The sequence below is a fragment of the Rhipicephalus microplus genome, unplaced genomic scaffold, assembly GCF_043290135.1.
Source record: "Rhipicephalus microplus isolate Deutch F79 unplaced genomic scaffold, USDA_Rmic scaffold_15, whole genome shotgun sequence".
In the NCBI taxonomy this organism is placed as follows: domain Eukaryota; kingdom Metazoa; phylum Arthropoda; class Arachnida; order Ixodida; family Ixodidae; genus Rhipicephalus; species Rhipicephalus microplus.
In genome coordinates this window covers 17,154,218-17,226,022 of record NW_027464588.1, presented here as the reverse complement: position 1 = coordinate 17,226,022, position 71,805 = coordinate 17,154,218, and the positions used below count along the sequence as shown (strand labels likewise).

The 71,805-nt window shown below is 46.6% G+C and overlaps 3 protein-coding genes across 3 annotated transcripts; 2 read left to right on the top strand and 1 right to left on the bottom strand.

The window, feature by feature from the left end:
* Positions 1–13,132: 13,132 nt before the first annotated feature.
* Positions 13,133–48,084, top strand: LOC119182064 (piggyBac transposable element-derived protein 3). The gene is given in 4 exon segments (XM_075883024.1): positions 13,133–13,408; positions 13,410–14,360; positions 34,487–34,657; positions 48,010–48,084. Coding segments are annotated over 4 exon segments (1,458 nt in total). The 5' UTR covers positions 13,133–13,147.
* A 5,665-nt stretch (positions 48,085–53,749) lies between these two features.
* On the bottom strand, positions 53,750–55,451 carry LOC142784642 (uncharacterized). The gene is made up of 4 exons (XM_075883071.1): positions 55,317–55,451; positions 55,040–55,099; positions 54,528–54,599; positions 53,750–54,460 (listed from the first exon to the last, which is right to left on the bottom strand). Exons 1-4 carry the CDS (start codon positions 55,381–55,383, stop codon positions 53,772–53,774), a joined length of 888 nt encoding a protein of 295 aa, XP_075739186.1. The 5' UTR covers positions 55,384–55,451; the 3' UTR covers positions 53,750–53,771.
* A 781-nt stretch (positions 55,452–56,232) lies between these two features.
* LOC142784603 (uncharacterized) lies at positions 56,233–61,130 on the top strand. The gene is made up of 3 exons (XM_075883023.1): positions 56,233–56,286; positions 58,085–58,414; positions 60,828–61,130. The coding sequence occupies exons 1-3, from the start codon at positions 56,233–56,235 to the stop codon at positions 61,128–61,130; spliced, it is 687 nt and encodes a 228-aa protein (XP_075739138.1).
* The last annotated feature ends 10,675 nt before the right edge of the window (positions 61,131–71,805 follow it).

Sequence of the window (71,805 nt, the reverse complement as noted above, 5' to 3'; positions counted from 1 at the left end):
CGGCGAAGAAGTTTGGTACTCGAAGAGCGGCCAATTGAACACGCGACGTTTCTTGGAAGAGAAGCTTCGGGGGCAGCAGAACGACAACAACGCTGGACTTTGAGTGAGTGATTCTCGGAAGAGTATCATTCAGACTTTTGTTCCAAGAACTTTGAACTGAATAGGTTGTCTAACTCTTTAGTCTTTAAGTGTCTTGGTTGTTCGATGCATGCGACTGCATTGTAATGCGTATTGTTGTCTGTGTCCGTTGTTTCGAGTGTGGCTGATTGTACTGTGTAGTACGTTGTTTGATTGGTGAAATATTGTATTCAACTATGGTCGAGTGTGCATACTTGTGTATCGTTTTGATCTTCCAAAATTGAGGATATAATTTTGTTTTGTTTATCAACTCTCGGCTCTGACTTGTTCTTTGGGCCACAGCCGGTGTCCGCTGGCGCGCCAAGTAGGACCACTTCTAAATTGTCCACGCTTTCGTGGTGCAGTTCGGGGGCCGATATTTCGGTCCTTGGAATTAGCCCGGCGATTGCCTCCCCAATTAACGGGACCCGTGACAATTAATCTGACGTCTGAGACAAGGAGCTTTTTGGTGCACAGTGTGTCCAAAGTATGAGAAAGAGCCTCGTGTTGTTGATACTGCTATCGGAACGATTTTGTGTGTTGCTCAGTGTTCTCGTTAACGAGTGCAGGGGAGTGTTCCGATAGACTGATTTAAGCAGATACTTTTTGCACGCGGCAAGACTTTATTTGCGAGACACCATGGATCTCGAAAAGTTAGTAGCTCTTGGTGAGAAGATAGGTCTTTCTGGCGCCGAAATACGGAAGTGGGCAAGCCAGAAGGAGAAAGAGGCGGTGGGGAGAGAAATATTGGCAGCCGAAAGGGCGAGAGAAGAAAGAGAGCAGCAATTGAAGTTGAAGCTGGAGAGAGAAAAAACGGCAGCTGAGAGGGCGAAAGAAGAAAGAGAGGAAAAGGAACGGCAGCGACAGCACGAGATGCAACTCGAGCGGCTCCGTTTGCAACAGTGAAGTGAAACTCCGGTCCAAGCTAGAGTTCAAAGCAGCGAACGGGAGGACGACGGCTTTCGCTTGAACCCAAGCAAGCTACTCGTAGCGTTTGATGAAAGGAAGGACGGCCTTGACGCGTACTTTCACAGATTGGAGACGATTGCGAGGAGCCAGAATCGGCCGAAACATCAATGGGCAACTGCTTTGAGTACTTGCTTGAGTGTTGCAGCGCTCAGTGTGTACGGTAGGCTGACGCCGACCGATGCAGCCAACTATAGAAAGGTGAAAACTGCTTTACTGAAGCGATTTAGATTTACTGTAGAAGGTTTTCGGGACAGATTTCGGACAGGAAAGCCAGCTGATGGTGAGACGGCTACGCAGTACGCCACCGGACTTAGCCATTATTTCGACAGATCGATTGAACTTTCGGGCACAGCAGAGGGGTATGACGGGCTTAGAGAGCTCCTTAATAGAGAGCAATTTCTTACTAGTTACCACCCAAGCCTATCACTGTACTTGAAAGAGAGAAAGGCTGAATCACTTGAAGGCATGCTTGAATTGGCCGACCAATTCTTGGAAGCGCAAGGTGGCACAAATTTGGCCAAAGTCAAGAAGGGGTGTCCCGAAGACTGGAAAAATTTGGATCCCGAACAAAAGAAGTGTGCACCGGAGAGTGTTCCGCGATGTTTTCTGTGTAACCGAGTGGGTCATCGCGTGAACAGCTGTCGAACGATCTTTTCAAGCCCTACGGTCATAAAATGTTTCAAGTGTGGTCAGACTGGGCACAAAGCAGACGCATGTCGTGACGGAGCGAGTCAATCTCACCAGGTATCCTGTGTGCTAGCAGCACCGAAATCCGATGATAATGCCGTCACCAACGGATTCATAGAGTTGAAAAATGGTGAGAAACTTCCTATTCTGGGTGCTGTAATGACAAAACAGCCAACCGGTGTTACGAAGGAAATGCCAACGCTGCCTGAAAAAGTTGCGGGCAAGAAAGTAACGGTGTTAAGGGACACCGGTAGCTCCACGGTTATCGTGCGGAGAAATTTGGTACGGGAAAGTGAGTTAACAGGCAAAACGAAACCAGTTCGCCTGATTGACAGTACGGTTCGGATGCTTCCCGATGCAGAAATTGAGGTTGAAACCCCGTACTTCAGCGGGAAGGTTACTGCTCTATGCATGACGAACCCCCTGTACGACCTCGTCATCGGAAACATCGATGGGGCGCGAGGGCCAAATGATCCAGAATGTTTGGGAGAAGACTCTAAGTTAGAGCCCTCGCCAACCCAGCGACCGCGACATACAGTGGAGGAGCATCCCGTGACGGATGTCACTCGAGCCCAAGGTGAAGCCGTTATGCAAGAGACAGGGAATGAGGAGATGATCGTGTTGAATGAGTTCACGTGCTGGGCAGCTGGACTTACGTCGGCATGACCTCAACCGACCGGCAGTGTAAAGTTGACGGAGTCGGCCAGCCAGGACCAATGTCGTGACATGAACAAGCGAGTGACAGGATCGGTTGAACGTTATGACCCGTTAACGGTGTCGAAAGGGACAACGATGGCTGAGACGCCGCCTCAGATACCGTCGTTGGAAAGGGCTCATTGGAACAGAAACAAGAACAATAAGAAGAGATCGAGAGAGCACCGCAAGAAAGGGCGCAAGCGCCGCTCAAAATGCATAGGATAGGTGTTGAGATCGAATCGGAATGTGTTTGACAGTGCCATATGTTAAGTTAATGTGGTTGTTATCCTGTGTCACAGCTGTATGTCGAGTGAGTCAAAATGTTTGTTACGGTGATGTGATTGTACAATTGTTGTAATGAGAGAACTTTGTACATTTGTATTGTCTGGAATATGTGATGGAGTATTGTATTCATGTACCTGTGTCTATATCCTATTTGTTGTGAGATTGAATTGTAATGTACAATTGTATTTAGTGATCTATTGTGAATGTGGCGTGTCATGAACGACCGACTAGGTTACAGTCTTTTAGAGTGTGGGGATTGTTCGCGCTCGTTTGTGTGGTTTTGAATATTTTGAGATAATATTCCTAAACTGGGGGGCAGTGTGTCACAAAATGAGCGCTCAAGAAAGGGCGCGCCGCCTAATTCTCGCGACGAAGCGCCGAGAGGTCAATGATAAAAAAAGAAAACATGCATTCAAAGACTCTCCGGGCGCGTGGCCCTCTCCCCTCGGAAGCGTAGGTTCGCCAACGAACCTCCTCGCGTCGGCGGCCGAGCAAACCCTGGAAATTTCTCGATGGAAGGGGGCGTAGTGATGCCGGGTTGCGTCATCCGTCGCGGACGGCCCCCGTATCGTCTCGCTCTTTCTCCCAGCCTTCGCTGCGTATCGCGCCGACAAAATGATGAGAACTTTCTGGAATCTCGCGCGGAAAGTATTTAACCGAGCAGCCGAGATGAGAGATCAGGAGAAGAAGGAAGTTAACGCCAGAGTGCGTAGGGTATCCCGCCGCACCTGTCGGTGAAGGTTTTGGCCTTAGGGACAAAGCAGGAGAAGAAGAAACTATGCGCCAGAGTGCGTAGGGTGTTCCGCCTTGTGGGCGAAGCCTTTTGTCTTCCGTGACAAAGGAGGAGAAGAAGATGATTTCCACCTGAGGGGTGACGACTCGAACTACAGGCAAGAGTGTGTGTTTACCGCTATCGAGCGAAGACGCGTGGCAACAGCTGCGTGTGTGAAGCCGACGTGTTTCCGGCGAAGAAGTTTGAAGCTTGGAGCGTGGCCAATTGAAGACGCGAGGTTTCCTGGAAGAGAAACTTCGGGGGCAGCGGAACGACAACAACGCTGGACTTTGAGTGAGTGATTCTCGGAAGAGTATCATCTAGACTTTTGTTCGAAGAATTCTTGACTGAATAGGTTTTATATCTCTTTAGTCTTTAAGTGGCTTGGTTGTTCAATGCATGCGACTGCATTGTAGTGCGTATTGTTGTCTGTGTCCGTTGTTTCGAGTGTGGCTGATTGTACTGTGTAGTACGTTGTTTGATTGGTGACACATTGTATTCAACTATTGTGGAGTGTGCATACTTGTGTATCGTTTTTATCTGCCATAGCTGAGAATATATTTTTGTTTTGTTTATCAACTCTCGGTTCTGACTTGTTATTTGGACCACAGCCGGCGTCAGCTGGCGCACCAAATAGGACACCTTCTAAATTGTCCACGCTTTCGTGGCGCGGTTTGAGGGGCCGATACTTCGGCCCTTGGAATTAGCCTGGCGATCGCCTCTCTAATTAACGGGACCTGTGACAACATAAGTCATATTTCGTATTACATGGAGCCAATCGATGACGAAGATATGTGACTGGTGCAAACATGATAATCATGAGATGCATGTCATGTGAGAACACGACTACTTGCCATAGTCAAGGTACCAATACATTTCGACGTGACGTGGTGCGCGTGCTCACCGGCGTTCATTTCGTCAGGTAATGCCAGCTTTGCCACGCCAGGCCCCAGTCCTGCCTTATACTCGCCGGCGCGCACCGTGCTGCGTTGCTTTGATGCATGCTCATTTCAGAACGTTTGGTGTCCCTCCTTCATCAAAAGAGGGAGACGCATTGATGTAAAGCATTGGCACGAAATGCATTATGTCGCAGTTCGCGCCCGTTGCCATCGGGCCGCGCCGGCGTACGCTGGTCGCGCCTAGCGTCAGACTTTAGATTGCTCGCATTTTTGCTAACGTAGCATCGCTGTGCCCAGCATGTGCGTTCGTCAACGCTATATTGGAGTATATTGGGGCCTTCACGATGTGCTAGCAGCCAATTCGCTAGCTCCACATATACCAAATTTGTTGTTACGTGACGTCAATGAATGACAAAATATATGACTGGTGAAAATATGGTAATGCTGACACGCGTGTCACGGCAAAACATGACAACACAACACGCTCATAGTGTGCTCGCGGCCGTTTCGCTAGCTCCACATATACTAAATTTGGTGTCACGTGACGTGATACCAAAATAGATGACGAAGGTCAATGACACATCTAAACATAATAATCGTGACAGGTAATTCATGTACGGCATCATTTGCCTCCACCTCCCAACGTTGTGCTTATTTTAAAGTGACATTTACATTCGTCATTCCTGCTTCCCAAATCATCGATTCCCATTGTACGTGGGATCGGCCAACGTTTTGCAAGAAAGCTTGCGTACTGATATGACTGCTATCATGTTTAAAGTGTTTCGGCATTTGTCAACTGGACTAAAATATTCCGACGCATTCCAAGCAAGGATGTACCGTCAAGACGGTTGATTTCCTGTCGGCAAAACGTGAACGATGGGTCTTAGGACGGGGGCCCGCAACCAATCTGAGACCCGCGGGACCCGGAGTCGAAAGAACTAGTGGCAGCGGTAGAATGGCGTCAACCCAGGTAGCATTGACTCGACGACAGCAGTCAGATGGAACGATCCTATCGACTTCGATAGGCGATTGAATGACAACAGTCGGATGCTCCGAGCTCACTGACTTGTGAGGCAGCCGAACCGCGTTTCTGGAATGACACGAGGTCTTCGACTTCGAGAGGCAATCGGAAGCCACTGCTGAGATGCACGACGCTGCAGGCATGACTGCGAGCCAAGTTAGTGCTGACTTTCTCTGCTAAACTTTACCGGGCATTTACTAATGTGTGAGTAAATGCTGGTAAGGAAAATAGCTTTTTTGGTCATTGGGTAGCTGGTGTCAGGCAGATTGTGAGATAGCTTGTTTAAGCTATAGTCTGTGGGTGACGGCAAGGTTAACAGTGACACAGCTGTTTTAGTCATCAGGTTAACAAATAACTTGCGTCAGGCAGATAATTGTGAGATAGCTTGTAGAAGCTAAAGTCTTGGGATGACGGCAAGGTTAACAATGACAGAACAGGATTCCGTGTAAGAGCCTAAGGAAACTTTTTCAGACTAAGTTAACAGGTGACTTGAGGCAAGGCAGGAAACTAAGGCTGTCGTAGTTGTCAGGGTTAATTATTTGCATGACAGGCATCATTCATGGAACAAAGAACGGTACCAGATGCAGTCATGATTCTGAAAGACCTGCGACAACCCGTGTTGCTAGCGATCGCAGAGGAGTCAAAACTGGATGCGTTGGATTCCACAACATGAACAGAACTGGTCAAGTGGTTCATAGGAACAGCCATAGACGATAAGGAACTCTCAGGTTATGTTATGGAGATTGAGAAATTGGAAGCCCAAAGCAAAGTGGAAGCCCCCCTCCCCCCAAGAAAAAAAAAGAAGAGGCCAAAGAATATGTACACACGAGGCTGAAATGCGAGCATTAGACGAAGACTTTGAAAGGAGGAAACGCGAGCTTCGGGAACAGCATTGGAAGCGTCTTCGGCCGTGTAGTGTTGGGTATGTGTGAAGCCCGAAAAGTGCAATGAAGGGGTGAATACGGTGCAGTGTGAGGTCACCGAAAAAGCCGCTGTTAGCGAGGTACCACACGAGAAAGATACGCGTCTCTATGAGTACGTCTCTATGAGTACGCGTCTCTATGAGTGCGACATGCAAAGCGATCCTTTGGCGGTGCGAAAAGAGCAACAGGTCGTTGTTCGTGAAATTGCACCAAGGGAAGGTACGCGACTCTCCGATGTTTCGAAGGTAGTGCATCTAGAGAGTGGGACGGTGGCTGGAATGAAAAAGTAGCAGGTCCAAAAGGTGTTCCATGTGAGACCAAGGCTGGTTCCAGTCGCCCTGATGGGGTCATTGAACAGATTGATGAGCTGGAGACCACGCTCGAGCCTCAGCAAGGGAATGACCTTTGGGATGTTGAAAGAGATGACGACAAAGGTAGTCGTAAATATAGTGAAGATATAGCACTGCTGAAACCCAACAGTACTGCCAAAGAGGGCGAGCTATTGTTGAAAGTATTTCCTACACATAGCGTGGAAAATGCCACAGAGGGTGAGAAAGTACATTGCGAGGCTGTCATAGGTGTACCAACAGACGCAAGTTCGGTAGAGGATCGTTTCAAAGGAAAGCCTAATCCAAGCAGCATGAACAGAGCTTGTGAGGTGTTAGAGACATGATTTGTGCAGCGGCACGTAAACGATCAGCCGGACGTTAAAACTACCCGGAAATCGAGAAGGACGCGAATTTCCAAGAATTCAGATCTGCGGAGGGCCAAGCGTCTGGTTTTGTGAGGGATAGCGCAGATAAATAAGCCTGACAAATCATTGAAACGAAGAATTCGAAAGGCAAAAGCTGCACAAAGGCTGGTGCACAGGCACACCTGAGCAGTAGGATTGCTGCTGACACAACCAGGGAAATTTGTAACAATCAAGGAAAGCTTGTACATAAGCGTCACCTCAAAAGAACGAAGCGGAAACGAGCGGCGCCATAAAAGAGGGAGGAAGAGGGCACGCCGCAGCGAAAACAGAAGGGTTGGTCATCGGTCAATTCAACAAAACGGCCTTTGAGGTGGGCTGTCAGGCGAAATTGGTGAGAGAGGAGTAGCGGAGACACCCGTCCCCAACAAGGAAGGCGCGGTAGAAAAGAACAGGTTTGCGTCGACAAAGATGTCAACAAGTTACTAAAAGAAAGACTACTGGTTCTAAATACAGGGTGCAACCAATTTCCAAATGAAGCTGGAGAGTCTTTCCGCTGCACTTCAGGAATCTTCGGTTTCACTATGAGAGCGAGCCGAAATCAGGAATGACGCGTGATGGCAAATTTGATCTAAGAGCTCGTACTCATTGTGGCCTCTGGCGATCGCGAAAGCGGCGAAGAACATGGCCGCCAAGACTAAAAGCGTGAAGGTCAGCTAAAAGCAGAAGGTTTCGCAGAATGCGACTCAGAGTTTCTGGAAAGGAGCTTTTAGGGGCGAAGCTCGTTATAGCGGCACCTGTTCGTCCCTCGTAGTCGTAAGGTGTAACCAGTTACATTTTGACCTCCAAAGTGGTGCCGGTGGGAGATTTATTCTGTGCGTTGTTGAACAATAAAATATTCGCTGCGTGCGCGTTAACTAAAAGCCGAATTTTCCTGTCTCTCGTTCCCCTTGGCAGCCTTTGGCATGTACATTGAGCACTATCTGACAAGAAAGGGTTGCTACGTTATACTCGCCGGCGTAACCTTCTTGGTTTTAGAAAGGTTTAGGGAGCGTTGGGTCGCAGTGCCTTGAATACAGTGAACTAGTATATACCATGAGCTCGAGGTGGTTAAAGGTGAGAAGTAGACACGAAGCGCAAGCCGTAAGAAAGTGTGCGTGTGCCTCCTCTCGTTCAGTCCTTGGAATGTCCGTCGGATTGCGGTGCTTCTATATGCGGAATATATGATGAAAAGATGCGAGATGGTGGTACTTGGATTGTTGAATAGATGGACGAACGAACACACAGACAGATGCATGGATGGACGCATGCACGGACGCAGGGGCGGCTGCATGGACGAACGCAGTGACTGACGCACTGATCGACGTGCGGACACATGAACAGACGCTCGCACGGACGGGCGGATAGACGCACGCGCGGCCACACAGACGCACGCATGGACGGACGAAAGCAAAAACGAATGGACGGACGGATGCTTCGCGCCACTCTACATCATTCACTCCGCGGATATGCTGCCATATTTTTGAATAGTTCTCCAATATTGAATCTTTGAAGCACTGTTTTCTTTTTTAAGTATGGTTAAGCAGAAAACAAAGACTGGTTTCAAAGGGTTCATGCTAAACGTGGAATGCTGTACACTTACAATAAAACGCACGTTTAGAAGATTCTTTAAGGTACGGAGGCGCATGTTTAGTCGCGAAATGTTATAACGCTCTATAACTGGGAGTAGAGTGGTTCTCACACGCCCAAAGGAACCCATTGCGTTCTTTATCCGAGGTGCTGGCATGATAAGGTAACATTAACCAAACAAGACTATTACGCAAAGTTTAGTTTCGTCACTTTGGTTTTAGTAGAATGCTTACGTATCACGCGACAGTTTAAGCAGAGCGTCACGCGTTACCGAAAGTCGAGGTTAGAGAAACATTTCGGACAGTTATAAAATGCAGCTGAATCTATAGGGTGAAAGATTTCAGTCTGTAAAGGTGTGTCCTACTAGGGACGTGAAGAAACAGTAATGCTAAGCTTGAGTTATAGCGTGCGCAGAGAACTGGCATGAAGGCTTAAGGTTTTCTTTGTGCGTAAAGAAAACTCATGTGAGAATTCTTCGTTTTGACCTTTTAGTTGTTTTGGAAGTTTCCCGTTTAGGCTAGGGTGGAAAAGCCTAGTGAAGGCAGCTCGGAAAACTAGCTTACTAGATTACCAAGTGAGTTTCGTAGAGGTGGAGCATTGTCCTTTCTCGGGGTTGTACTGCCTTTGATCTCCGAAAATGGCCGCCTGCTGCGTTGAAGCCTCATTTTGCAACAGTATACGTTTGACATGCGTTTCAAAAGAGGGATACCCTATGACAACGCTGAGTGTTTGAGTCGCTGTCCCTGACGCAAACGGCATTCTCGAGAGTTCTGCATTTTTCTTCCTCACCTAAAAAAGGGCCATTGATTAGGTTTTTTTTTTTGTTGCACTTGAGAGTTCCCAGAACTTGTGTGGATGACATTGAAGACACCACTATTCAAGGTTTCAGGTTGGGTGTGCTTCCCGTGTTTTTATCCTGTTTCATTCAAACATCGGAGAGGAATTTAGAATAACTAGTGTACTTCTTTTAAATAGCTGTGAAAGGGTAAACATGCGTGGTGGGGTTTGACGGAATTGTCTGGCGCTCACTAGGTGAGTGGTGGTGTTTTCATGCGCGTATGTGATGTCTGTTGAGCCGAAATGAAGCAGGTGGTCACTACTTCATCAATAAAAGTCTTCCCCAGACCGGTCGTGAGTGCTTATCTCTCCGAACTGGTACTGCAAACTTCAGCCCATCGAGATGTTCACTCCCCCGCGTGGGAGACTTTTATGACCGTCATCAATATTGAAGTGTTTCGGCCTTTGTGAACTGGACGAAATTATGTCGACGCATTCCAAGCAAAGATGTGCCGTCAAGATGGGTTGATTTGCTGTCAGTAAAACGGGAACGAGGGGCCCACGTCCGGTTTGCGCAAAGAAAACACACACGCCAAGAAAGGCCATTGTGAGCTCGACTCTATGCAAGGCTTTCGAGGCAATAAAAAAGGCAGCTGGGCCATTTTCAAGGTCACCCTGGATCTGGAAGGACCGGAACCAGCGTGGTGTTTGCAGTTTGTGGTGAAAGCGAAAACCCTGACAGGTTGTGGCTGCACCTCGCGATGCGAAGGTAAGTCCCGGAAATTCGCAGCTAAGCTGCACCTTCCAGCAAACAACGAAGGAGGGAATGTGTGGTTGAACGAAAGAAAAAAAAAAGCACTATCTGCTGCAGCATTGCGGGAGCCCGCCTCAGCACCTTGACGACGAAAAATTAGTCGACCGCTCCTCCTTCCCTCTCTCTCCATAGGATCGGCTGAACGGAGAGGAATGTTTTGAGGAGAAGCTGTCAGGCCACTACATTGTCCTACCCGAACGCACTCGGGAAAATTCGGCACGTGTACCGGCAGCCGGTTTTTCGAACCTCACCGAACTGCCGGAAGAGATCTGGAAACCAAGGTCATCTACGATCATCGGACGTGCACTAAATCTTGGAGACGTGTGAGAAACGTCGGTGCAGTGCGTTTCTGACCATATTTGGGCACCGTGTGGACTGTGCTTTCTCCACGTGCTATGTGTGTTGTTTTTCCGCGCCTTCATGAGTGGAGCACCTAGACCATCGAGCGCTGTACTGGTTGAAGCCATGAACAATGCGCCCAGGGTTGGCAACATGGCGTTATATTAGTGGAAGACTTTTGTATATTGTAGGTTCTACGGTTCAACACTTCTCTTTTATAGTTATTGACTTCAACTTGATCACTTGATCACTTGATTCTCAGTTACTACTCATGTAAATGAATTGCTGTCATTCTTACGGGCGCCTCATCTGACTTTTTCGACGATGGGTCCTAGGACGGGGGCCCGCTACCAAACTGAGACCTACGGGACCCGGAGTCGCAACAGCACTAACATTTGAATGATGTTTTAAATAAATATAAGTTCATAATACTTTGTTTCACACTCGGAAAAGAAGCGTTGCGAATCTGAAGAAATTAATCCATCAGAAGCGGATCCGAAGCTTGTAGTTCCCATAATTCCCATGGCGGTACTCGCGCCGCCTTAGAGTTTGATACAATAACATCTTGAAATGATTCTGGCGCTAATGTCAACACGGGCTCCTTCAGTGGCACTTTTACCCCCATGGGAACAATGGGAAGTACAGGCTTCGGATCCGCTTTGGGTGGATTACGTTCTTGTGATCTGCGACGCTTCTTTTCCTAGTGTAAAAGAAAAAGATACAATAATTGAAACTTGTTTCATTTATTTGAATGTAAACATTATTGCAAACAGTTTTTGTGTCTAGGCAGCAAAAGTGAATCTTGAACAAGTTCAATCATCAGGCTATGAATTGCTCTGCCATTGCATTGCAGACTTGGCATAAAGATTTATTGTGTTAAGAAAAAAAAATGTTTAATGATTTTGAGTACTTCGTACTCAACTATGGGAGAGAAATGTTTCAGAGAATTTTATTTCTGAAAAAATCATACATACACAGAAGACATTCATGTGTTACATTATTCGTACATTGTTCGTTTTCGCGACATCCTAATATATCTTAATATACATTTTAGGGGCGAAGCTCCTTAAAGCGGCACCCGTTCGTCCCTCGTATTGGTGCGTAACATACATTACGCTTTGACCTGCAAGGTGGTGCCGGTGGGAGATTTCCCCTGTGCGTTGTTGAACAATAGATATTCACAGCGTGCGCGTTGCCTAGAAGCCGAATTTTCCCGTAGCTCATTCCCCATTAGCCGCCATTGGCATGCGCATTGAGCATTATCTGACAAGCAAGGGTTGCTACGTTATACTCACCGGGCGTAACCTCCTTCGTTTTAGAAAAGTTTAGCGAGCGTTGGGCCGCAGTGCCATGAACACAGTGAAATAGTATATACCATGAACTTGAGGTGGTTTATGGTGAAAAGTCGACACGAAGCCCAAGCCGTAAGAAACTGTGCGTGTGCCACTTCTTGTTTAGTCCTTGGGATGTCCACTGAATGGCAGTGCTTCTATATGCGTGATATATGATGAAAAGATGCGAGATGGGGGTACTTGAAGTGTTGACTAGATGGACGAACGGACACAAAGACAGATGCATTGACGGACGCATGGATGGCTGCACGGACAGATGGACAAACGGACACACCGACAGATGCATGGATGGACGCACGGATAACAGTACAGTATTTAGTGAGAAACACTTATGATTTCGTCTTCTGCGACGCTGGGTGCGTCTGTCTATGTGGTTTGCACTCAAAGCACCCCTGATTTTGTTGTGAAGTCGATTCAGCGGAGCGTGATGGTGCGTCTACTTAGCGTCGTCATCGTTTTGCAGTCAATTTAAAACGTGTTCAGGCTAGACGTGCTCGCAAAAAACACGTACTCGAGACAATATCCTGCACTGGCAACAGACGCTACATCTATGCGCAGCTGTGAGTGGATGGCGCTTCGTTTAACGCGAATTTATTCGTATCATATATGATACAGTGGGCTTTCGTGAAGCCTTCTTTCTTGCCGTGGGTTTCTTGCCCTGGTGACTCGTGTGCCTTGATCACGACACGATATCGCGCTTCCTTTGCATTTTGAACGTAATATTTTTCTCTGCACAAGACGAAGTGATACAATTTGACCGCGCAGTTACATTAGTTGTGTTCTCAATTCACTGATATTCTCAAAGACACAAACTGCGCTTAGCCGCGTACGTTCACCATTGATCACAGTTTGTTTTTGTTTGTTTTAGGTGGTCCCATGAAGGATGTCTTCGAACGTGTCACTCCAGGGGACGATGTGAGCGACTTCAGCGACCTTTCAGAAAATGACGAAGAGGAATGGACCGAACCAAGTCCCGGCGCCCCTGATCACTCAAGTGAAGATGAAGAGGCGGATGACTTTTGTGGCGTTTCCGCTGTCGCATCTTCTTCTCCTCCTGGAAGAAACTGGGAGAAAGCCTTGCTCGAGATAGCCCATCCAGAGTTTTCGGGGACATTCAGCGAACCAAACGACTTGGAAAGCCCGATCGTGATTTTCAGGCGGCTTCTAACAGACGACATGGTGGCCATTCTGGTCTACCAAACAAACCTTTACAGCACACAGAAGTATGGCAAATCTGTGAACACAATTGTCCCCGAAGTTGAGCAGTACATTGGCATGTACTTGAAAATGGGCCTCGTCCAAATGCCAAACGTGAGATGCTACTGGGAGCAAGGCAGCAGGCATTCGCCCATAGCAGATACCATGCCAAGGAATCGCTTCCTGAAGTTGATGGCGTGTCTACATGTTGTTGATAACATGCAAGTGCCTGAGCAAGAAAAAAAAAGACAAAGTGTGGAAGCTCCGACCTTGGATTGTGGCATTGCAACGAAACCTTGAGCACATTGAGCAAGAGGAATATAATGCAGTTGACGAAATGATGGTACCCTTTACGGGAAGAAGTACACTAAAGCAATATATGCCGAACAAACCGGTACCATGGGGCTTCAAGCTGTGGGGCCGCGCTGGAGCAACAGGTATCCTGTATCAGTTCGATGTGTACCAAGGGAAGGGTGACGGTAACTATACATTTGGACTGGGTGGCGATACCGTCCTGAATATGTGTAGCAAGCTGCCCTCTGATGAGGGCTTCAAGTTAGCTGCGGATAATTTCTTCAGCTCTTTGGAGCTGGTTGTGGAGCTCTCTGGTCGCGGGATTCAATATGTCGGTACTCTGCGCCAAAACCGGCTCAAATATTGTTGTCTCTTGAGTGAAAAAAACCTGAAGCCACTTAGGCAAGGTGCCTGTGATCACCGTGTTGACAATGGCACAGGTATTTCTGTTGTGCGCTGGTTCAATAGAAAGGCAGTGACATTGGTGTCGAACTTTGTGTCATTGGAGCCTGTCGAAAAAATCAAGCGGTATGACCGCAAGGCCAAAGTACATGTTGATGTACCACGACCTGCTATCGTTGCTGTGTACAACAGTTTCATGGGTGGTATTGACCAGCACAATTATCAAGTTGCCCTCTATAACTACAACATTAGATTCAGGCGCTGGTACATGTATATTTTCTACCACACGTTGTATATCTGTGCGGTAAATGCGTGGAATATCCACAGGCGTCAGTGTGGACAGCTGGGAAGAAAGGCAATGAAGCTGAGACTATTCATTGCAGAGCTCTCAGAAAACTTGACGCTCTGCGGAAAGACTAGAAGAGGACGGCGCCCTAGCCTCCCATCATCTGCCTCAAAGAAAAGGAAACTAGCGCCGAAGCAGCCCCAAAATGATGTAAGGGAAGATGATGTTGGCCACTTTCCCATCATAACAACCAAGAGGCTGCGATGCAAGCAATGTTCTCCAAAAGAAAACACATTCAGTTCTGTTATTTGTTCTAAATGCGAGGTGACACTTTGCCTAAACAAAGAAAGAAACTGCTTTTTTCATTTCCATAGGCAATAAGTTCCGGCTTTGCTCCACTGGCCTTACGTAGGGAAGAAGCCCACTGTATCAAATATGATATGGACTACGGTTGTGCAATACTTATGTATTTCTGCAATATTTTTGTATAAGTTGGTTCATAGTGATCTAAGAAGTCAATAAACAAGTTATCGTATTTTTCCTTCATGTGATTCTGTGTCCGGGCTTTCCGGGGTTAAGCTGTCATATACGACTCGTGAGGCTCCAACGTCGTAGAAAATTTGAGACCTAGTGGTCTTCAGCCTTTTTGAACAACAAAGACGCTGTTTCAGTGCTTGTCTATTCACCCCACTACCCGAGTTGAGCGAAGAACAAAACTGAAATTGTCAAAAAAAGTTTGAAGACATTTCGCTAGCTAAAATTATCTCATTCGACGCCTGTACTTCCCATAAAGTACACGATCGCATTGCCAGACTTCTCTCTAGGTATGATTATATGAAACTATATGCTCGCCGCTGATGGAGCCTGCGTGGACGCTAGTGCCAGATACTCCTCTTTGTATTATTGTGTTAAACTCCATGTACGGGACAAATTTGACCGAGAGCATGCGTTCTGGAGGACGCGAACATAGAGACGCCATAGTTTCTACGCAACATAAAATAGGATTTTGAGTTCTAAGAGAATCGAACGATGGTCAGAGATGTACACAAGCGAAGGTGGGATGGGCGGAACATGGAAGTCGGAGAGAAACGCCTCTGAGCATGTGGATTATAAGCCTGGTCGAGTCTGCTGGAGGACGGTCTGCGATGCCATGTTTACAGGAAAGCATTCCCTTTATGACATTGTGCGCATGCAGCAATAAAAATTACCAGGTCTGCGCTGTAGGTGCAGCACAGTCACAGCGAAAACAACAAAAGCGGTCTTTCAGAGCCTTTTTAAAGCACTCATTGGGTAACTACTGCAAGAACCCTTGCTTGGTACCCACTAGAGCCTTAATATTATTTTTGAGTAGTAGGCCGGCATTCGCTATGTTATTTTTGTCATTCTTTTTAGAAACATGGTATCTCCTGAACAATTGCTAGAAATTTTGTCCCAACTGTCCATGCAGTGGCTGAATAACGATGAGGAATTATGGCTGAAGTGGATATGCACCACAGTTAGTAGGGAAACAAGAACACGCTTTTGTAATAGGTTGAAGCATTGGATGATGATGATGAAAAACATTTATTATAAAAAAGAGAGGTACGGGGCCAAAGCATGACCCCGCTACATGGTTGGCGTCCTTAGTCCGGGACACCGCATGACGAGGCTCCTACTCGCGCCCGTCTCACCAGAGCCCGTTGAGACTCTAGTGATGAGCAGTTGAGGAGGGCAGTCTCCCATGCCTCTCGGAAAGGGGTAGGGGAAGGGAGTAGGTGGGGATTTTTCGGACATGCCGATACCATGTGGAAGATATCACACGTCTCCCCCCAGTGTGGGCACCGCCCATCTGTGTTCGCATCGAAATGTTTTAGGATTGCAGGACAGAGTAGAGTACCTGTCTGCAGGCGCCCTAGAGTTCGCTCTTCCGCATTACTCAGCCCCTTTGCAGGAGCCGGGTAAAGGTGGTGAGTGTCGCGATAATAGGTCAGAATTTCTTGGAAACGCAGCAGCGGTGTATTGGCCTCCGAGTCATCAGAGCCAAGGTGAGGAGCCCGGTGGGTAAGCGCTCGGGCGGCTACGTCAGCGGCCTCATTACCTAGTAAGCCCTGATGACCAGGAGCCCATACGATGTGTTTCAGGGCTGGATAAGCGAGAGCCCGTTTTAGAATTCGGCTGGGGGGGGAGGATATCTCTCCTACCAAGTAATAAGCACATGCTTTCCGGGAGTCTGTGATGATAACTTTCGAGTTGGGGTTCGCAACAGCAAGCGCTATCGCGCCTTCCTCAGCGCGCTCTGGATTTTGTGCTCAGAACGGGAGCCCATTGACATGCTTTTCCCGGTGAACTACACAGGCCGTGTAAAATCCCGTGGGCGAAGGCCCTGCTATATCTACGTAGAATACACCAAGCATTAGAGGACCCACTCATTACGTTATTCACATTGTGCGTTAACTGGTTGTTCTTTCACAGCTGTAAAACGCCGAATAAGTTGCGATTGCTTTTCCTAAATCAATCCTGCCTAAGGCAAATTTGACAGCACCTCACAAGCACCAGTGTAACTTAGTGGTAAAATTTCGGGCTGGCACCCTGCGGACCCGGGTTTGAGCCCTATAGTGTCATTGGTGCAATTTGTTTTTTTCAATTTTGCGTAATGTAGTTACAGGCACCGGTGGCGCTGGCGGCGGACAGCTGCGCATGACCCGAAAAGTGATCTTATAACAGCTTTCGCTGTATAAGATCAGCTTTCGCTGTAAAATGCTGGGTAAGGCGTCACATCTCACATGAATTCCAAGCAGACCGACCCTTGTCGGGACCATGCAAAACGTTTCCTGTATTCAACACACGTTAAAGTCTCCAAAAAATTATGTGATGACCGTCTAGAAAAAAAAACATCCGAATTTTGAAAAAAAATATTAGACCATCCATTCTCGAAATTCACGAACGCAACATCTGCCGCAAAAACGACAGTTTCCTCGTATGGACTCCGCCCACACAGACCCTCCGCTTGCGGGCAACGCGACTGCCCACGCCGCGGCTCGAGGATTTACACGCCGAGCTTCGACGCCTGCCGACAGTCCTGATGTCTCGCACACTTCGACAGTGATGCGGGAATGGACGTGGGGGGATCGCATGACCACTTTCAGAGACATCGCGCATTACTACAGACTGAACAGATGCAAATATCTACCACCCCACGCCAAACTAAACAAGAAACAGCAGGTTGCTTGGAGACAACTACAGACACACACGTACCCCAATCCGGTGATCCTTCGCCTCTGGTACCCAGGCATTTATACGTCCGACGCGTGTAAGGCGTGCGGAGCCAGAGCGACGCTGCAGCACATGCTGTGGAAGTGTACCGGTAACGCGCAGCAGTCCCCTACGAACCCGGTAGACATGGCAGTCTCGAACCGCGAGGCGCAATGGGAGGCGGCTCTGCTCAGCCACGACCTTGCCGATCAACTGTGGGCCTTCCGGCAAGCCCAGGATGCCGCCCAGGTCCAAGGACTCGAGGCCGTCACCTAGGCCGGGGTGCTTGTAGCCCCACCCCTCTCAATGACGCCGGACATGTTCAATAAAGTTTTTACTCACTCACTCATCCAGCTTGTGCAGGCGTAAAGACACTGAGTATCATCTTTCGACAAGAAAAGTAGGTACAATCCAGAGCTAGAATTCCACCGAAGCCATTATGAAAACATGGGGACCTCTCAATAAAGCCTGAATAAATATAATGATGCCTGCTCCCGTAAAACGAGTTCAGAGTAATAGCAGTCTGAGTTAAACTTTTGTTTAAAAGCACTAATCACCTCGGCCTGCTTTATCGAACTGCGAAAACCTTTTTCGTATAAAAATAATAATATTCGATGAGGTAGCCAGCATAAACACTATAGACGAACCTGGATACTTGACGGGGCACAGTTCTGACACACGCGGTAGCAGGTGCCCCGCAGGCGGCTCATTCACTTCTTATGACTAGGCGACCCTCTGGAAGCACAGGGCTTCCGGGGCTGCGTCAAAATCCACAGCGGACTTCTGTCTCTGCTTGGGGCCTCCGAGTCACTGCTCGATATTCGGTGGCGCTTGGTGCCGAGGCTCTTGAGCGGACTTAGTACAAACGCGTCGAGACGGTCCCGGCTGGTGTCGCTTGTAGTAATCTCGTCGTCTCGTCGTCGCGTCACTCATAGTGCTGTTTGAGTCCTCGATTATGGAAACCTCGCCCCCTTGGGACAAAGTGTCTTCAGTGATAGGAGTACTAAGAGAAGAATGGGCCGCCATGGGGTGATCATCAGATATCGCGTCACCATCTGTGACACGTTCGCCGAGAGGTACCTCTTTTGGCGAGAGCTTGACTTGTGGTTCTGGGGGAATCACCATTGATCGCGGGCCACTGGATGGATCATCTGCAGCTTGAGAGGCTGCCTCGTCTGGACTGACTGGAGACACTGCGGGTGTTTGGTGTGGCGTCTGATGTGGTGCCGCAATCTGCCCAACTTCGTCCTGGCAAATATTCGGGCCTGGCGTCAATGATACGACGTCCCTGTTCTTGGATTGCGTTACTGGTTGAACTGGTGGGTAATACTTGGAGGCTGCCTCAGAATACGACGGCCTGATGTTGCCGGCTACGGTGGCATGCGGGTCACCACAACGGCGACACGGCAGCGAGCAGCCCTTCCCGTCATCGCCATAAACGCCGCACCTTACACAAAACTGAACTGAGCAGTTCATGTAGAAGTGTTTACAGTCTCCACATCAACGGTCACTCGCTGGATCCCTTTATAATCACAGGTCACTCGATGGCCCGCTACCTTGAGGTAGTTTGGGCACAGGTGACGATGTCTTCGTTTACATCCGGTCGTGTCGCGTCCCAGTAGTAACGGCTGGGTGTGACCCCATGAGTCATCTGCTGATGTGCAGCACCTTCCCGCAGGGAGACAATGCTTGCGCGATCACCTCGCTGGGGACGCTGCACGGCAGGAACAGAACGGTGATTGATTGACTTGGGTCCCAGAGGCGCGACAGCGACGCGCTCTTCTCTCATGTTGAGATGGGATAAGTCGACGATTTGAACCAGTGCGACTGCACTGTTTACGGTTACTTGGGAGTTCTGGCCTCCAATGTGCTGTACACAGAAGACCTCTTCTATACCTACTATTATTACTACCTACAAAACTAGTGCCCTCAGGGACGACCACGTCGAAGGCTAGCTTTCTTCGGGGGCTGGCTTGCCATTACCGGCGTCCACCAGCCCATGGACGTTCTGATACGCTAGCAAAGATGGCGAGGCAACATGTGTTTACGAAAAGTGGGTAACAGTTCAGAGTAATAGGTACCCTACGATAGGAGGGTTTCAGGCCGTTCCGTGGGCGTCCCATTTGATGAGGCCCGGTGTGCACAAATTGCCCATGTGTTTAGAAGAATTTCTTTAAGATTTAGAGTACTTAGTACTCTACTATAGGAGAGCTGAAAGCCGTCCCGAATGGCTGTCCGCATTTTAAATGGCAGCTATCAGGCGTGATGCCAGTGCCCATGCGAGATTGATGTAGTCGAAAAGTTTGCGTTGGTCAGTCTCTCGTGCTTTGTTTGCACTAAAAGCTACCGTAGTAATGACGACGTCAGTGCATGTTAAAGACCATCAGATAGCCGAAATTTTCGGAGCCCTCTACTACAGAGTTTTCGTAATCATATCATAGGTCTGTAACGTTACACGACACATATTAATATGGCATTATTGTTATCACTATTATATTACTATTTCTTTATGTTTATATATGACACGTTTTTTATTAGACCTTTAGTTCTTAGACAGCATTTGTGTCGTGTACTTTCTTTTTTCGTGTCTTTTTTTTGCGCTGAACATCTTGAGCCTGACTTTCGATTTGTATTCACTTACCAAGAGTGAAGTTAGGTTTACCAGAAAGCAGGTGCTATTCGGCGGAGCCGCCACGCTTTAGCAGATGACGTGGCGAAGGCGCCACCAACTGCTGTCCCTGCACACGCACGCTTGTTCCCCCTGCACAGCGTGGAGCACTGGCTGTACAGAGGAGTGTTCAATATCGAAAGAGACGCCTTGCTGTTTAAGTCGAAGTAGAGCACAAGACATGATGCGTATTTCATGATTTCGTACATAACATTCACTTACAATACGGCAGTGCAGAACACAAGACGTGTGATGCCGTTAAGCTAGCTTACGTTAATTGAACTGCGTAACGCTTGATGCCCTGCTGCCGACCATCAAGGATGAGTAAAACATAGACTTCATCTTTTTTTAGGCGCACCAAGAGATCCCAAGATATTGCTCATTTACGCATAAAAAATGGCGGCGTATATGGCTGCTGCCAAGGAAACGGTCGCGTAAAGATGGTAGTTTTTTGTCTGGAGAAAAAATCAATGAGTTTATTTCAAGTTCCGCATGTGCAAATCGCAGTGTAGGCGCTGCCTAAAATATGCATGAAATCTAGCTCTAATTTGAAGAAATAGTGTTCTTCTAGGACGCAAACCCACTGATAGGTGCCAGCTGCATGTCGTTTTAGCCGAGCATAGGAAACACCTGTTTTTGTTTTTGGTCAGAGCGTCACATTTCCAGCGACGCGTAACAAACACTGTGTGGTTTAGAATGGCGCATTTATGCAGCTTAAACAAATTAGGAACCATCTCCCTGAACGGAACCATGATAAGATGCGAAGCAGCAGTGGTGTGCACGCCGTCGACCAGACTAGTCAAAGTGCTGTTTCGCATCTAATAAAGTAACACAACACCTAATGTTTCTGTATTGATGTTGCACCCAAATATGCGTAACATTTGTTTATAAAAACGATATAGTCTTTTTTGGGATTCTTTGGCACAAAATTTTGGTCAGGCTGTTTGTTTAAAAAATGTTTAACAATTTTGAGTACTTCGTACTGTGTACAAAAAAAATGTTTAACGATTTCGAATACTTTGTACTCAACTATGGTAGAGCACTGAGCCATCCCACTAAAAGCCCATTCATTATTTCCAAAATGTAACCACACCTACAGAGCCCACCCCTGTTGCTCTGGTTTCTGCGTTCATGCTTGTGCGTAGTGTCGAATAAAAACAAATGTTGCGGGGATCTGAGGCAAAAAATCAGCATGCACATATAGTGTGGCGGGTTTCTCTATACTATGAAATTATTACGCAAATAATTTTAAGGAACGCAGCATTGATTACGCCAAGACGACAATGCAACGCTATGTACGAAAAGGTGAGTGTTTACTGTGCTTTGCTAAGACCATGCGATGTTGGCACCTACCCGCTGCGCGCATCAACGCACTTTAACGCAGCGCTTCCAGAATACATTCACCAATTTTCTCGCGAAGAACATGAAATAAATATTTTATTCGCTCTCTACAGATGGAAGACTATAGTCATTCGATGACATTTGCAGTGAAACGTGCCGACATGAGGCCAATGTTTTGATGTACAGTGTTCACAATTATGAACGTAGCTAGGAGATTAAGATAGGTGGACGTTCAGCAAGGGATCAAACTTTTGCTTAGATGGCTGAATCAATTGACAGACAGAAACAAAATGACAGACACACAGAGAGACAGGCAGACCAAAAAAAATTTTCGTCGAAGTACCCCAAGAAAGACCATCTTGAAATCAAGAAAGCTGCCATTTCAATCTTCGACCATATTTTGTTTAATAACACCCCGGTCATCATAGCTGGATCGGGACATTGATGTGATGACGAAGACCAACGAATAAACTTCGCTGGCAGTAGTTATAGCTATACAAGTTGCTTTGAAGTCGCGGTGCTCCGCACTACCATGTTCTCCCAGATGACATAACGAACTGTGAGTGGCATTAAAACGAGTATTTTTTTTCCACTGCACCATCATTTCTTGCTTTCGTTAATTATCTTTTTCTATGCGTTGTAAGCTGAAAAACTTTACGTCAGATTGGAAATGATATTCCAATCTTAACGGTGGTTCACGAAATTTAAGTCTTGTTATCTTTACCATTGTGATAAAAAAACATCCTTCTCCGTTCAAAATATATTCACATCCGAGCCCAATGGGCATCGCTAGATGCCCATTGGGCTCGGATGTGAATATTAAACAATTTTTTAAACTATCTTTTGGGGAGTCACTTGATGGTCAATGAGCTCAGGGTAACGTACGTGATCAATGCATTGTTTTTACGGAAAATGAATTGCCTTCATCCTTATGAATCATATTTGGGGTATTCGAGACCACGAAAGAGCCGAGTGAAGGCGCGTTTATGTTTTCACAATTATGTAACAGCTTGCTACAGATTTGTATCAGTCCAACCAGATTATGCAATAACTTTGTAAGCATACTTTTTTTTTCACGCCTGTCCACAACATTTCAGCATCATAATTTCTGAAGAGCGAGAATGTAAGCGAGAGTGTAAAGAACGGCACAACTTGCACAACTGATCAATTTATTGTGAGCAGCCTCCACATGGTATTACACAGCAGAATTACCAGCGAAGTAGAGAAGTTTAACAGGGAAACACCTTTTTCACTAAGCGTAATCATGAGAAAGCGTAATCATCAAAGAAGAAGAACAGTCGATGAACTGGGCGATTTACGGAACGCTTACGGACTACACCAGCAAACGCAACAAGAACGTTTGTAGAATGTACCTCGAACATAGTTTACATGGCTTTTCTTTACTATAGTTAGATGGATGTTGGTCACTCTGATTGCTGTACCGACGTGTACAAGAGAGCCAGAGGCTTCATTCAAGCCACATGCAGCGTTGCATGTGGACGTGTATGATATATAAAGCACATGTGATTCACCGCCTAATGTTGCGAAAGTGCCATATGGTCCATGACAGGAAATATTGGGACTAAACGTCAGTAAATTAATGATTTACCAAGACTGATGAAAACACGGGATTTAGGCCGTGCTCTCTTCATCTGGTTACTGGTTACGGACACCGGTGGCGGCGGCGGCAGCGAACAGCTACAGGGTGCCACGTGTGGCGCGTGTTCTCATCTCATAACCGTTTTCGCTGTAAAAATCGTAGAGGAATGTGGCCGTCTACGTTCTTTTGGTCTTACTATGCGAAGGTTGGTTTTTCATTAAGTTTAAGTATGTTTTTACCACAACTATATGCAGCAGATTTATACTGTAGTCTCGTTGTTGTGATTATCCAAGTGTCTTTGTTTCCAATAAATAAAAAATTTGCACAACCGAGTGAGCGAACATAACACAAATTTACGAGAATTCGTATCTTTAATTAAGCCATCTTTTTCTTCCTTTCTAATATCGCAGTGAAAGGAAAGCCAGGATTCATTACAAGTAGAAGCATGTTAAATCAATGCTATTTTCCGAAAAAGGTGAGGTATGTTCCTAATAATATACTGAATATCCCGAAAACGTGTTTGCTTTGTGCTTTGCATAGAGCTGCACGTCATTGTTTTCGGGCGATGGAGGATCGTCTCACGACACAATTCAAACACATGCCGACTTTTCATATTTAGGTAAAATTGATTGTCACTGGCTCCATATTTATTTCTTTTAAGTTCAAGCAGTATATTTTGCGTTTGCGCTGGTGAGTTTGCACTCAAGTGTTTCGGTTCATATTTATTCATATTACCATAAGCGCTAAGAAACGAAACCATCATGTTTGCCTTAAACTGTCATTTTCGACGCGTAGTCGTCTTACTATTCCCTTCTCATCCGCTCCTCTGCAGTAATTTTAATATACAGAAACAAAGTGGAAAAGAGAAAAAGCGAAAAAAATTATTTAGAACCAAATTAACACTAGACAGGCCGCAGGGCAGGCAATACCTTTATTTGGATCCGACGATGACCCTCAGTCCCACTAGACATAAAAATAGTCTTTATGGAACAGAAATATGGCTTCAATAGCGATAAAATATTGCTTCCGGGTAAGTACTGATTCGCAAAACCGAGGCAAGCCAATTTTTTACAGCGAAAGCTGTCTGTATACGACTAGGCCAAATGACAGACCGTTGAAAACTAAAAACGCTAGACGTCTCTATCGGCTGTTCCATCAGTTGCGTCATTCTCAACGTCACACCTAAAACCGCACCCCATTGGGAGCACCATCAGCGACGTCGTTCAATCCTTCACATTCGTACCGCTGAAATCGCGCGATGCAGTTTCAATATAGTGGCTCGGAAAAAGAGAAAAATCAAAATGAGGTGTGCCATCATCACGTAGTGGAGGTCACCTCAACATTGCTGCACGGGGATCAGAAGTAGAAGCGATAGAAATGTAAGAAAAAAGAAAAAGAGAGATGATAGAGAAGGGGGTAAATAAGGCCAGCTCTGTCCACACATCTGCTGATCACGTTCCCACCAAAAAGCTGTTAAACAAGCCAACACTCAAAGAAGGGCTGAAAGAAACATCGCGTAACGTGAAACAAACACGAAGGGCACGTGGAGAGTTTGGTGTCTAGGGAAGGATGAAGTTACAACTAAAACATGTGGAGGGCACGGATCGTACAAACGCCCGAACAGCAGATACATTTCCATGGGGACAGTGCTTACAGCTCCTCCCTTGGGGAATTCTCGTTCGCCGGACCAATGCCGCAGTCCCGGCATAAGAACAGGCCCCGGTGGCACAGCAGAAGCAGAATCTGTGCTAAAAGAATCCGGCACCCTTCCGAGCAGAACAAAAGCGACAACGGCAAGCCGTGGCAGTGGCGTTGCAGACACAGCAGCGTCAACAAGAGAATGGCGGAAATGCATTTGCTGGGGCCGACTTCCGTTTTCGGCAGGAGTTTCTCGAGTGGCCCTTCGGCTTCGGCTGCGATGTATGCAACAGACTGTGGCCACATGTTTCTGCTTCGCTGGTACTGATTGTTTGGGTGATGATTTTTGGATGTGTAATCCACTACAGATCAACGCTCTTGGGCAGTGATCAAATTACAGTAGCACGTTAGTTCAAATGTAGCCATCTGTCATGACCCCGTTAATTTATCAATCGCGCAGCATGATCTAAGGGCTGATTTATCGGCTCCCTGACACTCATCACGAAAGCACGGGCAATTTAAGGGTAGTCCTATTAGTGAACTAACGAACGCTGCTATCAGTGGTCCAAAGATCAAGTCAAACGCAAAGGTTGTTAACACAAGGAAAACACTTTCTCTATTCAGGCCCTGTAAGTGGCACATAATCATTAACACTCGGTTGGTTCAATTACAGTATAGCTTACATGAATCTAACAAACAATAGGAACAATTAAACATATGAGCTCGAGTTAAAACTTTCGAGTATTCTTGAACAATATAAGTATTTTCATATTCACTTGAAATCACTTTATTGTTGTATATAAAATTCATTTTATAAATAATGAATAAAGATGGGTTGGATCACAATCAGTCAACATTCTCAAATCATGAATAGTAGTCTGCTACTCACCCTCAAAAGGAAGATATATAATAGCTGCACCTTGCTGATACCTACAGAGCCGAAATCTGGAGGCTTACGAAGAGGGCTCAGCCTAAATTGAAGACGACGTAATGAGCGACTGAAAGAAAAATGATTGGGGTAACCTCAAAAAAAAACGAACAGAGCCAAGTGGGTCAGGGAACTACCCGTGGTTAAGGATATTTATACGGTATGAGCCGGGCCATGCGGACTGCTTGTAGGGCGTTTGTGGCACTGGCATTTGTTGAAACTGGAGACGTATTGCTTTGTACATAGTTGCAATTTAGGCCAGTAGAAGCGCTCTTCAGTTGGATGCAAAGTGCGGATGAATCCAAAATAGCCAGACGTCGGGTCATCATTCATGAAATAGAGGACATCATACCGCAAGCTTTGGGGAACCACTAGCAAATGCCGCGCATCATTTGCCGAGAAATTCATCTTGTACAATAGTCCATCGCGAAGACAAAAGCGACCACTGCACTTGGGGCTTCTGACAGTAGCGAATAAATTTAAGTGTCTAAAGTCAAGTCATTGCGCTGCTCCCGCTTGAACATGGTGACATCAAGAAGTGCGCGTGAAACAGTTGTAAAGCAAACGTCGATCGTGTGTGTATTGTCGTCAGTCGTAGACAATGGAAGGCGAAAAAAACAACCGGGGTCGGTATGACGCCGTCCACTTTTGTATGCAACATTAAAGTCAAATTCCTGAAGGCGTCGAGCCCAGCGTGCAAGGCGTTCAGAAGGGTCTCAAAGAGTAACGAGCCAGCATAGGGAATGATGGTCTGTTACAATCGTGAAAGGACGCCCATACAGGTAACAACGAAACTTCTGAATAGCAAATACGGCTGCCAAGCATTCTTGTTCGGCCACAGTGTAATATTTTCAGCTTTGCTGAGGGAACGACTTGTATAGGCAACGACATGCTCTCTGTCATCACGACGCTGAACAAGAACGCCTCCGATGCCAATACCGCTTGTGTCGCTGTGTACTTCCGTAGAAGCAGATGGGTCAAAATGACGGAGAATCGGCTCTGATGTCAGCAGGAATTTGAGTTGACAGAACGCAGTGTAACATTCAGATGTCCACTCGAATGCACTGTCTTTTCGCAAGAGGCTGGTCAATTGGTACACGATGTCCGCGAATTTAGTCACAAAGCGTCGAAAATAAAAACATAAGCCGAGAAATCTGCGAAGTTCTTCTACAGAGTTAGGTGGCTTAAAGGCACTGACCGCTTCAATTTTCTGAGGGTCAGGCCTGACCCCATCTTTGTCTACCAAATGGCCAAGGATAAAGGCCTGCCGTTCACCAAACCGACACTTCTTGGAGTTCAAGACCAAGCCTACCTTTCCCACACAGTCCAGAACGAGGCTCAAACGAACGTTATGTTCTTCGAATGTGCGGCCAAAAATGACGTCAACCAGATAGCACAAACAGATCTCCCATTTTAGTCCGCGAAGAATCAAGTCCATGAATCTTTCAAAAGTTGCGGGGTCATTGCATAGCCCAAATGTCATCACATTGAACTGATATAGTGCATCCGGTGTTACAAATGCCATTTTGTCTTTGTCAACAGGGTTTATGTGGATCTGCCAATATCCTGATCGTAGATTGAGTGAAGAAAAGTATGAAGCAGAATTTAGACAGTCAATGACGTCTTTGATTCGAGGCAGCGGATATACATCCTTTTTAGCCAAGTCATTCAATGGTCTATAATCAACGCAAAACCTCCAGGAACCGTCTTTTTTGCGAACCAAAATCACAGGTGCTGCCCACGGGCTACACGACTCTTCAATAACGCCCTTCTTCAACATGTCCTGAATTTTTTCAGCTGTAACTTTCCGCTCGGATGACAACATCTTGTAAGGCTTTAGCCGAACCGGATGAGAAAAACCTGTGTCGATGGCATGCTGTGGTCAAGAGCCATAGTTGAAATCAAGAAGAATAAATAGACATGGACTGGGCGCGTAGCACGTAGGCAGTATAACCTCTGGTCATTAATGGTAACTGCCTGGGTTCCCAGAGACAGCAAACACACGAAGCGCAGACAGAAAGTTAGGCGAGCCGATAGGATAAAAAAGTTCGCAGGTATAACGTGGCAGAAGAAAGCACAAGACCGGGTTGATAGGCGCATCACGGGAAAGGCCTTCGAACAGTAATGGACGTAGTCAGGCAGATGATGATAACGATGGGCAAATTGGTCATTGTGAGGATACGTCATGTATCTTAAGAAAATCCAGTAATCTTATTAAACAACGAAAAGAATAAATATCAGTAATAAATTTGTACTAGTTCGATGATGATATATGGTGTTTTTTGGCGCAAGGGCCATTCGATGGCCAAAGAGCGCCAGTTCATGGGACAAGGAATGTGGACAATGATTGTGATTAGCGGCTGTATAAGGGCCATAAAATTCCTCGCGGTAAGGCGGGTAAAAACATACAAGTAATAAAATCATGACCATGCCGTGAAAGGTGTGTGTGGTGTGAATAGATGACAAAAGTTGGTGATAATAAAAGACTATGGTGGAAATGTATGGAATTAGCACAATTGCCTCACTCGTTCATACCCTTGCATCCAATGGCCGTGAGGCAAGTGCTTTCTTTGTAGCCACCGCAGCAAAAACCTCTTTAGAGAGGTTGTGCTACGGAATGCCGGGGTATATGATATTAAAACTATGAATTTCTTTAAAAAACGCTAACAATGATTTGTGACTAAAAAGTGGTTCCCTAGCGACGAACATTGCAGGGTGTAAAGGTATATGTTGTCGGTAGGGTAATGGAAAGTGTCGTTTTCTTACAGTGTCCAATTGTTTGCACTGAATTAAAATGTGAACGACTGTTAATGCTTCACCACATCTGTCACACAATGGTGGATTGTCACTAGACAAAAGATATGTGTGTGTCGCGTAAGTGTGTCCTATCCTGAGTCTTGTTAGTGTTACCTCTGTTAGACGCGATTTTGATACTGGTGGCCAATGGCCAAGGTGTGGCTTGATAACGTGTAGTTTGTTTTCTGTGTGTGTATCCCACTTGCTCTGCCAGTAGTCCCTGAGGTTTCGTTTGAGAGACGGCTTAAGATCAAGGGCAGGGATTGATATGGATGTAATGGCGGAGCTCTCATGGGCGGATGCAGCGAGCTGATCCGCCCTCACGTCGCCTTGGATCTCACGGTGCCCTGGCATCCAGCACACTACAACATGTTGTTTGAGTGTGTAGAGTGTGCACAAACTGCAGTAAAGTGAGACAAGGACCGGGTTTTTTGTTTTTTAAGACTGTGCAGAGCCGTTACCACACTGAGGGAGTCTGTATAAATTACTGCTTTTTGTATTTGTAATTGTTTGATGTGCTTGGCTGCCACAAGTATCGCGTAGGCTTCCGCTGTGAAAATACTTGTGCCTGGATGTAGAGGGCCAGCATCCGAAAAGGAAGGGCCAACAACAGCGTAGGACACAGAGGAGTTGGACTTAGAGGCACCTGTAAAGAACTCAGGAAGTGTGTATTTGTGTTGAAGTTCCAGGAAGTATGTTCGAATATGGGCAATAGGCGCATGTTTAGTAACTTCTAGGAACGACACATCGCAATCTATAGTCTGCCACTGCCACGGTGGCGGGTATGCTACAGGAGCCATTAAACTGTGTTCAAGTGACACTCCAGTGTCCTCAGCTAGACCCTTCAGGCGAACTGAGAAGGGCTGCCCCATCGAAGGCCTGTTTTGAAACAGAATGGAGCTCGACAAGTCAGCAATAGTAGAGTATGAGGGGTGCTTCTCGTCTGCTTTCACCTTAAGAAAATAAACAAAGGACATGTAAGTTCTCTGCAGATGAAGCGACCACTAATTTGACTCAACGTAAAGGCTTTCTACGGGGCTGGTGCGAAAAGCACCCGTAGAATGCCGGATGCCCAAACGGTGCACGGGGTCCAGCATCTTCAACGCACTTTGAGTCGCAGAGTGATAAACAATGGCCCCGTAATCTAAGCGGGTGCGAATGAGGCTTCTATACAGGTTCATGAGACATTGCCTGTCACTACCCCACGTAGTACGTGACAACACTTTTATAACATTCATGGCTTTTAAACATTTTGTTTTTAAATACTTGATGTGCGGTACGAAGGTCAACTTGTTGTCCAAGATTAAGCCTAAGAATTTATGCTTCGCATTGACAGACAGACGTTGACCGTTCAATTCAATGTCAGGTTCTGAGTGCACCCCTCTCTTTCGGGAGAACAAGACACAGGTACTTTTTTCTGGGTTCAGCCGGAATCCGTTTTCCTCTGCCCATTTGGACACCTTGTTTAAACCTAACTGAACCTGCCGCTCACACATTGCTAGGTTGCATGACTTAAAGCCAAGCTGGACGTCATCGACATATGTGCAATAGAACATGTTGCGGGGGATGGACAGGTGCAAGGAATTCATTTTGATAATAAAAAGTGTACAACTAAGTACACCACCTTGTGGTACTCCCGTTTCTTGCACAAATGTTTGGGAGAGAATACTGCCCAGACGGACACGGAATTTCTGATTGGACAAGTAACTCTCGATTATGGAAAGCATTCTACCGCGCACACCCAGGTGAGACAAGTCTCTTAATATGCCGAAACGCCATGTTGTATCGTAGGCCTTCTCGATATCGAGAAACACAGAGAGGAAGTATTGTTTGTGGGCGAAAGCGTCTCGGATCTGTGCCTCGATACGCACCAGATGGTCGGTGGTGGATCTACCCTCTCGAAACCCACATTGGTATGGGTCGAGCAATTTGTTTGTTTCTTAGTAGTGGAGTAAGCGGCAATTAATCATTTTTTCAAATAGCTTGCAGAGGCAGCTTGTTAACGCTATAGGTCTGTAACTTGATACAGTAGAAGGATCTTTTCCCTGCTTCAAAATTAGAATTATAACAGCCTCCTTCCAGGAGGAGGGGATCACACCCGAAAACCATATGCGATTATACAGAGAGAGGAGGGTTTCTTTAGTTTCGGAGGGTAGTTCCTTCAGCATCGCGTACGTTACGTTGCCAGAACCTGGGGTAGATGTATTACAGCAGCTGAGTGCTGTTCGCAGTTCTGCTAAGCAGAATGGTGCATTGTATGCCTCATTTCTTACGGATTTTCTTTCTAACTTTTGTTTTTCTGTTCGTGCCTTGTAATTCTGGAAGGATTCCGAGTAGTGTGAGGAGCTCGATATGTGTTCCAAATGTCTGCCAAGAAAGTTGGCTTGATCCTCCAAGCTTTCCCCGAGGCTATTAACTAATGGAAGAGAATACGTTTGTTGGCCCTTGATTTTCTTTATCTTATTCCACACTTTTCCCTCGTCTGTGTACGAGTTGATACTCGATATAAACTTCGTCCAGCTCTCTCGTCTAGCTTGTCGACGCGTTCTCCTTGCCAGCGATTTGACCCGCTTGAAATTTTCCAGGTTTTCTGCTGTAGGGGAATCGCGAAGCAACGCCCATGCTTTGTTCTTAGTGGTCCGTGCTTTTCTGCGTGCGTCGTTCCACCATGGGACTCGCCGTTTAGAACACATGCCACTCGTTTTGGCAATACATTTAGATGCGGCATCAAGTATAAAAGCTGTAAAATACGTGACAGCGTCATCTATGGTCAGGGCAGACAGCTCAGTCTATGTCATGTGTGTAAGAGTTCTATACCCTTCCCAATCAGCTGAGTCAATCTTCCATCGGGGAACCTGCGGGGGTAGTTGATCTTTGTTCGGCGCACTCAGGATGATTGGGAAGTGATCACTCCAATAAGGGTTTTTAAGAACGTTCCACTTAAAAACAGGTAAAAGGGATTGTGATGAAGTGCTAAGATCTATGGAAGAGTATGTGTTGTTTGCAAGGCTAAAATATGTAAGCTCCTTCATATATTAAAGACATAAACTAGAAGATAAAAGGAGCTGCTCAATGAGACGTCCTCGCGCATCACAGTGAGCATCGCCCCACAGGACATTGTGTGCATTAAAATCACCTAGAACCAGAAATGGCTCAGGGAGTTCATCTATTAATGATTCCAGATCACGTCTGTGTAGCTGTTGATGCGGTGGTATGTACACAGAACATATGGTAATGAGTTTGTTAAAGAGTACAGCTCGAATGGACACTGCCTCCAGGGCCGTTTGGAGCTTCAAAAGCTGGCATGCTACACTATGATCGACTATAATGGCTACACCGCCAGATGGTACGGCAGGATCCTCCCGGTCTTTTCGGAAAATAATATATTGTCGTAGAAAGTCCTTGTGCTTAAGAGTTAAGTGCGTTTCTTGCACACATAGCACTTTCGCGTTAAACTTACACAGAAGCTCTTGGACGTCATCCAAATTTCTAAGCATTCCCCTTACGTTCCACTGTATTATTTTGTCCATTGTGGAAAAAAAGGGAAAAAGTGCTGTGTGCAAAGAAGACGGGGATTAACTCATTTTACAGGGCCTTTGTCAGGCCCTGTAATCTGAGTTCTGTCCTTTCTGGGGCGGTCGAGCGAAGCTCGCCACTCCTTCGGCGCTTCCTGCGCTATTTGGCTTGAACTGGTGTCCATAGCCTCTTGCGAGGCACTGGACACTCGCTCTAAAGAGCGATCTGTGCGTCGCTTAGACTTCGCCTCGATCGACGAAGTCTTTGTCCCCACCGAGCTGGGGGTCGATAAAGCCCCCTTGGCCTCGTGATTGCCCTGGCTGCTGCCAGAGCTTGTAGAGGTCACTGGTGTGGACAGGCTGAGTGTGGGCAGGGCAGCGCTGGCTGCTCCCGCCGTAGGGGCTTGTGGCGTTGGCCTCGGCACGCTAGGCGTGGTCCGGGCAACTGCCAAGGGCCTTTGTGGTGCCGCCCCTCTTTGCACCACTTCGGCGAAAGGTGTTTTTAGTGCCAATGTTAACGACATCCGTTGTCTTGCTTCCCTGAATGTGATATTTTCTTTTACTTTTATAGCTATTATTTCTTTTTATTTTTTCCAGGCTGGGCAAGCTCTGGAGTATGCGGGGTGACTACCTTCGCAGTTAGCACAGAGGACCTCATCATGTCTACATTCATCAGCACTGTGGCCGGTTGTGCCCCACTTCGCACAGATCAGCTGCCCTCGGCAGCTCTGGGATGCATGACCAAATCGCTGGCATTTGAAACAACGCCTCGGGTTTGGAATGAAGGGTCGGACATGGAGTTTTATATAACCAGTTTCGAGGGACTCAGGTAAAGTGGTTGAGTTAAAGGTGAGTATTAGGTGCTTTGTTGCTATTTCATTGTTATTACGTCTGATTTTGATGCGCTGGACATGTATTACACCTTGGTCCTTCCATCCATCAAGAAGCTCTTCGTCACTCAGTGTCATCAAATCTTCGTCCGATACCACGCCCTTCACTGTATTCATGGTACGATGTGCGCTCACAGAGACGGGGATGTTACCAAAGGCTACAAGGTGCGAGAGTTTATTGTGCTGTTCCTTGTCTTTCAATTCGAGAAGCAGATCTCCACTTGCCATCTTCGTGGCCTTATAACCAGTTCCAAGGGTCTCTCTCAAGCACTTGGCCACAAGAAAGGGTGAGATTGCTCTAGCTTTTGTAGATGATTGTTCGCAGTGGAGGACATGGTATTTTGGGAAAGTTTCTCTGTTTTTGGGCCAAAGTAGTGAAGTTGCGTCGGTGCGTACCCTTTTCGAAGCACGATCAGTTAAAGAGGGGGTCAGGGATCCCATGAGAAAATGTGTATTTTTCGGTAACGGCGCCTACCACCCACCACGGAGTCCAACGAGGGGACGTGGCAGAGCATATGGGCATGTCTGCGCAACGCCAGCAGTACGCAGTTACTATAACCCAATATGGTTTACCCAAGTTTGGATAGCCACACAAGGTTAACCCTTGCCGCCAGGAAAAATAGAAGTAAATTGAAGAGAGGAGAGAACAGGAAAGATGTAAAGTGAGAACAAAAGACGAAGATATAGGGAGAGAGAGATAGGAAAAGGCGACTGCCGATTTCCCCTGGGTGGGTCAGCCCAGGGGTGCCGTCTACGTGAAGCCGGGGCCAAAGGGGTGTGTTGCCTCTGCCGGGGGGCCTTAAAGGTCCAAGCACCCAGCGTCGGCTCAACCCCCAGGATCCCCTTTTCCCCGGACACGGCAAAGCCACGCACGGCTAGGCGTGGGAGGGAGCCGAAACTCCCCCGTTAGCTCGGGTCCGTGGTGTCGCTACACACCAAATGCCTACTTGCGCAGGCGCCCCTGCGGGGTAAATTTGTACTAGTTCATATTCGCTTCACATGCTGCTTCATATTCGCGTGTAAAAACAGACATGCACAAGCGAAATAAAAAAACACTGCAAGACGTAAACATGAGCAAAACTGGTGCACCCAGCCGATGGTTAATTTCAAAGAAGGAGTGTTGAATGCTTCGTAGTGGGCATGGGCCATTATTGGTGATTAAGAATGACTCTTCTACGACACATGCTCAGGGTGCTCAAGATGCGCGCTATGTCCTACATTAAAGCCCCTTTGAGGCAAACATGGAAAGTCATCGTGATTGTCTGTCCAACGTGGGTCTGTGTCTTCCTATACTTCGAGGTAAAATTGATCCGAGCCTACCTGAACTGGACACAACCTATAGGCCATCTCCTCGACACGCCCGCCTGCACTATGCTGCTCTAACCCTTCGTTCCACCATACAATTCGGCGGGCAAACGAGACCGACACCAGCCTTGACTGGCGCTGCCCGGGCCGCTGAGCCACCGTTATCTATCGCCGTGGCAGCGTCCTCTACCTTAACACGAGTCACCTGGCGAGCTACTACGGCAGCGCCGCTGCGAAGGACGTGGTTTGTACCTACCGCGAAGTAATGAGGAATCACAGCTTCGGTGTCACATATGATGGGGGCTACTCTCTAGGACCACCTAGAGGACTGGTCTTAGGAACCACTTTGACCGAAGAGTTTCTTGCCGTGACCTGCGTGGTGGGTGCTGAGACTCTGTTTATCGATTACTTTTTAATTCCGCAGAGAAAGAAGGTGGTGACAAGAAAGCGCCAAATTCGAGGCGAACGACCCGGGAATGTCCTTGTTCTGGGAATAGACTCGACGTCTCAGCTTAACTTTGACCGCCACATGAAACGGACGCGCAAGCTCCTAACCGAGGAGCTCTTCGCTTTTGAGTTCCTCGGCTACAATAAGGTACGGGGGCAAGAGTATTTATTGTCAATGCCTGATAAGCTAGCTGCGAAAAAGCGACAGTATTTCCCCTTCTCTTCTTAGCATTGACTTAGGAACCTACTTAGCATCGACTTAGCGAGTTCTTGGTCGTGGTACTAGTCTTACTGAACTAATTGCATTACGCTTATCAATAAATTAGCTCATAACTTACGGCCATTTTAAAGCACATTTCCTTGACAGATTTCACGTATGAACATCTTGAAACCACAAGTCACTAGAGTCGTGTGCACAAGTACTTCATTATTAACGCTTTCGGTCCTACGGTCCTAAAAAAGAACACTAAGAGGTTTCGCTGCCAATTGCGACAGAATGTAACACGGCGATTGAAAGAGGTGTCGGAGCTATATTCTAAATACGCCTGCAAAAGCATAAGTATAGTAGTTCTTTCGTAATAGGAAATCTTATCTCTGGAATTCTGAAAAGCGCAAGGCAAGATGGCGAAAGGTGAAAAAGATGACAATCTTTGTAACCGAATACTTGATTCGTTATGAATTAACTACTGTATTGGTAGTTGTGATATTTTTCTTGATGATTTTAAGGTATTTAGTAGGTCTATTACCGCACTTATCAAAGGCAAGTATGCACGACATTTGTATTGTGTGCAATTTCATTTTAATGCAACCTCTATTTTAATGTGAACCCGTTCAGGTTTTTGAATTCATTTAAAGAACTACATGAACCTACATGTGCTACATTGCCTCAAGCAAACACCTAACAAACATCATTTGTTATGCATGCCCGCTTGTGTTATTCAAAGATGCTTCTGTGTTTACTTCTGCACTCCATGTGAAATGCATTAGCGCATGGCAGCGTATACTGTAGCCCCTACTATAATGTAAAGTGTCGTTATGCAGTGTCAGATGTGACAAATTATTTGGCTTCCCAAGATTTACTACTGAATGCAACAAGTGGTTGTCCATGATACTTATCATTGAAGAACTGGAATAATTTTTATTAAAGTTCGTTCACCCCACCGCGGTGCTCTAGAAGCTAAAGTACGCGGCTGCTGACCCACAGGTCGTGGGATCTAATCCCCACTGTGGTGGCTGCATTTTAGATGTAGGTGGAAATGCCGTAGGCCCATGTACTCAGATTTGCGTGCACGCCAAAGAACCCCCAGTGGTCGAAATTTCCGGAGCCCTCCACTACGGCGTCTCCCACGATGTTCGGCACGTTCATCAGCACGTTGACTACTTTCCCCTTAATGCCGCTCTGGCTGCCACTAGAAGTCAAAAGCCTGATGTTCATGAAGGGTAGTTGTGGAGCTATGAGGCGCTGTTCTACTGATTTGAGTACGGGCAGGTCGTATGGCCAAAAGAGCCGAGAAGGTAGCATATGGTCAGAACCTCTACTGGCACAAAAGTCTTCGCACGCTGAGCAAACGCGCTACTCAATGTATTTTGTTGGCGGTGCCAATGATGGGCAGAGACCAGAAAGTCTTGTTGAGGCACGATGGTAGCGTTGCTGTGGGACTGATCATTGTGGTGGAGAAGAAGGTGGTAGGTTTGTTGTCAGATCACAAGCGGTCACATACCTTACAGCTGTGCCCGAACGAGCGATTGAGAAAGACGCCACCAACGACGGGTAACGACAGGTTTCGCCCCTTGATCGCTGCTCCCCGCGCCCGCTCTGATTCGAGATTTTCTTGCCTCCGCTTGCGTACCGCCTGTGCTTCGCGGGCTCTCGCTTGGGGGTCCGCTTGTCGACAAGCATGCTTTGCTTCGACTGCGCGCGCCCTCACCGCTGCCACGACTTCCTGAGCAATACTGGTTCTGCTGATTGCTGCTAACTCTAACGTATTAAGTCAACCACGCTCTCCCACTGGATCTTGGTGGAGGGCTCGCATTGCAGCAATGTTTAGCTTAACATAAAATTACCGTCGTTTAATGCACCAACCTATTGTTACTGGCCTCGCTGAAATTTTCTTTTTCCCCAGTAAGCGTTTTCCGGCCAACTGGCGATGATGTTGAGTAAGAAGCTACATATCTTGTCTGGTGCATGCAGTTTGGACTACAATTTCCATCGCGCCTGTCAATACACGCCGAATTGGTTACATTCACCAGTGGCCTGTTTATCATAGGTCGGTGAGAGCTCCTTCGGCAACCAGATTACGCTGCTCATGGTACTGGCAGGCGATGACATGGAAAGGCTCTTACGCAACTTGACCTTCGACAAGCTGCCGCCTCTGTGGAGCGTGTATAAAAAACGCGGGTACGCAACGCTGTTTTTTAAGAAATGCCGAGCTTCGGTTTATTTGTGTACCCCGACTACCAGGGTTTCCGCGAACCACTTACCGAATACTGCACTGTGCCTGTAGTGCATGCGATGGAAGTTCAAGAAGGACTCGACTACTTCTAAGCTGGCTCGCGTCTTAAGACGAAGGTAAGTGAGTGGGAAATAGCCTTAGAAATTCTGTCCCCGCGTAGTGACTATCGCACTGGTTGTTTGAGGCCCGCCTGCTCAGGTTCAAGTGCACGTTAAAGAACTCGAGGTCATCGAAATTTCCACTGTCCTGCACTACGACATCTCTCATCTTATGGTTGTTTTGAGACGTTAAGCTCCAGATAATATTATTATTATTACTCTCGCTTTGCTAAAATATTTTACAACAAATTTGAAATATATGAGTTTAATTCGCTTTATTCTTCACCAAAATAACGAAAAGTAATTTTAAATGCACGCAGAGTACTATGCTTTTGCTGTGCATCTTTGTCGCGAGTATACAAACTATGAATTGGTAGTCATGATGAGCAATAAAATTTTATACTAAGAAAGGAAAAAATGCCTATTGTGCTCCACTATCTATATTGGTGAATGTCATGGTGATCTCGATAGATCGTATGGTGATACCTGTGACCTACATGATCACCGATCATCTACTAATATTGAAATAGCAACAATTGGTCATCATAAGAAATGAAGCGTGTTGTAACGTTTCTTCGCATTGCTACAACAAACAAATTTAGTACCGGGGAATTTACTGTTGACATACTGAACTTAGCGTTTTTGTAGACATATATTCTTTACCGGAATTATATTACCGTACTGAAAACAACGTGAAGTGGACAAGAAAAGCTAGGTTTGAGACAAACAACATCTTCGTTTTTGGCAGGGTCTGCTATGGCACTTGAATTACCACGGCGGCATTTTTTAACCACTATCCTAAGGTCTCGCTGTATTTCACTCGACCTTATTCACTCTCTGTGTGTGCTCGAATTAGTATGTCTATACACCAATTTGCCAAAAGTGAAACTGCGTGAACATTGCGAATGCAGTGAAAAAACTTGAGACAGAAAAAGAATCAATATAAAAATTGTCCCTTTTAAAGCATAAATAAATTTCATAAAGTTCACTACTAAAGTAAGCGCATAGTGGAATTTGTGCACTAGCACGGCCTTCATTGTCCATTAGCATTGCACCAGTTGACATCTCTCGCAGTCCTTTTGCGGCAATATGAATGGTCACACGTATTGTGAAATGTACCTTCATGAAGAATTTCCCATTAGCTGAAAAAAGTGCAATTTCTCAGGTCTTGCTGCAAAAGCACCTCTTCATTAAAATGATTTACAGAGTATGGATGCTTGTACTTGTTGCTGTCTAACATGCGGGCGTTGTTTTTCAGATATTAGCTATCAAGTTGCTGGCCACCCCTAACGTTAGGGCTGTGATCCTATGCCGTATAACAATGGTATCCCTACTGGTACAGTAAAGCAATCGAATAACTTGATAATTACGTAGAGCGAGACACCAAAAATTCTGAGTACCTTGCTACAAGCCACATTAAATCAAGAAAAATGAAATCTCTTGAAGCTAACATAATAGTACTCCTCCATTCCGGTGAAATGAACCACAATCACTAAACAACATACACCAAGACTGCGGGTGCATCTATCAGGCGTAAAATTTATTTCACTCGAATGATAATGAAATTCAAGCCTGAAACATGACTGCTTATTTTTATTTATTCAAGTACAAGGCTTCGACAGCATTTCAATACATTAATATTTGGTCTCGCACAAAAGCATCGCAGATGGCGGAGACCTCTCTCTCACACGCACAGCAAGGGCAGGACAAATTTGATTAATCTAAAATTTTCAACCTCCATCCAGGTGCTCCAAACTTGTCATTATTGCATTAACTTACTTGGCTGATTAGCGTCTCTAATTGGATGTTCTGCGACGCCACTGAAAATGTATCAGCATTGTATACCAACATTCTCTCCTTCGCGTTTGTACACTATCATGTTTCACACGGGCACAGAACAAAACAGACTACCGGGCAATAAGTTCAAAGCAGGGAGATGATATTATCTGGTACCTACCTGGCTTGCCTGTATAATTCGAAAGAAGAAGATTTTTGTCATCTTGGCCACCGCAGCTTCATTTAAAATGAAGGCGAACTGTTCGTGTCTAGGTGAACCTTAGAGAACCCGAAGTGGCACGAAGTACGGAGCCCTCCGATACGATTGATTTTTTCATAACCTTCGCTTTTGTCTTTATATAGAAAAAGTGAACATAGCCGAAATGTGTATCGTGCTTTATGTTTTGAAACGCATTTTAGGGGCGAAGCTACTTAAAACGGCACCCGTTCGTTCCTCGTCGTATTACGTAACAAGTCTTGCACTTTGACCTGCAATGTGGTGCCGGTGGGAGATTTCTCCTGTGGAATGTAGAAGATTAAAAAACTCGCAGCGTGCGCGTTAGCTAAAAGCCGAATTCTCCTGTCTCACATTCCCCATTAGCAGCCATTGGCGTGTATATTCAGCACTATCTGACAAGAATGGATTGCAACGTTATACTAGCTGGGCGTAACCTCATTGGTTTTATGAAGGTTTAGCCGGCATTGGGTCGCAGTGCCATGGATACAGTGAACTAGTATATAGAATGAGCTCGAGGTGGTTAAAGACGCTTTTTAAAGACGCTTGGAAGTAGACACGAAGCGCAAGCCGTAAGAAAGTGTGTGAGTGCCACCTCTCGCTTAGTCCTTGAAATTTCCGCTTGATGGCGGTGCTCCTTTATGCAGAATATATGATGAAAAGATGCGAGATGGTAATACTTGGAGTGTTGACTAGATGGACGAATGGACACACAGACAGATGCATGGATGGAGGCACGGATGGCTGCATGGACGAATGGATGCATGGACGGACGCAGGGGCGGGTGCATGGACGAACGCAGGAATGGACGCATGAATGGACGTGCGGACGCACGAACAGACGCACGCAGGGTCGGGTGGATGGAAACACGGACGGCCACACAGACGGACGCATGTCCGGACGGAAGCAAGAACGAATGGGCGGACAGATGCTTCGCGCCGCTCTCCATCATTCACCCCGTGGATATGCTGCTACTTTTTCAACTGAAGTGGGAGATGCAAGGTAAAATTATTCAATATAACTAGATGAATATTTCCTCCAGTTACTTATTTAATGTCGGTTCGCGTAGCCTTGATATGAACCAAGTCAATCATTAGAATCTCCTATAGGAACACTCACAAAAATGCAGGGAGTACAGCAAGAGCAAAGCAACTGCCTTACTCTTCCTAGAGTTCTTTAACTCCTTGGAAAATAAGGTAGAGTGATCCACGGAACTTACTCGCATCTTTCGATGTTCTCGCAATTTTCGTTGCTCCAATTTTATTATCACCGTCTCTGCATTCTTTGGTTCCTCAAAACTCAGATCGCCGATTATCCGCCTCTTTCTTATAATCTGTATGCATCTCAGAACCCAGACTGTCACTCTGAGCAATCTTATGTATGTTCCATACTTCTCTGCGTCTATCACGACCAGAATTGGCATGTGTGTGTTAGTTGCCTAACATTCACTACTCTCAGTGTCTTCTTCCGTTTACGTTTGCCCTGTGGTCTTGTTTTCCGTAACAAGTCACTTTGGACCATCCCACCATAAGTCCGACAGTATCAAAGCCTTTGCGCTTACACTTTTGGTCATGAGATCAGCTGCGTTCTCTTACTTGCCATGTATTCCCACTCTGATAGCTTCGTTTTCTCTTTTATCTCCTTCACCCCATTCTCTACAAATGTGTCTCGTTTTTTTCTTTCCGTGTAGCCAGCTAAGAACAATAGTCGAGTCCGTCTAGTATCTTGTAGCATTCATATTCCTTACAAATCCGCTTCTAATGTATTCAGAAACGCGTGCAGGCAGCAACGCAGTCATCACAATATTTCAGGCCCCTCTTCCTTCTCGTAGTGATTTACCAAATAGGCCGCTGTTCCGTATGCATATGAACTTGCATCTGAAAACAAGCGAAGTTCCGTGTGAATAGGTTTCTCCTTTGTCTTACATCAAACCATCGGGGTACACTGAACTCTTGAATCAATTCCCGCTCTTTAATTCATCTCCTCCAAGTCTCCGCTTGATCATCTGGCAGTGAGTCGTCCCAAGACATCCCTTTCCTTCACATGTTTTGTATTGCTCGTTTGGCTGTTACCTTGAATGAAGTAAAGAGTCCCAGAGGATTGTATGCTCTTGCAGTGAGCTGTAACATTTGGCGCTTCATTAGCGCACCACTGGTATCGATGTCTTTTGTGTCAAACGATGGTAGGTACAGCCTATCTTCCTTGAAGTTCCATCTGATGCCAAGCATCTTTATTTCGGTGGAAGCCTCGAAGCTTGCGTTTGCGTCTTTCTTTATGTTTTGTTGTAATCCAGGTTCATTTGTGTTGAACTGTCTGAGAGTCATTGACGCTTCCTGCAAAATCTCTTTTGATTCCCAGTAAAATTTTTTGGCTTCTTTGGGTGATTCGGCTCCCATTATTATGTCGTCAACGTAGATGTTTCTCCTAAGCTGATTAATCGTCTCCAGGAATTTCTCCTCCAACTCGCTGAGGTGGTGCTGCACTGTTGCTGTGAGCAAGGAAGTGCTGGGGGCAGTTCCAAACGTCACTCTTGCCATTCTCCATGTTTTGATATTCGCATCGCTTCTACTCGGAAATCTATCCCACCAAACAAAAACAACACAGCGCGTCTTTGTCTTTCTCTTGTTCTGAAATCTGTAAGAGTGGCTTCACAATATCAGCTGTCATTGCAATGAGATGGTGTCGGAAGCTGAGACACTGGATAATAATAATGATAATAATGATAAAATAATAATAATGACAATAATAATTCAAGAGAGTACAATGAATAAAATACGATCCAGCAATAATACAAAAACACTGGTTCAGTTTGTTAGCGCGCATGAAACAGCTTGAGGCGCGCGACATGGACGAATTCAGGTCGCGATCGGCGTCGTTGAGTTCGTGATGTCGTCGGGGACAACCTCGTAATCAAGTGGGCCGAGACGTCGAACTACCCTGTATGGTCCGAAGTACCGTCGCAGAAGCTTTTCACTTAGTCCACGTCGGCGTATCGGCGTCCACACCCAAACACGTTTAACGGGCTGGTATTCCACGAAGCGTCGTCGAAGGTTGTAACGGTGGCTGTCGGTCATCTGTTGATTCTTGATACGGAGACGCGCAAGTTGTCGCGCTTCTTCGGCGCATTGAAGGTACTCGCTCACATCGAGGTTTTCTTCGTCGGTGACGTTGGGTAACATGACATCGAGCGTCGTTGCCGGGATCCTTCCGTAGACCAATTTGTATGGAGATATCTGCGTCGTCTCCGACACAGTCGTGTTGTATGCGAAGGTCACATACGGAAGAATGGCGTCCCACGTCTTGTGTTCGACATCGACGTACATTGACAGCATGTCGGCGATCGTCTTGTTAAGCCGCTCGGTGAGGCCGTTGGTCTGTGGGTGGTACGCTGTCATCCGGCGGTGGTTTGTTTGGCTGTATGCCAAGATCACTTGAGTTAAGTCGGCAGTGAATGCCGTTCCTCTGTCGGTGATAAGGACCTCCGGGGTGCCGTGACGTAGGACGATATTTTCGACGAAGAACTTAGCTACCTCGGATGCACTGCCTTTTGGCAGGGCTTTTGTCTCGGCGTAGTGGGTGAGGTAGTCGGTAGCTATCACAATCCACTTGTTTCCGAAATCCGACATCGGGAACGGCCCCAGTAGGTCCATACCAATCTGCTGGAAAGGTCGGCAAGGTGGATCAATTGGCTGCAGAAGTCCCGCTGGCCTTGTCAGCGGTGTCTTGCGTCACTGACAGTCCCGGCATGTCCTCACATAACGAGTGACGTCGGTGGTAAGATGTGGCCAGTAGTACCTTTCTTGTATCCTCGCGAGCGTGCGAGAAACATCGAGGTGCCCTGCCGTCGGATTGTCGTGCAGGGCCTGGAGGAGTTCTGGTCGCAGAGCTGAAGGCACCACAAGGAGGTACGTAGCTCGAAGCGATGAAAAGTTTTTCTTTTGTAGAAGACCATTTCGTAGAAAGAACGACGCAAGTGCGCGCTTGAATACCTTCGGGACTTCGGCGGTCCTGCCTTCGAGGTATTCTATTAAGGCCTTAAGTTCCAAGTCGGCCCGCTGTCGTTCAGCGAAGTCGTCGGTAGTTATCGTTCCCAAGAAGTACTCGTCATCCGGGTCGTCGGGTAGCGGTTGGTCAACAGGCGCACGAGAGAGACAGTCGGCGTCTGAGTGTTTTTTGCCGGACTTGTAAATGACAGTATTGTCATACTCTTGAAGTCTCAGGCTCCAACGTGCGAGGCGACCTGAAGGGTCCTTCAAAATGGCGTGATGGTCGATCACAACTTTGAAGGGCCTGCCGTAGAAGTAGGGGCGAAATTTCGACGTAGCCCAGATGGTGGCGAGGCACTCCTTTTCTGTTGTGGAATAATTTGCTTCTGCTTTGGTTAGCGATCGGCTGGCGTAACTAATAATCCTTTCAAGTCCGTCAGTCCTCTGCACAAGAACGGCGCCAAGACCTACGCTGCTTGCGTCAGTATGTATTTCTGTCTTGGCGAATTCGTCGAAATGGGCAAGAAACGGAGGCGTCTGGAGGCGATGTTTAAGCTCCTGGAAAGCGTGTTCCTGTGGCGTTTCCCACTTGAACACCACATCGGCTTTGGTAAGGTTCAGTGAGAGGATCGGCGATGCAGGCGAAGTTTTTCACGAACCGCCTATAATAGGCGCACAGGTCCAGAAATCGGCGCACGGCCTTCTTGTCAGCGGGCGGCGGAAGTCGGCGATGGCGGCTGTTTTCCGTGGATCGGGACGAACTCCAGACTTGCTGATAACGCGTACCAGAAACAAGAGCTCCTCATACGCAAATCGGCACTTTTCTGGCTTCAGTGTGAGTCCGGACGTCTTGATGGCTTGAAGTACAGCTTCAAGGCGCCAAAGATGCTCGTCGAAACTCGAGGAAAACACGACGACGTCGTCCAAGTACGCAAGGCAAGTCTGCCACTTCAATCCTGCCAGTACTGTATCCATAACGCGTTGAAAAGTTGCAGGCGCTGAGCAAAGGCCGAAGGGCGTCACCTTAAACTCGAAGAGGCCGTCCGGGGTTATAAACGCCGTCTTCTCTTGGTCTGATTCGACTTCGATTTGCTGATAGCCAGTCTGGAGGTCCACTGACGAAAAGTACTTGGCGTTATTGAGCCGATCAAGTGCGTCGTCTATTCGTGGGAGAGGATACACGTCCTTTCTTGTGATTTTGTTCAGGCGGCGATAATCGACGCAGAAACGTAGGGTCCCATCCTTTTTCTTCACTAACACAACGGGGGATGCCCATGGACTCTTGGACGGCTGGATAATGTCATCCCACAACATTTCATCAACTTGTCTCTTCATGGCCTCACGTTCTGGCGTCGAAACCCTGTACGGACTCTGACGGAGTGGTCTGGCATTTTCTTCGGTTATGATGCGATGTTTCGTGATTGGGGTCTGCCGAATTTTCGATGACGACGAAAAGCAATCTTTGTATTGCAGGAGCAGGGCCTTGAGCTGTTCTTGCTTATCGTTCGGAAGACTGGGATTGACGTCGAAAGTTATGGGAGGGGCTTGGTTCCTCTGAGCAGGTTCCGCAGAATCGGCGAGGGCGAAAGCACTGGTGGCTTCGACGATTTCTTCGATGTATGCGACCGTTATCCCTTTGTTCACATGTTTGTACTCATTGCTGAAATTCGTGAGCATAACCGTTGCGTTGCTTCCCCGCAGCTCTGCAATTCCTCTGGCGACGCAAATATTTCGGGTGACCAACAGATGCTGACTGCCTTCAACGACGCCTTCGAAGTCAGGTGATTTAGGAGCGCCGACTGAAATAATGACTCTTCAGCGAGGCGGAATGGTGACTTGTTCTTCCAGCACATTCAAGGGATGGTGTCCTGACGGCGTGCGCGGTGGTAGTGCTTCTTCTGTGGACAACGTTATCGACTTTGTTTTTAGGTTGATGACAGCACCATGGAGGCAAAAGAAGTCCATGCCAAGGATGAAATCTTTCGAGCAACGCTGTAGGACTACGAAGTCTGTAGGATAAATACGGCCGTTAATGGTGACTCTCGCTGTGCAGATTCCTGCAGGCGTTACGAGATGACCTCCGGCTGTGCGAATTTCAGGGCTTTTCCAAGCTGTCCTAACTTTCTTCGGCGAACGACCCACTGATGACAGAATAGTCGGCTCCAGTATCGACGAGAGCAGTCACACTGTGGCCGTCGATAAGAACGTCGATGTCGCTGGTTCGCCGTCTCGCATTACAGTTAGGGCGTGGCGTCGGGTCACGGCTGCGTCGGCTTGTTCCGCTGCTTCCATGTTGCGTCGTCAGGCCACCTCCGGTAAGTGAGCTTTCGCCGTCAGGGCTTTGCCTGGTTGGCATTGTGTTCGGAAAGCTCCGTCGCGTCGTCGTCGTCGTCGGAGGATCTTCGGTAGTTCGTCGCACAGCAACCGCACCTCCACCGGTCGCTGCCCTTAGTTTCCCGGATACGGGCTAGGAGACTGGCCCCACGTTGGGCCGGAGTACTGCCGGGGGTGCGGTGACATGCGGCGGCTGGGCGATAGCGAACGGGAAGGACTTCGGGGTGTCCATTGAGTTCGTGTCAGGTAGTCGGCGATGTCACGTGGCCGTTCCCCTGGCTGCGGACGTGGTGAATCGACGGCGAAGCCACGCAGGCCCATCCGTCGGTACTGGCAACGACGGTAAGTGTGCCCGGCCTCGACGCAGTGGTAGCACAGTGGGCGGTGGTCAGGGGTGCGCCATACCTCGGTTTTTCTCGGCGCACTGCGCTGGCCCGCTGGTAAACGGTAGGTCGTCGGTGGGAGTGGTGGCGGCGGTGGTGTATGGCGACGGAAGTGCGACGGGGTGGCGTTTTGGCGTGGACGGGGAGGAGCGTTGTGGCACACTGCAGCGGCGTAACTCATAGTTTCTGGCTCGGGCAGCGGTGTTTGGGGAATTCGAAGTGATTGCCGAACTTCTCCCACAATGTCGGCGATCGAATCCACTTGAGGGTGCGCCGAAGGCAACAGTTTGCGCAGCTCTTCCCGCACGATCGCTTGGATCGTTTCACGCAGCTTTTCGGAGTCACTGATTTGAGCAGCAGCGCATTCTGGAGTCAGGCGACGATTATACTGTCTGGTGCGCATGTCAAGGGTTTTTTTCGATGGTGGTTGCCTCAGATACAAATTCTTGGACGATGTTCGGTGGATTCCTGATTAGTTTCACGAAGAGCTCCTGTTTGACCCCTCGCATGAGAAAACAAACTTTCTTCTCCTCAGGCATGTCTGGGTCAGCGTGACGAAATAGGCGGGTCATCTCCTCTGTGAAAATTCCAACCTTCTCATTTGGTAGCTGAACCCGGGTCTCTAGTAGAGCAGCGGCCCTCTCTTTGCGAGCGACGCTCGCGAACGTTTGCAGAAATGCGCCGCAGAAGACATCCCACGTTCGAAGCGTGGAATCACGATTCTCTAGCCAGGTCCTTGCGGTGTCTTCCAGGTAGAAGTACACGCGACGGAGCTTTTCTTCGTTGTCCCAGTGGTTGAGGGCGGGCACACGGTCGTATGTTTCTCGCCAGGTTTCCGGGTCTTCAAACAATGACCCATGAAATGTTGGTGGTTCCCTGGGTTGATGAATGACGATCGCGGGCTGGGACGCTTCGGTTGTTATTGTCGCTGCAGTAGAGGTCATGGCCTTGGCCTTCCGCGCCTTCTCTTGTAGAAGCCCGTACTCTGGTGGAAGACCTTGCTGTCGGTGGCTTGTTCGCTGCTCTTGGTTGGCGTCGGTGTCTTCTCCGCGACGTTGGCTGGGTTCACGGCTTGACGGGGGTGTCCGGTACATGAACGAAGCAGCACCTCCACCAGATGTCACGGGGTCGTGACGGGGCCGAAGACAGGAGAATTCGTGTTGGAATTTAACTGTTTATTTGGGCGAACCTGTGCCCGGTAAAGGAAAAGTCCAAATACAGCAGTAGTCTTGCACAGATAGCAGTCTCGGACTGATAGCGGCGAACGGAGCGTCGGCCTTCGATCAACAACTGACAAGCGGCGAAGCGCGTCGGCATTTATACTCTTGCTGTCGAATGTTCTAGCGTTATCGCTGGCGGTGGCGTAGGTTCCAGAACAATCTGTACCGTTCGCACAGTGGGCGTGATTTTACGAATTGATCTACTACAGTCCGGAACCTTCTCGAAAACTGCAGGCGCGGTTTGCGCTGAGAATCGTGTGGTGTTTTGGGACGATAACAAAAACTTGGGAAATGGAACGTGGCAATATGTTCCTGTGAGGCTGTGTCTTGACGAGGAATCACAATTCACCGACGCGTATCTGGTCGCGGGAAACGCGAGTGAAAGCGGCTTTCCCTAAATTGAACGTTGGTCCTGCCCTGCACTATAGACATAACAGACTCGGTTACTGCGGGAGTTATGCTCTCCACAATCAGCGAGAGCTCGCGTTGCCAGATTTCCCTGCGGGAAGCCCTGACGCCTTCGAACATTTTGCCTGGCATGTCCGCAACCGTGTCTTCTAAATGTTCTAAGCGGTGTTTAATAACGGGACTATGCCCTACTGCTGTGCTGCCCATAGAATGCGAGTCGCTAGACAGCCCTGATGAGACCGAGGCCCTATCATCCAGGTCCAGTGGCTCAGTTTGCTGCATAGGCTCCGAATGATCAGCGTGTGCCTGAGGCTGTGAAAGTCTGGTCAATTTTTCCTCTAGCTATTAAATTTTTTTTGCTCTAATTTCACTGAGGCGCCTGAGATCAACATTTTTGTGCTGTAGGACGACTTCAGTAGGGGAAGGGGAGAGAGGACCGGAGGCAGCCCCAACCCAACCGCTCACCTTTTTTTGGGCGTTTGCCAGGGATTGGAAGTCTCCGGAGTGTACGTTTGGTGCCTTCGTCCTAATATCGGCCTTGTTGGTCGTCTTGACTTGCCCAGGTATTCCTGGTGCAGAAGAACGCTTCTTTGTGTTAACTGTGAAGGATGGAGTTTCCTTGGGAGTTGACTTCGACTTCGCGTTGTTTGGTGACATCCTCAGCTTTATCGGCTTCCCGTAGTTGTCTCTACAGTCAGCCACACTGGTTAGATGGCTGTATCCACACATGAGGCAACGAGGTGAGCACTCGTGTTCAGCAGCGTGCTTGGAAGTGGTGACCACTTGTGAGCTACAGCGGCCACAGCGTCCTGACTGCGGCCTAGGGCAGATGCCAGCCTGATGCCCCACCGTGCCACATCGGTGACAGGCGGGAATAGTCTTCTTATAAAGTCTTACAGGGATGACCTGATTGCTGCAGTGGACATAACGGGGCACCCTCTTGCCTTCGAAGGTGACCACTACCACGTCCATTTCGCCCAGCTTTCTCACACACAGGATGTTGCCGTGTTCCCACCTAAGCTTTTGGTTGAGAGAGCCTGATGTATTGCTTGAGTAAATGTTGATGACACGCTTGCAGACGTCACCCGAGGCTTTAGCGTGACCGCAGAACGGAAGTTCGTGGCTCCCGACTACAAACATGATGTACCGAGGAGCCTCTCGGCGGCGGGCACTAACTTCAGTTCTTACACAATCACATTTTGATCCCATTAGGGCCAGATGGTGAGTTTCACCTCCCCACAGCCACGTATCAGGTTGCGTACAGCAGCACCGGATTGACCTGGAGCAAAGGTCACCTTCAGATCCAGCGTTTTGCGCGGCTTGAGCACCACGATGAGTTCATCACCTCCAATGCGTGGCACCTGCTTTGAACGCCATCAGGGTTAGCAGATTTCTTCCTTTAAGGCCGTGCTAGCTGTGTTTTTGTGGTTAGCAGGCGTCGAGCGAGACGCTGCTTGTTGCTGGGCGGTGGCTCCGGTGTCCCTAGGTGCCAGCGTGTTCTGCTGGCGTCGCCATATTCAAACCATATCGTCCAAAAGTTCTTATTCGGATGGTGGAAGATCCTCGAGTTGTTCAGTATCCATGCTGACAATTCGCATCGAAGCAGGATCACAACTAGTCACAATCTTAAGACGCCATCTCTGGGAAACAGCGGCCGGGGCTGGCGGCAGCGTTGCTGCTGCTAGGCCAGCACTCCAGGGGTCGGTGAAATCTTCTAACACTCGCATGGTCATCAAATGTGGGCCCACCGTGATGAGAGTGGTGTCCACTTGCGTCGCTCAACTTCACGGAGACGAGACGACAAAATTTGCCGGATCTGGGTTGAGTGACCGTGATTCATGACGGTCTTTAGTGGAGTCGAGGTGATGCATGTTCGTCACCGAATGGCCTCTGCAGCATCTCAGTGGTGGGTTGAATGGCATGCGGCGTGGTGGCGTGTGGCTATCTCGTCTGCCTGCTCTTGCCTGCCTTCGCGGAGTTGTGGCGTAGGTGAGAACACCTGTGTCCGAGTAAGGTGGCGATGTGGGCCATGTCGTTTCGGTGAAATTGAGTGTTGCTGAACTCTTTTCCGGACGACGTCAGCGAACGATGCGATTGCGGGTTGTGCGTCCGGTAGGACCTTGCGTGGCCCATCACGTCTCGAAGTGACTCTGCGGTGGTGCTACGGGAATCATTGAAGTCGGACAGGACAGTGATGCAAGGTAGTTGCGGTCGTATTGCTTTGCGCGTAGTTCGAGCATCTTCTCGATGGTGATGGCCTCGCTAATGCACTTCATGACGCTCTTTGCGGAGTTTGAAATGGGAGCCACAAAACGTTGCTTTTAGACGGCCCTCATAAGTACTGAAGCTTATTGGCTTCAGCAATGTTCACACCCACGTGGTGGAATAGCTTTTGCATTTCTTCAGCAAAGATAGTTACGGGCTTATTTAGGAGCAATTCACAAGATTGAAGCAAGGCCTCAGCTCGCTCTTTTTGCAAAAACTTTCTGAATAACTTAGGTGCCTGCCTCTCAAACATGTCGCACTTTGTCGAGTAGGGCTTTTGCTTCTCGTACCAGGTGCTAGCGGAGTCCTCAAGTGCAAGGAAAACGTTTCGTAATTTGTCGTCGTCACACCACTTGTACGGGGCTGCGATCCACTCGTAAAGGTTCAACCAGTCTTGTACATCCTCACAAGTGCAGCCACTAAACAACGAGGGCTGGCGAGGCTGCTCGATGATAACAAGGCTGTGAGCACTGTCAGCCTCCACAGGTGAAGTTGAATGATGGTTCACGCTACGAGCAGTAGCTGGCAGTGGTCCAGGTTTTGCTGGTAACCGTTGTAGCCCGCGGCCAGCGCTTGTTTGTTCTTTCTTGTTTTTTTGTGGTGGTTCCGTGCGTGTCGGCCGCTTGGGAGGCACTTGTGCTGGTTTCGTGGTGAGATGGGGATGTGCTAAACATCAGCACCTCCTCCAAGTGTCTTGTAGGTGATGGTGCCATGGCGGGTGCACACACCAGAAGATAGGCAGATAAAATATTTATTGGGCTGATTTACGCCCGAAAACAAGCTGACACACCACTCCGCGACGGTAAAAAATCTGGACAGCAGGCCCGAATGGATGCCCGGTGTTCGCGGGGCCATGCACAACTAATAGCGCTTTCCATTGGGCGAACAGGAGCACTTCAAACTGCACTCAAAGTGCTCTCGCGAGTTCTGGTGCCTTCCAGTAGTCGGGCAGGAGCAGGGACGTTGTGTTTTATTGGTCGAGGAGGAGCACTTTTTTGGCGCCGAGAACAGCCGAGAGCAGTTCTCGGTGCTCCGTCGCCAGCGGCGGAGTAACAGGGAACGCCGAGGAAGTCACATGACCTCTTTTACGTCACTTCTGGTTTTATCCCCGGGGTGGCGGAGAAAAAATGGCGGAATCCAGCAGCCGCGATAGTCGTTCAATGCGTTCGGAAGCAGCTAAGTGCCGCCGTCTGGACGAGGAATTGCTGCTACTTTTAGATGCTGAAAGCTCCACAGGTTCAAGCGCAAGCTCATCCTCGGACAGGAGCATCAGGAGCGATGACGACGACGATTTGACGTTGTACGAGTTTATGTTCGAGTACCTGTTCTCTCTGCCGGAGCAGCGACCGAAGGTTGAGTCGTACCTGGAAAAGACGGTTGCCGCGTATTCTGACGAAGAGGTGAGCCGCTGCATTGTATTTAAAACGCGTAATCAATAACCGGCCTGCTTTTTTTCTCTTTACCTCGCCAGTTTCGCAGAAACTTCCGACTGTCACGGTCGGTTGCAAATGCGCTTGCTCCCGAATCCGCGAAGTCGCCGCACTACCCTTTAAGAAGAGACCACGGAGGCCTACCCCCCAAGTCCCCTGAAGAGCATGTCCTGTCCTTTCTATGGTAAAGTATTACAATTATATAGCAGTAAAGAGAGAAGCTTAGTTGTAAGATAAGTGCCCTACTTGTGAAGCTCTGCAACAAACTCAGGCGTGTGAAATTGTCGTACGTGCTCGCTGACGTGCCCCGGCAGCGTACGCATAACATCGACCGGGTGCTGGCGGAGTTGTGCTGGAAGAAAAGCAAGAGATCAGGACGCAGGAGGTGTAGTTAAACAGATGAGAATTTAGAAAGTGGAGGGGTCCGAAACTAATATGTAAAAGCAGGAAACGGTGTGAGAGTTCGGGCCTGCATTTGTTGCCGAGCTTCACGAGAACGGCGCGCATATCACGACGCCTTAGAGTTCACGTAAACTTCACATGTGTACGTAGAAATTGAAGGAGAAATGCGCGCATATGACCTCGCAAGAATTAACATGGTCTCGGGTGAGTGTGTGTGGGGGGAAGGGGTAATTGCACGTCTACGAGGTGCCTGCCATATTTTAAGGGCATGAAATTCATGGCACATGTTCCCGGAAGCGAAGCCTGAACTTAAATGCACTAATACGCCGCATGAAGGTTTACCAACTGATTTTTCACTAAATGCTTATGCTGCCAGGAATTTGCTTTTACGTGCCACTGACGTTCCGTTAGTCTTAGGCTCATGTAATCGCTTTTTTGCTGCACGCGCATTTCAGTTCCCGAATCGTACTGGATTCTATTTTCTCATTTTTTTCATTCAATTCTTGCATGTGCTGTTGTAAGGCATTTTAGGGGTAAAATACTGCACGTCTGCACCAAATGTGCTCTGAAACATGTTCAGACAACTGGGCAGATGTAGATTTTTCCGACACTTCGCTCAATGCTTGTTGGCAACGTAAAATGCTGGTTTACCATTTAGGATTATTATAGAGTTATCACATTTCTTGCAGGTATGCCGCCAACAAATCCTGCATACGGGATGTTGCAGGACGTTTTGAAGTTGGGGAAAGCATGCACCACAGGATGATGTATCGAGTCATGGATTTCTTTCTCGACATAGCCCCACGCATTGTGACCTTTTCAGATGACATGAAGAAACTTTCCATCGACTTTAAGCAGGTAAGAAAAACCCCACTTTCAATTCCATCTGCAAAAATGTTTTTGATTCAATCAAAGCAGCATGCCAGTCGCTTCCATCGGAATGATTCTTCAAAGCTGTGTTTTTATTCATAAAGGCAATGTAATTTCTGATAAACATAATATATACAGGACACCCTTGAACTTTGTGTATAACAGTACGGTTGGAACAAGCAGTGAGTTATCATTTATGCTGTAAGCTGCATGGGGATGTTGAAGAGCTCGCAAAGCCATTGTTTTCAGTTACATTGGAAGTTCTTCACACCTGCACGTAGTAGAGTTTGCAAAAACATGTCAAGCTGAAGCTATCGGCTACTGTGCGTAATGACCCTTTGCTAGAACTGTCAATGCATTTCACGCTTTATTGCGCACGTAACCATGCCAACGAAATTACGTTAGTACTGCACAAAACGAACAGATACAAGTACAAAACCAACATCCAAGGAAATCATGTGAAAATGAGCTGTGCTTGAAGCTTGAATTAGGGCACGACTTCCCTTGCTACTTTGTTAGCTCCTTTTGCTCTTTCTGTGAAACTTTCAAACATTTTTTTTCAAACTTGTAGGTTCCAGGGTTTCCGGACACTATTGGCTGCAGTGACGGAAGCTATATTCCGGTAAGGTGCCCTGCTGGTAAAGTGCGGTCAGTGTATGTGAATCGGCACCACTACCCATCCTTGACGCTGCAGGGAATATGCGACAACCGGAAGAGGTTCCTAGATGTCAGCACAGGTGCACCCAGCAAAATTCACGACGCCAGGATCTTCCGGCTTTCAACCGTTTCGAAGAAACTGCCTCAACTCTGCGCTGGGAAATACCACAATCTTGGGGACGCAGCGTACCCATCTCGCGAGTACCTAATGACTCCCATTCGCGACTACGGAAGCCTCGATGCCTGTGACAAGGCATTTAATGCCAAATTTTCATCTACCCAAGTGGTAATTGAAAATGCGTTTGGGGAGTTAAAGGGTAGGTTTCGGCAGCTGCAGAGTGTGGACCTCACGACAGTAGACAACATGACAAAATTTATCCTCGCATGTTGTGTCCTCCTCAACATCTGCATCGACAACGGTGACTCGCCTCATGGTCTAGTTCCAGGCATGCATCTGAACTCTCAGGGTGCTAATTATTCGAAGTCTAGTGGAGCCAGAGTCCACAGCGAAACATCCAGAGAAGAGAGCCTCTTACGGGCGCCTGCAGAGGTTAAGCGAGAAAGACTGAAATCTAATATGGGGCAAAGAGGAGGCAGCCACAAAATCTGTCTTAATGGAAGCATATCGTGCTCAAACATTAAATGCAACACTTGAGCAGCATCTCAATTTGCCAATGTTCAGGGACATTATGGTTGAGTAGGAAATAACCAGTCATGAAAACATGTTTTTCCAAAGTGCACCTCTTTATTGCTTGAACCCCAGGGCCTCGCGGATGAGCTGAAGTTTGTCTTCGTGCATCTTGCGGCGCTCCTGGCGTTCTTGAATGCGCTCAGCTCGCCGCTCGGCGCGCCTCATCTCCTTTTCTTTTTCTAGCTCTTCCCTGCGAGCCGCTCGCTCTGCACTAATAGCTCGCATTTGGTCAAAAAAATATTGCATCTGCTGCATACGACTGGTACGAGCGCGAAGTTCCCTTTTCTCGGTATCTGCTGGCACTTTTGTGCTTTTCCCACTGTCTGAACCACTCGCCGGAGTACTGGAGATTTCAGGTGATGTTGAGGATACATCAGCTGAGCTGTCGGAACTTGATGAAGTTGCCTTGTACGTCGCTCCATAAGAGTCCCTTAGGACTTCGGGCTCGAGGCTGTCGTCAATGCTTTCAATTTTTCGCATTTCATCGTCGAATGGGACGGGGCAAGGTTGAGCACCGGACATGTTATTATCGCACGCTTTTCTCTTTTGCCTCCTTACCGTTTTTACGCGATTTTTACATTGCTGTGGCGTTTTGCTGCATCCAAGCACATCAGCCAGATCCTGAGAAACTTGTTTAAAAAGCATCTTCTTGTTCTTCAACTTTTTGAAAGCGCCAACTTGAGGGAAGTATTTATAGTAATAGTATATTAGGAGTTTAGTTTCCCCTGGTGTCCACTCAGGAGCTGAAATAGAAATAAGGCAAGCTTGCTTAAAGCACATGTGTTGGGCACTGCAGCAGTAGAAGCCCACCTCCGCCACCTTTTTTTCCTTGTGGCGCTGGGCCCGTTCCCATCTCGTTGGCGGTTGATGAACTGGTGGTTTCTGCACGTGCAAAATAAGTGCGAGTGTAAAAACTCTGCTGAGGTGCCTATTCTGTGCGACGTGAAATGATTATGGTGCTCTGTTCGCAAAGTAAACGCCTCCGGATGCGATGAATGTACCATACTGAAATTCGAAACAGCGCGAAAAGATGGCACAGGGGACAGTGCGACACAAGGCGCTGGTGTCGTCGTTTTCCCTGTCCCGTCATTTCGCGCTGTTTCGAATTTCAGTATGCACCACCAACTAGCCCAAACCACCGTTCTAACGCAGAATGTAGCATGTCATCAGCCCTTGCTGAACGCAAACATAAAGAGGTTTGTTTTGTATACTCAAACAGGCATGTAAATAATTTCAAAACGTCAACCAGTAAAGTGACGTTAAACGGCAGAAGCAAATTCGACAGTACAACACAAAAGTGCGGCCCCGTGGCGCATACATACGCAAATTACGTGCTCCGTCTTCGTCCGTCGTTTCCTCACACACCGCGACGCTCCCGCTACCTGAAATGGGCCATTCAGCACAAAAAATAAAAAAAAACCGGCAAAAAGTATTGCGAAATATGGCCTATGCTTGTTAGTTATGCGCTTAGCGTGGGGATTCTCGTCAATGCTCTCCCGCGCAGCCAAGACATCGATAACGACTGTAGTGAGCACAAACAAAGCCGTTAATTGACGCTGTTATCGCTCGTAGCTAATTTTTGCGAAACACAATGCTTACCTGGTGTAGCGCGTAGAGCTGACCCCTTTAGCATTGCCATGAACATCCACTCGGCTTCACCATTCATCGCCACGAGAAAGGCAGACACAAAGCCACCGGCACGTATCTGGCGAAACTGGCGCGGAATAACTTCGTGCGGACAACGAGAGCACGCGAAATGCTCCGAAAAGCAAGCGCGGGAAAAGTTTGGTCACATGATTCGTGACATCACGGCCTCTCTCTCTTTTCTCTGCTCGCGGAGCAGCGCGAATGTTTCATTCGCGGAACGAAAGCGCACGTCCCCGTTACTCCCGTGTGCTGCTCTGGCTGCTCGCTGCACTTGCTCCTGTTCGCCCAATGGAAAGAAAAATAACAGTGGCTACCAGACTGTGCGGCGGTAGATGTCGTGGTCTCTTATCTGTTCGTTGCGTCGCGAGATATCGGGCATCAGCATAGCTCATGGCTGAACTCGGTTTCACGCGTGACGCTGCTAAAAGAACTCGATAAGACAGACCTGTTCATTTTGTTTTCTAAATGCACGTGGCAATATGCCGGTCGCTGTGTTCATGGTTGTCCGTAGCGGGAGCGATATGTGTTCAGTGTTGCTGTGTAGTGTAGGATTATAATGTGCGGGTCGATGTCCATCCCGTATATTTGACGTAAGCAATGTGAAACAATGTGATGTGGCATGTTCACTGGTATACTGTAGAAAATACTTCCAAAATCTCTCATTTATGCGGATGTCCTAGAAGCAAGAATTATTCTACTCTTAAAGGGGGTTGATCCACTCTAGACCAATCAGGTTGTACAACTGTGGAAAATAGTGTAAATCCCACATAGAGTGTATGCACTCTAGCTCAGAAGCGTGACTGTACTCTGTCGAGGGAGCTTGTTCACTCTCGTTCAGTCAGAGTACCAGCACTCTTGTCCATAGAGTATGCCTACTCTGTGCGGCAGGGAGTTCCCAACACTCACTATAAGAGAGCGAAAGGTCAGACAAGCGTTTACTCCCACAAAGAAAACTGCCAGCACTGTCTTGCCATGGTGAGTGAGGCATTGTTTTAGTTTGTCTGACATTGCCATATAAATACACATTTTAATTACCAAAAATATTAGAGTGTGGTTACCCTAAATGAAGAGAAGTGCTTGGGACGACAAACTTATCTAAGTTGCTATGCTTTCAGGGTGTACGCTTTAGTTTACTGCACGCCCCACCGCGGTGGTCTAGTGGCTAAGGTACTCGGCTACTGACCCGCAGGTCGCGGGTTTGAATCCCGGCTGTGGCGGCTGTATTTCCGATGGAGGCGGAAATGTTGTAGGCCCGTGTGCTCAGATTTGGGTGCACGTTAAAGAACCCCAGGTGGTCTAAAATTCCGGAGCCCATCCACTACGGCGTCTCTCATAATCATATGGTGGTTTTGGGACGACAAACCCCACAAATCAATCAATTAGTTTGCTGCACCAGAACGGCACCAGAATAGAAGTTCTCCTACGCTTCTATACTTGCCACAATAAACATATTGAGCCGATGTGTATATGCGGTCGCCGTATGGGGACGCTGATACCAAACACTACTCTTAGAAGCGAGAATTCTTATAATTTCCTAAAGTATTGGTTTATTTTCGCGTATTATTAGGAGAAATAGCAGTTTTTGAGCTTTTGTTCGGGATCGTTCAGGCCTCTCCTCATGTGTAGGTGTATTTTGTTAGCAAAAAAGCGTTGTCATCAGCACTTTAAGCCCTAGCAGTAGAATAGCGAATCGTATGGATGCGTGTTCCTTGAATTTAAACTTTGAAACCAGTCATGGCCCTATACTTTGTTAGTTTCGTCTTAGTGCGACAAAATGCAGGCCTCACATTTGATTTCACTCAGTGCCAAGCTATTAGTGTCGTGATGGCATCCTGAATACTCTATTGAAAAGCTTGCTCCCTGTCTCGTTAAATAGAACACTGGCCAAGGCTTTTTTTTTGCGTTCGATGCTATCGCGCAATGACTCATGGCAAAAACATGGTGGTAGTGATGATTTTTAAGGAATAATTGGCAATGAACACTTTAGTGAGCACGGTCAGTGATGCCTGCGAAAGCATATAAGCAAAAGTAGCGTATAAAAAATGAGCGCAATGCACTGAAGACTCTGTCTGCATGAGATGTAGACTCGTCACGTGATCTATAAATGCAATCTATGTACCTTCAGGCACCGAGAATTGTGAATGTAACCAAATCTATCATGCGTTGTAGTATGCACGGGATACGTAGAAAATGCAGACATAACGCAAACTGGTACAGACACGCCAACCGATCGATTACCGCGAGGTATCGGGTTCTTCTTTGAGAAACGGGTGATCGGCAGGTGGTGCTTCATCTTCAGACAATAATGTGCCACCGGTGTGAGGACAAATAATTTAAAGGCACCGGTTAGAAGCCTGTATTGATGTGCATGATGGTTCACATTTATACAGCAAAGAAAAAAAAAGCTGTGGTCACTTACGTACCGGTACTGTACGCGTTACGGGACAAATGAAAGGATATAACGTCTTAAATGTGGTGGTCAATGGTGATGTATGTACATTGTTAACATATCACCGAGACTGAGATTTAATTGTTCAGTGAACAACATTCCGGTAAGCGGAAAACGAGGGATTACGCATTTCACTTGAAAAGTGGACAGTCGTTAAATATGTTGTCGTCGGATTGCTTGGCGAAGTGGTTTTTCGGTGAAATTAAAATGGCCATAGGCTCCAGGTGATTAGGACCAAGCAAGACTTTCACACCCTAATGACTGTTCGCAGGTTATTCTTGACTACCTGGGCGATGTCATTCAGCTGAATGCCGCCAACGGCATTCCGTTGTTCTCGTACGTGTGGATCTCGGACGTGCCACACAGTAATCCTCACGCGTTGCTCGTATTGGATGGCCCTGTATACGGGCTGCTGAGAAACATGATAGAGCGCCACCTCTTCGACGACACCGTAGTCATTATGCTCAGCGACTATTGTGCCCGCTTCGGCGTGGCCCGTGCTTCCGAGATCGGACGCCATGAGGACAAGACCCCGTTCGGATTCATAGTGTTGCCTCAGACATTTCTGCGCAGATATCCCACAGTGGCGGTAAACCTTGAGGTGGGTGGCTTTTGTTTACATAAGCAGGTTTTAGCAAAAAAAAGCAGTTTAGTACTTCTATAGCCAACTTTTGTTCGACCAATACGTGTACTGTCCCGGAATCGGAATAAAAGAAATTAGCGCGTTTAGAAGAGATTTCAGGTTGCTTTCAGACGCTCACGTTCAACTCACTATAAAGTGAGTGCATAGGCTGGCATGAAAAAAATACTATTTAATGTTACTAGGTGCAAATTGATCGATGAACGTTAGACAAACAGATATGCGCATAAATGGCTTTTAAATTCGAGGCAGTTCTTAGCGAACTTCGGCGAGATTGAGCTTATCTATCTATCTATCTATCTATCTATCTATCTATCTATCTATCTATCTATCTATCTATCTATCTATCTATCTATCTATCTATCTATCTATCTATCTATCTATGTTGAAAAACTCGTATGGTAAGACATGACTGCATGGCGAACACAGGCGAAAGACACTAACATGAAAATCATGACATGCGTGTCATGGAACACCAAGGCTACGTGCTAAGCTCACGATGCGCTCGCGGCCGTTTCGCTAGCGTCACATATACCAAATTCGGTATTACATTGCTGAATTGATGACAAAGGTATGTGACTGGTGCAAACATGATGATCAAGACATGTGTGTCATGTAACCACATGACTACATGCCACACTAATGGTGAGCTCGTGGCCATTTCACTAGCTTCACACATGCCAAATTACAAGCTAAATTACATTCTAAATTCACATGCTAAATTACGTGATGTCAGTGAATTGCGAATGTATGTGAGTGGTGCAAACATGATAATCATGTGTGTCGTGTGAGAACATGACTACGTGCCACAGTCAAGGCGCCAATACATTCTGACGTGACGCGGTGCGCGTGCTCGCTGGTGTTCATTTCGTCACGTCACGCCAGCGTTGCCACGCCAGGCTGGTCCTGCCCTATACTCGCAGGGGTGCGCCACGCTGCGTTGCTTTGACGCATGCGCGTTTCAGCGCATCCGGCGTCCTTCCGTCAGCAAAAAAGGGAGACGCAGTGTTGTTTGGGTAATGCATTGGCGCGAAATGCAGTATGTCGCATTTCGCGCCGATTGTCATCGGACCTCGCCGAAGGACGCTGGTCGCGCCTGGTGTCAGACTATAGAGTGCTGCCGTTTTGGTAACGTAGCGTCGCTCTGCCCAGCGTGCGGACGCGTCAACGCTACATTGGAGTATATTGGGCCCTTCATGATGCGCTCATGGCCGTTTCGCTAGCTCCACATGTACCATATTTGATTTTAAGTGATGTCAATAGAAGACAAAAGTATATGACTGGTGCAAACATGATAATTCTGGCACGCGAGTCATGTGAGACCATGACAACATACCACGCTCATACCGTGCTCGCGGTCGTTTCGCTAGCTCCACATAGACTAAATTTGGTATCATGTGACGTTAATAGATTACGAAGGTAAACGACACATCCATACATAATAATCATGACCCGGAAGACATGTACGGCTTCATAAACCTTCACCTCGCAACGTTGTGATGATTTTAAAATGACATATATTCTTTCTCATTCGTGCTTCGCATATCGTCGATGTCCACTGTACGTGGGATCTGCCCATTTTTTAAAATGACAATCGCGCTAGTATGAACACTGAAACTTGAGCAGCATTGGTGGGTGCTGCAAATGGGGTCGGCAGTTCGGAGTATCGGCTGGTGCCGTTTGATGCACCTGGTATTGTTAAGGGTAGACAAACAGACAAACGGACAGACAGACCAGAATTTTTGGGTTGAAGGTCCCCAAAAAGACTATCGTCTTTATTCTGAAATATAGGGCGATTATTTTAGAACTTCGCTGTTTTACTGAACTGTAGTTTTGTTGGTAGTTACAAGTTTTAAGAACGAGTTATGAAAAAAATTCAAGAAAGAAAAGTTTATTACCGATCCCGTTTGGGAAAATCTGAACAACAAGCAAAAGAAAAACAGGCTGCATCAGGAAAAACTAATTGCCAAATTTCTCGGAAATAAGAGAAGAGGTATTGCAGAAAGTTGAATTCAAAAGGTTAACATATTTTCAAAAGTGCTTTTTTTGCCTGCTACAATTCCAGTAGTTTACATGGTATGCAAAACCTTACGAGTCATTTCAGGTGCGCCACATTGTATTCTTACTATACAGAAACACTTGTAAAACGTGAGGCTCCCCTCCTTGTGTAGTATTTTGGTCACATTTCAGATTTTAACGTGTTTTACGACTAAGCATAAACAAGCGATAATCTAGTGCAAATATTGATGCTGTGACCATTGTGTGGCGGTACACTGTAAAGCCTTGTCTCTAAAGATATCGTGAAATGTTACCATCTTCTGTCGAGCAACGTCATAACAGATATTTTTCACCTTTTATTCTTCCATGCCATCAGGTCAATCAACGGCGTCTAGTGACGGCTTACGACCTCCACGCCACACTCTTAGCGCTGTCCAATTATCCCGGCTTGCATTTCAATCAATACCTCACAACGCAAAAGGGCGTTAGTCTTCTCGGCCACATGAAAGCGCAGAGAGGCTGCGGAGACGCCTTTGTTAGCGCACAGTTTTGCGAATGCCAGGGATCTCACGCTGACCTCGACGAGAACTCGACGTTGGTGCAGTCGTTCGCCTTCTTCGTCGTCGAATATTTGAACGAACGCAACGAAGCCAACTTTCCAGGACAGTGCATCAAGTGAGACTTCTGCAACTCGAGGATTGCTGGTCGTTGTGTCCCCGGTATTGTTTTAGATACAATGACTAGTAGCGTATCTCTTTAGAGTATGAAGATCAAGTAGATTGATTGATATGTGGGTTTCAACGTCACAAAACACCATATTGAATTGAATTGAATCTTTATTTTCATGTTTGAGACTACGTGAAGGATAGCGGGAGTAAAACTGTATGAAACAGCTTGACTAGCTCCCGCTACCTAAAATAAATGGGTTGGAAGCATTGGCACACAAATAAGAAACATAGTATACAGAAATACGGTAATGTCAATCAATGTAATTACATAATCTAAACGAAAACAGACACAGCCGTTCCCATGAAAAGTCTATAGAATGTATAGGAGGTCAAACTGGTACAAAAGGGTAAACAACATCATGAATTATTAGAACAATGATGCAATAATTTTGTGGTCATATTTTCTATATTTGCATTAATGCTGCTTAAATAATTCAACACTCTGGGAATAACATTGCGTATCGTTTGGTCCCCATATTTTGTGCGTGACCGTGGTATTAAGCAGAGGTTAATCTTACGGGTATCAAAGTTATTCTCCGAAACTTGTAGGTTGGTTAAATCCCGCCGTTTTGGAGATGTCGTAATGGAAGGCTCCGAAAATTTCGAGCACCTGGTGTTCTTTAACTTGCACCCAAAGCTGAGCTTATGGGTCTACAACATTTCCGCCTCCATTGAAAATGCAGCCGCCGCAGCCGGGATTCTATCCCGTGACGTGCGGGTCAGGAGCCGGGTATTTTAGCCAGTAGACCACCGCGCCGGGGCATGTAGAAAAAGTAAATAATGCAAATAGCTCAGACAGGCATGTTTATGTTTTCTTCTAAACATTGCTATCATATTACTTTAAGTGAAAACTACTTGGATAAAAATTTGTTTTCTCAACTAACTTGTGTGACCGCGTAGTGAAAGTAACCTATTGCGTATTCCTTGAAGACAGTAGCTGTTCTATTTCTGCTTAAGGCAAAGCTATCATTAGTGGAGTACCCTTTTCTAGCACATAGAAATGCTATCCGCCTGACGACTCCTCTCAAAGAGATTGCCTTTGGGGTGCTCGTTGGAGCCCTCTCGTCGAATCATTTTCTTTTGGAGGCCGAACAACTTTTAGAAAGATGTCATCAGTAGAAGGCAAAGCACATACCAAGTGTATCTAGGATTGAACTTATAGACCTTTATTAGCACGATAAATGAGGCCTTCATTGGTTCTAAACGCATTGCGAGCACTTGTAGTTCTCGAATGAAGAAATTGCGCAGCCTGAGCATTTTCTTCGTCCTGCTTAACATTCAGAGTACAGAAAGAGCACATGGTTTCTGGAGATGGTGGTTTGTGTGTTTTTGTGTTTCTCGTGAATGCTAGCATGGTGCTGCGGCGGCTGCATTTCTGATAGAGGCGGAATTGTTGTAAGCCCTTGGGCTCAGATTTGGGTGCACGTTAAAAAACCCCAGGTGGTCGAAATTTCCGGAGCCCTCCACTAAGGCGTCTTTCGAAATTATGTGGTGGTTTTGGGACGTTAAGCCCCATATATCAATCATCATCATGAATGCTAGCATGGTATAAAAATCACTTTTTAAGGGCGCGCACAGAAGACAAGTGTTCATGGGTAAGCGCAATCATTCCAAACAACGCAGAACCGGGACACAGAAAAGACCACCTAACATAGACGCTGTGATTTCTCCATAGACGCTGTGTGTAACATAGACGCTGTGTGTCTCCCGTGTCGGCGCTATTTGGAATAACTATTATCACATACCAACAAGCTTGCTTAACCACCATATTGAAGATGTGTCATTGAAGAAACAGCGGAAGGCTGTCACAATGGTAGATTTATTTGCTACTAATGAATAATAGACTTGGAAACCTACTCTAAATCGAAGGGGAGGGTGGGTAGGCTGATGAGTTTACTTCTGGGCGCTATTCAATCCCGTAGGAATCCAGGATAACAACTCTTGTGTCACAATTTTTTTTCAATAGTGGGTGCGATCTGCGTAGTCTACCTGGGCGCGTAAAAACAAGCAAATTTGGTAATATTCTTACAGTGAATACTCAACTATTCATCGTGGTGGTTGAAAGCTTTTGTATAGGGGTAAAATTACCGGAAAAGACGCACATGATTTCAAGTTACGTGAACACGAAATCACGACGCGAGAAAGGAAAATGGCTGTTCTTATTAACCTCGGTACACTGAGGCATCAACAAGCACTCCTCAGGCGTGGTATCATTGGAGAGGCTGGGCACAACGAAGCACTATGACCCCACACCACCTTGCACCTGTATCAGAAGTAGGAGTGGCACCGTGATTTAAGTAAAGGTGGAATGTTCACGAATTGTCCTTGACCGCTTCGTGATTGCATACCATATAGCAATAAACCAAGTGCACGATGGGGCACCACGTTATAAACAGTAATGTATGCTCTAGTCTGCACTATTCACCGCTATTCAAGTCTGAAGGTGGAATTTTACCGGAACGTTAGCTTATGGCATCATTCGCCCGAATACGATTCGTTTTTTTTTCATCCAGCAATAGTACTGAACCACGACACACAAAGAGGTTGAGACCTAGGCTGTAGTGGGTGTGAAAATTCACAGAGATTATTGAGATGAATATATTTAATTCGCCCGTGCATTTTATGAGGTTAATGAGTTGCGTAATCTTTTTTTTTGACGCAGCATTGGAAAAATGCTACGCTGAACCTCTCAAAATTTACCCTGAACCTCTCAAAATCACCTCTCAAAATTTTTTTAACATATACTAACATGCCTATCATGAAATTTATAGAAAAATAGCTCAAGCTTATATGTTTTATGCACAAACTATCTGCTCGTTTTAGTCTTCTAGTTTTTAGAGCATGGAAATATACGACGCTAGTGAGACGCATATTTAGCACGCTGAAGACGCTAACAACAGAGTTTCAATGTGGGCTTGTTGGTGATGAATTAGCAAGAAATTTGTAGCGCGAGGTGAAATACGGAAACAGGAAAGGATAGAATGAAAGGACAGAGAGTTTTGTTTTCTCAGTCTATTCCTTCTTCTTTCCGAATATTGCTTCGGGCTACAAATATTCCTGCTAATATCAGTATATTTCTGTGCAACGAAAAACGGGAAGTATCTCACAGAAGATGAAAACAAGACACCCATCATTTTGTTTTGATAAATAAGTATTGTAGATTTATTTGTCGGGATTTATTAGCCAGCTCATTACATCTTTTGCTGATGTCGCAGTTCCTCGCTCTTTGAAATTCTATATGCTTTTGTTTTTCGAGAGACTATGTAGGCAAAAATAATGCCAATCATGTAAGTACTGGTGCATTGATGCTAACCATCTTCAAATTTGCCCTCTGCCGCGTCTACAAGGTGGCACCTAGAGAAGGTGTCAGACGCATCAGCTTTGGGTGGTCAGGTCATCGGCAAGGTCCTTGTTCGGGTGCTCGTCACTACCACACCGGAAGCCCATTTCGAGTCTTATGGAGCCGCCCGCAACGATACGCACAAGAAAGTGGATTTTATTCAGCGGCTGGACTGGTATTCAAACCAGACAAAATCTCTCCCTCTGAGTCGACGGCAGAAGTTCTGCCAGTGCATTGTATTTCAACAAAGACACGTGGTGGATCCGCTCACGAATTCCACTCAGTACCAAGCACCAGTGACTGTTTAAAATATGACGTTGACGTGGCTCACTGTTGCCGATGAGCACAATAATTTTCAAGCTGCGAAACTGTACTGACGCGTTCTACACGGTGTACAAATGTTTTGAACTGAAACTGTGAATGATTTGTATCATGTTTAACGTAAAATAGAATACCTGAAGATACGCTGTTGTCGTCTGAATAATCAATTGCAAGACGGACAACGTATAGACAAGTTTTACCTGTACTGGAAACTGAAACTTATGTCCAGAGGCTACGCTTACTTATGATGTTGTATTAGATATAAAGTTTTTGTGCCTTTCCTTTGGCTGTTTATGTGGTGTTAAACAAACAGAGATACACATATGTGATATATATGCATCGACCGGATGCTTGTACTAATGTAGGAGTGAGAAGCAAGAATTTAATCACAACTCAATACATGGCTCTAAATATTTGACGTAGTGGCTGTGCTGGTAATGACAAGTTGATTTACTATACATATTTGTAACCAGCTGGCACATTATCTCCTAAGAGTAGTAAACACAGCAATGAGGCTGTGGTGAGTCACACGCACCGTCATTTCCAATTTCGCAATGGAAACCTTGGGAATTTCGCACACCACTTTGGCAAAGGTCACCGGCTGAATATCAAAAGAAAACATGAATGTTAAGAGCACACACAATGTGAGCGCTCCGCATTTGTTTTTTTTTCATTTAACGCTTTATAGCACTATGTATTTACATTATTTCGCATATTCGGTAAATGTGTAATGACTGATGGTAACACTGTAATCCGCCAGTCTGTTGGCCAATTCGCCTGTGTGGGCAGGTTCCAATAATCCCTGGAGCATCATCATAATCATTCACTTGATAGAGTTACCCTCCTTCCGCATAGTTTTTGGGTCATACCTCATAGTGAATGTGCGACAAAGGAAAGGCTGTCATCTCTATCTTGACATCCGACAATGAACGTGTTGGTATTTTTTTGTTTACTTTTTCGGCACAATTTAGCATATTTAACAAGGTAAACTACATAGACATAGACAAACCAGGTATAGAAGCAAAGGTTCTAATAACAGCTGTATTGTGAAAACACCCAGCTAACATATACGCTATGCGATGCCCGCACCATTAAAATTAGGCCAACGTACGCAACAGTTTCTACCTGAAAGTTTAGCTCGCCACAAATAGTTTTTCTTTGAACAAGCTGTAATGAGCGCTACAATATAGTTTGAGCCCTGGCCATTCGCTACATTGTTGTGACATGAGTCTGACTTGAGGTATTCAACATCTTATATCGGACTGAAGTCGACGGCACTTCTTTTCTACCTTTTTCTCGAGCTGTGCAAACAATGATGAGCCCACAGCTATGCGCCATGGTGTATACACATGTGTGATTAAACTAGCGGAGAAATTTTCATTGAGAGGCCATTGCATAGATGTGCAGGGAGTTCTTCCCTTCAGGGGACGAAGTTTCATCACAATGTCCCTTATTCTGACAATACTGATTGTTAGCCTAGCTGGTATTTGCCTAGTGACATGCTTTGGCCGAAAATAACACGAACACAGTAAAAGAACACACACGGACTTCTCGTGCTTGTCGTTGTGTATTCCATTACTTCCTGTTTGTGCGATTTGCGGCCAAATCACGTCATTAGGCCCCTTATTTTTCCTATTGATCAATGAAAAGTATTTAACAATGAAGGAATAAATTCAGTTGAAGCGATGACGAGTTGCCAAACCAGCCTGTCATTGATTCCTAGCATTTCGAGGCTAAATGTGAGTAATAAGCTGTTCTAAGAATGCAACCTGAAGGTCCCCTTCCCGGCTGCGGTTATCATCAATGTCTTGCATAGCCCAGCACTTTGAACAAATTTGTGTAATGATAAACTGTGGCAATGATGCTTTGGCTTTCGCACTTGACCTGCCGAATCAGAAGGAGAATGAAGACAGAATAAGAACAGCCAGCGCTAAGTAATGGCACTCTCTCTTATTGCTTCCTTTACAGGTGATACAACAAAGACTTAACCATGCTAGCACTCTTAGCGCAATGATTAGTTGATTGCGCCTCGCCTCTGCTTTATGTGCGCAAGTCTGGCTCCATGCGCAAAAAGTGATGACTTCTTGACACCGTCACCGTTGCGTATCATGCGGACAACATCAAGCAAAAATTAAAAGTTCAATGACGTATCACATGGCAACCTGAGGCGTTATCGACATCCCTAATTTGATTGATATGAGGGGTCTAATGTCCCAATGTCCTTAATTTACATTGATTTGATTGATATGTGGGGTCTAGCGTCCCAAACCACCATATGATTATGAGAGACGCCGTAGTGGAGGGCTCCAGAGTTTTTGACAAACTGGGGTTCTTTAACGCGCACCCAAACTTGAGCACACAGGCCTACAGCATGTTCGCCTCCACCGTAAATGCAGCAGCCACGGCCGAGACTCAATCCCGTGAACTGCGGGTCAGAAGCCGGGTACCTTAACCAGTAGACCACAGGGACGGGGCCCCTAATTTACATTACATGGCAGAAATATATTCGTATATTTTTGAAACTAGCCGTGTCACTTGCTTCTGATAGCTGCGCACATTTATTGCGTCTTTATGGCACGTTAATGAGTCCTCGAGGCCGTATGTTTTACACGTTGATTATCGATTTCCCGAGTTCACTGAGGAAGATTATTCTAATGCTTTTTTTTCTATAAGCCAACACAATTTTCCTAAGCCCAATACTATACTGTACGCACCAAGACACTAGTCTTACTATGACATTGGCAGATCATGGTACGTTATTATGGAACAAGAATTTAAAACCGTTTATGAATACGGCGTCGACGGCATTGGTAAGACACTCTAGTGTCGCCAGCACAGTCACTAGTGGAGGGGAACGTGCGAAGGATGGCCTAGGATACTGGAGATGTTATATGCTGTATATATCCAAGCAGTCCGAAAATGGAAACAATGTTTAAAAGCAGACAATAATGAGCTCTTGAAGATAGAATAGGATATTCTACATAGCGTAAACAAGAACCACATAAAGCAATAACTGTTTTAAAACAGCTTCTGTTGAACACATGAAGCGAAAACTTTCTCACGGTTATTTTACATCATTCTCTCTAATGACCTATGGCAACCAGTTTGCTAGCAATAAAGAAACAGTTGAAACTTTGGTTGATTGAACAGTTCCCATTATTTTTAGTGTTGGGGCTGCTCGCTTATTAAATTACAGAGCTGATGTAACGTACAGAAGCTACCCAAGACGTTGCGCACGTACTGGCTTACGATTTTTTCAAAATTAGGCGCTGGAAGGCACGTGAGAACCACTCGTGCAAATAAGTTAGGCGGCCAGGAGGGACCGCAGGTTAGGTGACAACTATCGCTGTCAGTAGCCCAAATAACTAAAATGTAATAATTTTTTGATGGCCGCAGTAAATTGGCTTGTTTGTATTCAAAAAGTACGCAGTGGTGTTCGTACGGTTTCTGTAGGAAGATTTTTCTTCCAACGCCTGTGCTCCAAAATATCTGGCTCCAATGCTTAATTGTCTTTCACATGATTACGCATGCAAGAGCGTGAGGGTCACCGCTATGCTGCTTCCTAAAGTAACGCATCTGTTGCTAACACTGTTTAGTGTGTGAAGAAGGTGGAAGCGTATGTATAGGCGATAACAGTTAGCCTTGCCCTCTCGGCCGTCGAAATCGAAAATCGAAAAACCCTTGCAACCAGTGTTGTACCACGCAACTGCAGAGCCTCTAACGATAGTGGCAGGTGCCCCGCCGTGGTGGTCTAGTGGCAAAGGTATTCGGCTGCTGACCCGCAGGTCGCGGAATCGAATCGTGGATGCGCTGGCTGCACTTCCGATGGAGGCAGAAATGTTGTAGGCCCGTGTGCTCAGATTTAGGGGCACGTTAAAGAATTCCAGGTAGTAAAAATTTCCTGAGCCCTCCACTACGGCGTCTCTCATAATCATATTGTGGTTTTAGGACGTTAAACCCCACATATCAATCAATCATAGTGCCAGATAACATGCCGAGATAACAGTGCGGGCGGAGAATCTGGATGCCAGTGCGCGTGCGTAATAATGACTAGAGAAGTGTGTGTGGTATATAGTGGCCTGGGCTACGCGAATAGCGTGACTGATGTGCGAGTACTGTAACGTTTATTAAAATTAAGAGCAACGACTCCACCAATAATAACTGAAACAGATTTATCGCAGCTAACGCATATTTCCTGCTGCTACGTAAGCTTATTTCGGTCATGCACAAATCTAATGAACACTATACACTTCTCAAGACGTCAGTGCCCTAAAAAGTGTTCGAAATGCCTGTCTTTGCAGCAACGCAAAGCATAAACCGCTCTTGCGTCGACTCGATAACTCGGCGCACTACTTTTGCAGGAATACTCGCACAGGCAGATGTTACTCTGTCCTTCATGTCATTAACATCGCCGGGCTCTGTTACGCAAACTCTATCTTTAACGTAGCCCCAAAAGAAAAAAAACGCACGCAGAAAAGTCAGAAGATCTCGTTGGCCAAAACATCGCTCCTGCGCGCCTGATCCACTGTTGTGGAAAACGTCTGTCCCTGGTAAAAAAAAAAATGTTGTAGTGCTCCATCGTGCTGCTTGGTGCAGGCCATTCAGGTAAAGACTGCAGACATAGTCAGCAATGACAACAACCAATATTCCTTCTGTGTACATCTTTTCATTCAAGTTGTCCTCAAAAAGCTAGCTCTAATGATTCCATCCCCGAGTATGCCTCCCCACACATTCATGCTCCAGTGAGTTAAATGGTTGTGCTGCTTCAGGCAGTGTGAATGTTCTTGTGCTCAATAATGGGTGTTGTCAAGATTAACACGTCCATTCCGGCAAACCAAGCTTAACAAGTCTAATTTATTCCGTTCAAAAAGTCATTTTCTTCATCAGTTTTGATGAGGCCCCAATTGCACAAGTCAACTCGCCTTTCAAAGTCCACTTCGTTTAGGTCCTGATGAAGGAAAACATGATATGGATGGAGCTTGTGTTTTCTTAGATTTTTGGCTGTTCTGACGCTGCGACGACACTGATCGGCAATCTGTCGGATGCTGAGCTGTGGCATCGAAGTTACGCACGCGGCAACGACGATTTCAAAGTTTTAGTCGACGATCGCCTTCGTGGTCCGTCTTGGAAGGTAGACAAAGCCTGTTGTGCAAAAGCTTCAAAATAGGTTCATGAAGTGGACCTTGTTCGAAGGGGACGGTGTAAGTCGTGATATGCGTAAAGCCCAATCACCAATGAAGCATTGTCATTCATTTCAGCCATTGCGAGCTCCACGTCTATTTTTTTGGTAGAATACTTCATGCCAGAAGCAGCCATATTAACCGGAAAGAACTCCGCGTGGATTTCCTTCGTAGACCTTCAAAGCAGAAACGCTGTACTGCCGGAGTCGCCCTGGTGCAGAATGGTTAAGTTAGCACGTTCACAAGAAGATGTCTCCGTGTGACCTAAAGTCACGAAAAAACGTCACAAAAAATGATTTCTGTTAATGTGTTCATCAGGATCATGCTTAAGGCTCATAGCGCACCACGGTGTCACATTTTGATTTCGTCTGCCGAGAGGGCAAGAGGAATTGTTATGATGTATGCGTACGCTTCCACCATATTCACACACTAAACACCACACGCAACAGATGCGTCCTTTTAAGGAGGAGCTTTGTGCGGACCCTAACTCTGTTGCATGCGTAATCATGCGAAAGAGAATTATACTTAGGAGCCCGGTATGTCACAACACAGGCTAGCTAATAATAACCTTTTAACTGAAACTGTACTAACACCACTGCCTAGCCTTGTTCAATATATAGATGCTAATTTATCGCAGCTAGTAAAATGTCAATTCTTGAATTTTAGTTGATTTGGATGCGGACAACAATAAATATCGTCTAACTTTCTATTCCCCTGGCCGCTTAACTTATTTGCGCAAGTGGTTATCAAGTGCCTTCGAGCACTTAAGTTAAAGACAATTTAAAATTTAACTTTGAACACCAGGTATATCATCAGCCCAGCCGCAGTGACACCAGTCCCAACTGTGAAAACTTTGATGCGCCAGGAACACTTGAGAACATAGTTTGTGATTGCCCAGTATAGAAACGCACGTGAAGAAGAAACTCTGATTTCTTCTACTGAATGATTTCGCAGAAAGGTATTTAGTGTTGAGACAGTGTAGCGCCCTAGGCCTGAACCCAATAGCATATTTGTGGTCATAAGATCAGTTATAGGCTTTTCTAAAAGCAACTGGATTGTATGCACGGCTATAACTTTTTTCTCAGCTGGAAAGAATTGTATATACTCCCCTCTTTATCTCACCATCATCATTCATTATCATTTTTCTTCCACTTTACCCTCCCCCGGTGTAGAGCAGCAGGCTAGAGCATGCTATTGCTCAGGTCAACTTCTCTGGCTTTCTGTACATAAGCTTGCTTTTTTCTCTCGTTTTTCTAAATTCTAATGAACCCACTCATCACTTCTTCACAGATTTTCTTTTGCTGTAAGAATTATGGCCTCAAAAGTGGTTTGATATCTTGGACCGCAGCAAACATTATTTTTAGATCCAGGTCTTTTTCTCACAGAATTTTTTACTTAAGCTAATAGCGTCATTGCGCAATGCAATACCATCCTTAGAACTACAATACGAAAGGAACCTTCATACAAAAGAAAAAACAAAAACGCCAGGCTTGCGCCGAAGACACACCGCAGTCACAGCGAAAGCTAGAAGAGTGGCCTTTCAGGACCTTTTCTGAACATAAATTTGGTAACTGCTGCAAGCATGCTTGCTTGATACCCAGTACGACATTGATAATAAAAGATTTTGCGTAGTAAGCTAGTATTCGCTATGGTATGTTTCGTCATTCTGAGAAGCGTGGTATCCGCTAAACACTTGCACGGAATTTGTGCCCATTGTTCATGCATTGGCTGATGACGATGAGGAATTATGCCTGAAGTGGGTATGCGCCACAGTTAATGGGTGAA

Excerpts from the sequence above, each read along its gene's own strand:
- LOC142784642 (XM_075883071.1), bottom strand. The coding sequence starts at position 55,383 with ATGAATGGTGAAGCCGAGTGGATGTTCATGGCAATGCTAAAGGGGTCA. Across the intron at positions 54,600-55,039 it reads AGACGGAGCACGTAATTTGC|AAACCACCAGTTCATCAACC; the intron begins GTATGTATGCGC and ends TTGCACGTGCAG. Across the intron at positions 54,461-54,527 it reads AGGAAAAAAAGGTGGCGGAG|CTCCTGAGTGGACACCAGGG; the intron begins GTGGGCTTCTAC and ends TTTCTATTTCAG.
- LOC142784603 (XM_075883023.1), top strand. The coding sequence starts at position 56,233 with ATGCCTACTCTGTGCGGCAGGGAGTTCCCAACACTCACTATAAGAGAG. Across the intron at positions 56,287-58,084 it reads TCACTATAAGAGAGCGAAAG|GTTATTCTTGACTACCTGGG; the intron begins GTCAGACAAGCG and ends GACTGTTCGCAG. Across the intron at positions 58,415-60,827 it reads CAGTGGCGGTAAACCTTGAG|GTCAATCAACGGCGTCTAGT; the intron begins GTGGGTGGCTTT and ends CCATGCCATCAG.